This window comes from Arachis hypogaea, chromosome 20 (assembly GCF_003086295.3).
Source record: "Arachis hypogaea cultivar Tifrunner chromosome 20, arahy.Tifrunner.gnm2.J5K5, whole genome shotgun sequence".
NCBI lineage: Eukaryota > Viridiplantae > Streptophyta > Magnoliopsida > Fabales > Fabaceae > Arachis > Arachis hypogaea.
Window position 1 is genome coordinate 112,733,434 of NC_092055.1, and position 72,089 is coordinate 112,805,522.

At 37.6% G+C, this 72,089-nt stretch overlaps 1 protein-coding gene and 1 pseudogene across 1 annotated transcript; one reads left to right on the forward strand and one right to left on the reverse strand.

Moving 5' to 3' along the window:
- Positions 1 to 20,427: 20,427 nt before the first annotated feature.
- On the reverse strand, positions 20,428 to 24,061 carry LOC112786159 (citrate-binding protein-like). Its single transcript, XM_025829566.1, has 2 exons — positions 23,783 to 24,061; positions 20,428 to 20,820 (listed from the first exon to the last, which is right to left on the reverse strand). The coding sequence occupies exons 1-2, from the start codon at positions 24,059 to 24,061 to the stop codon at positions 20,428 to 20,430; spliced, it is 672 nt and encodes a 223-aa protein (XP_025685351.1).
- Positions 24,062 to 24,769: 708 nt separating this feature from the next.
- LOC112786160 (uncharacterized) lies at positions 24,770 to 25,438 on the forward strand (annotated as a pseudogene).
- The last annotated feature ends 46,651 nt before the right edge of the window (positions 25,439 to 72,089 follow it).

Consider the following 72,089-nt stretch of genomic DNA (forward strand, 5'->3'; position numbering starts at 1 on the left):
CCTATATAAACCCCTCATTCCTTCTTCATTTTCACACATTACAACCACCACTTCTCCCCCTTGGCCAAATCACCTTCTCCCTCCATCTCCTCCATTTTCTTCTTCTTCTACTACTTTCTTTCTTCTTTTGCTCAGGGACAAGCAAACCTTTTAAGTTTGGTGTGGTAAAAGCATTGCTTTTTGTTTTTCCATAACCATTAATGGCACCTAAGGCCAGAGAAACCTCTAGAAAGAGGAAAGGGAAGGAAAAAGCTTCCACCTCTGAGTCATGGAAGATGGAGAGATTCATCTCAAAAGCTCATCACTAAGAAAAGGATGGAGAAAACAAGAGATCATGGGCCTCAACAAGAGCAGGAGGAAATTCCTCACCATGAAATCTCTGAGATGCCTCAAGGGATGCACTTCCCTCCACAGAACTATTGGGAGCAAATCAACACTTCCCTAAGAGAATTAAGCTCCAACATGGGACAACTAAGGATGGAGCACCAAGAGCACTCCATCATCCTCCATGAGATTAGAGAAGATCAAAGAGCTATGGGAGAAGAACAACAAAGACAAGGAAGGGACATAGAGGAGCTCAAGAGCACCATTGGTTCTTCATGAAGAGGAAGACGCCACCCTCACTAAGGTAGACCCGTTCCTTAATCTCCTTGTTCTTATTTTCCTGTTTTTTGTTTACTATGCTTTATGTTTTATTTATGTTTTTGTCTTTACTATATGATCATTAGTGTTTAAGTGTCTATGTCTTAAAGCTATGAATGTCCTATGAATCCATCACCTCTCTTAAATGAAAACTGTTCTAAAAACAAAAGAACAAGAAGTACATGGTTTCGAATTCATCCTTGAAGCTAGTTTAATTATTTTGATGTGGTGACAATACTTTTTGTTTTCTGAATGAATGCTTGAACAGTGCATATGTCTTTTGATATTGTGGTTTATGAATGTTAAATATGTTGGCTCTTGAAAGAATGATGAAAAGGAGAAATGTTATTTGATAATCTGAAAAATCATAAAATTGATTCTTGAAGCAAGAAAAATCAGTGAATACAAAATCTTGCGAAAAAAAAAAGAGAAAAGAAAAATGGCAAAAAAAAAAGGAAGAAAAAGAAAAAGCAAGCAGAAAAAGCTAAAAGCTCTTTAAACCAAAAGGCAAGAGCAAAAAGCCAATAGCCCTTAAAACCAAAAGGCAAGGGTAATTAAAAGGATCCAAGGCTTTGAGCATCAGTGGATAGGAGGGCCTAAAGGAATAAAATCCTGGTCTAAGTGGCTAAACCAAGCTGTCCCTAACCATGTGCTTGTGGCGTGAAGGTGTCAAGTGAAAACCTGAGACTGAGCGGTTAAAGTCGAGGTCCAAAGAAAAAACAGAGTGTGCTTAAGAACCCTGGACATCTCTAATTGGAGACTCTAGCAAAGCTGAGTCACAATCTGAAAAGGTTCACCCAGTTATGTGTCTGTGGCATTTATGTATCTGGTGGTAATACTGGAAAACAAAGTGCTTAGGGCCACAGCCAAGACTCATAAAGTAGCTGTGTTCAAGAATCAACATACTGAACTAGGAGAATTAATAACACTATCTAAATTCTAAGTTCCTATAGGTGCCAATCATTCTGAACTTCAATGGATAAAGTGAGATGCCAAAACTATTCAAGAGGCAAAAAGCTACTAGTCCCGCTCATCTGATTGGAGCTAAGTTTCATTGATATTTTGGAATTTATAGTATATTCTCTTCTTTTTATCCTATTTGATTTTCAGTTGCTTGGGGACAAGTAACAATTTAAGTTTGGTGTTGTGATGAGCGGATAATTTATACGCTTTTTGGCATTGTTTTTACATAGTTTTTAGTATGATTTAGTTAGTTTTTAATATATTTTTATTAGTTTTTAAATAAAAATTACATTTCTGGACTTTACTATGAGTTTGTGTGTTTTTTTGTGATTTCAGATAATTTCTGGCTGAAATTGAGGGACTTGAGCAAAAATCAGATTCAGAGGTTGAAGAAAGACTGCATATGCTGTTGGATTCTGACCTCCCTGCACTCAAAGTAGATTTTCTGGAGCTACAAGAGTCTGAATGGTGCGCTCTTAATTGCGTTAGAAAGTAGACATCCAGGGATTTCCAGCAATATATAATAGTCCATACTTTGCTTGAGTTTAGATAACGCAAACTGGCGTTCAACGCCAGCTCTCTGCCCTATTCTGGAGTTAAACGCCAGAAACAGGTTGCAAAGCAGAGTTAAACACCAGAAACAAGTTACAAACTGGCGTTTAACTCCAAGGAAGACCTCTAGACGTGAAAGCTTCAATGCTCAGCCCAAGTACACACCAAGTGGGCCCCAGAAGTGGATCTCTGCATCATTTACTCATTTCTGTAAACCCTAGTAACTAGTTTAGTATAAATAGGACTTTTTACTATTGTATTTACATCTTCGGATCATCTTTAGATCATGTTTTGATGATTGAACCCTCTTTGGGAGGCTGGCCATTCGGCCATGCCTGGACCATTATCACTTATGTATTTTCAACGGTAGAGTTTCTACACACCATAGATTAAGGTGTGGAGCTCTGCTGTTCATTATGAATTAATGCAAAGTACTATTGTTTTTCTATTCAACTCAAACCTATTTCTTCTCTAAGATATTCATTCGCACACAAGAACTTGATGGATGTGATGATTATGTGACACTCATCATCATTCTCAACCCATGAATGCGTGCCTGACAAACACTTCCATTCTACATGTAAACAAGCTTGAATGTGTATCTCTTAGCCTCATGATCTACGATCAGAGTCTTCGTGGTATAGGCTAGAATTATTGGCTGCCATTCTTGAGATCCGGAAAGTCTAAACCTTGTCTGTGGTATTCCGAGTAGAATCCGGGAAGGGATGGCTGTGACGAGCTTCAAACTCGCGAGTGCTGGGCGTAGTGACAGACGCAAAAGGATTACTGAATCCTATTCCAGCAGGATCGAGAACCGACAGATGATTAGCCGTGCGGTGACAGCGCATCTTGGACCATTTTCACTGAGAGGACGGGAAGTAGCCATTGACAACGGTGATGCCCTACATACAGCTTGCCATGGAAAGGAGTATGAAGGATTAGATGAAAGCAGTAGGAAAGCAGAGGTTTAGAAGGAATAAAGGCATCTCCATACGCTTATCTGAAATTCTCACCAATGAATTACATAAGTATCTCTATCTTTATTTTACGTTTTATTTATCTTTTCATTATTAAAACTCCATAACCATTTGAATCCGCTTGACTGAGATTTACAAGGTGACCATAACTTGCTTCAAGCCGACAATCTCCGTGGGATCGACCCTTACTCACGTAAGGTTTATTACATGGACGACCCAGTGCACTTGCTGGTTAGTTGTGCGAAGTTGTGACAAAGAACTAAAATTATGAACGTGCGTATTAAGTTTTTGACACCGTTACCAAGGAATGAACGATCACGATTTCGCATACCACCAGTTTGGATCACCTAACTGCTATGCTTGTGGAGAACTTGGACATATTGCCAAGGATTGTCCGAAGAGATCTACTCGAAATTCAGTCAGAACCCAACAACAAGGACGAGTGTTTTCTATCACTATTGATGATGTTGTGCAATGGAACACCCTCATTCAAGGTCAGTGTTATGTCAAGAATCGATTTCTAACTGTGTTGTATGATTCGGGTGCATCGCATTCTTTATTTCTCTAACTTTTGCTCACGAGTTAGGATTATATTTCTTTAAATTGAATTTTCACTTGATTGTTCATACACCTGCATCCCAAAATGCTTTGACCAGTTTAATGTACCTGTAAGTACCACATTCTATTAGGAATAGGACTTTTATACATGATCTAATCTGTTTGCCTCTATGTGGTTTAGAAGTTATTTTAGGATTAGATTGGTTATCTAAGTATCATGTTTTCCTTGACTATTTTAAAAGAACTGCTGTTATTCCGTCTGATAGTTTAGATATTAAACCATTTCTGCCCCACACCTTATATCTGAATTCTGTAAGAGTTAGCTTAGGCGGGAGTGATTGTGAGGGGTACGTTCTGTTAGCGGCTAGCTCGAGTGATAGTGAATTAAGCTTAGAACAAATCCGAATGGTGAAGGAATTTCCTGATGTTTTCTTGGATAACATACCTGAGTTTCCTCCTCAGCGAGAGATAGAATTCAGCATTGATCTAGTACCTGGAACCGGACCAATTTCCATAGCACCATACCAGATGTCACCATTGCTTGCAGAGCTGAAGAAGCTGTGAGACAGGATCGTAGTGGCCTATGGAGGTACAAGAACAGAATTTGTGTGCCTAACTCTGGAGAATTGTGACAAAAGATTCTTACTGAAGCTCACCAAAGTAGATTTTCTATGCATCCTGGAGTGACAAAGATGTATCAAGATTTGAAGCAAATATTCTGGTGGCCAGGCTTAAAGAAAGAGGTAGCTAATTATGTCTTAAAATGTTTAACCTGCCAGAAGGTGAAGGTGGAACATCAGAAGCCATCAAGAACCCTACAACCCTTAGAAATACCACAATGAAAATGGGAGCAGATCACTATGGATTTTATCACGAGATTGCCAAGAACCTCAACAGGACGTAATGCCATTTGGGTGATTGTGGACAGGTTGCCAAAATCGGCATGCTTCTTTCTGATTCGAGTTGACTATACTTTAGAAAGGCTGGAATGAATATATATATTCAAGAAATTGTACGACTACATGGGATACCTTTGTAAATTGTTTCAGATCGAGTTTCGAGGTTTACTACTGGATTTTGGAGAGCTTTTCAGAAAGCGTTGGAAACAGAGTTGCACACGAGTATAGCATACCATCCTCAGATAGACGGACAATCAGAGCAGACAATCCAGACGTTAGAAGACATGTTACGATCAAGTATGATAGACAACCAAAGCAGCTGGGATAAGTATTTGTTGTTGGTCGAATTCGTCTACAACAACAGCTTCCAATAAAGTATCGGGATGGCACCATATTGAGCTCTCTATGGAAGAAGATGTCAGACACCATTGTGTTGGAATGACGATGGAGAAGCTAGTGTCTTAGGTCCAGACTTAGTGTAAAAAACTACTGAGAAGATAAAGGAGATTCGTCGGAAGATCCAGACAGCACAAAGCCGTCAAAAGAGCTATGCCGATAATAGACGTAGACCCTTAGAGTTTAGTGATGGAAACCATGTCTTTCTAAAAGTAACTTCGATTACTGGAATAGGTAGAGCCCTTAAAACTAAAAGGCTTAACCCGCAATACATAGAACCTTTCCAAACACTTAAAAGAGTCGGTCTAGTAGCTTATCAAATAGCCCTTCCTCCTTATTTATCAAACCTTCATGATATTTTTCATGTCTCGCAACTTAAGAAATATGTTCCCGATGAGAGTCACGTTTTACAACCAGAAACAGTACAGTTATGAAATGATTTGACATATCAAGCATCACCAGTTCAGATCGTAGAAAGAAGTGATAAGCAGCTAAGAGGCAAGACTGTTCGCTTAGTCAAAGTAGCATGGGAACCAAGAGGAGAAGAAGAGCACACTTGGGAACTGGAAGATAAGATGAAATCTGATTACCCGCATCTATTCCCAGGTAACTAAAATTTTGAGGGCAAAATTTTCTTTTAGGAGGGTAGAATGTAACAACCCTGATTTTCGAGTACATGAGATCTTTTCTGAAAGTACGAATTTCTCCGAAAGATCAGTAAAGGGAACACCTCTGTTATATCATCAAGCATCTCAATCCTCATTATCATTATGTCATCCTTAAGCTAGAACCTTTTCTGAGGCAAGCTCGATAATGCAGTCACGAAGAACCTAGTTTTTGAACCGTATCGGTTAAGAGTTTTGATTCTAGTTTTCGTAAATAGTCTCAGTTTGACAAACGGGACTCGATTTATGAGAGAAGAGAGATAATAGGATGATATTATCATTATATTAGTATTAGAATCTTCTTGAATGATATTATAAGGTTACCTGGTCTATTTTAGTTAAAAACAGAAAATCGATTTAACCAGGTTTACGGTTTACTGGTGCAGCTTAGCACCAGCACTCTCTGATGACTTTAGCAATGCTAAGGCCTCATCATATATGTTCTATTCTCATAATAAATATGTTACTAGTGTCATTTATACTAGTAGCTCAGAAAATAATTTTTAGAGATGTTTTTACGAGTGTTCCAATACATCTAGTTTTAGTAGTTATACACCTGAGATATTTTAATATTATTTTAACCCACCTCCAAGCCAACCAATCACAACTCACCTTACACCCCCAAGACCTCCAAGGCTGTCTCATTTCATCATTTTGGCCGAAAATAACAAGAGAGAAAAGAGAGAAACTTTCATGAACACTTAATCTTCAAAGCTTGATTTCTTCTGAACTAAAACTCTAATCAAAACTCCGATTTCACCAAAATGATCCTCTCTTCTTCCTCTACATAACCATGTGACTTATCAAGTCTGGAAATAAGGTGAGATGGCTGTCTCCCTCCCTCTTCAATTTGGTTTTCAAAGAAACATGCTTAAACAAGTGTTTTCTTGATGTTCTTCCTTAGATCTCTTGCTTAGCTTGACTTGTGGGCCAAAGATCTTTGATTTCCTGCACATTTAAGGTGAGGATAACCTTCCTAAGATGCTGCTGAAGTTTGTTTAGTTGATGGTTTAGAGTTTTAAAGTTGTTCTTGATGTGTTTTAGGAGGAAAAAGTGCTTTAAGAACACTTCAAAGAGTAACCGGATTTGGAGGAGCAAATCAAGGTAGGATTTGACGAATTTAATCTTGATTAATTGTGTTTGAGTTGTGTGATTATGATATGGTTTGGCTGTGCTTGAAATTGATTGTTTGTATGAGTAATTCTTGTTGAAATTTTGGTGAAAATTTGATTAAATTTGATGAAATTCAAGCTATGAATGTGTGTTCTTGTGGCTGCTGGAAAACAAAACCCTAGAGCTTAAATTGGGGTTCAATTTGTGTTAAAATCATGTAGAAAAGATGGGATTTTAGTGGCTGGGAATTTATTTTGAATTTTGGTAAAAATCGGTTGTTGAAAAGACTGAAAAACGGGTAAAAACAGAGAAAGAATCTGAAGAATATACGAAGAACACTTTGAGTGTGGTGAAGAACATTGAAGAACACCTTTTAGATCTTAGAAAGGGTATGGAAGTAAATATTTTGGTGTTTGAGGGGTTATTTTGTAATTTCTGAAAGTTAGGGTGGTTAAAGTAGAAATATTAAAAGTTACGAGTGGTAAAAAGTGAATTTATAAAGTAAAAGGTTAAAAGAAGGTAATTTTCGAAAATATATTAATAAAATAATAAATAATAATATTTAATTAAAAATAATATTTTAATAAAAATAATAAAATAATGTGAAAAAGGCAGTTTTCTGTAAAAGCTTTAGAAAGACAATTTTAAGTGCAAAATCTCATAATTACCTTCATAAAACACTTAGGGAATGGTAATAACATGTTAGTGAGGCAAAGATAAAGAAAAGATAAAAAGTTAAAGAAAAGATAAAAACCAAAGAAAAAGTCTGTAAAATTTTAATGACAGAAAAACAGACAGAGACTAGTGAACGAACTAGGGCAACTTAGTTAGTACTTAAGTTGCGACTAGGATTAGGTATAATATGAAAAGTTAAACTATTTCAATATAGACTTAATGAACCTATACTTGGGACAGGATAACTATTCATACCGAAATTTACATAAGCTTTAAATACATACGTTAAGTAGAGAAATCAGAGTAGAGTAAAGAGATAAAAGAGATGAGTAATACAACAAAGAGATATTTGTTTTATGTACATTTGTTGCTTGAGGCAACCCAAGAGATGTTTGTTTATTCATTTGTTACATTAAGGCAACTCCAGAGTTATTTGTTTGTTCATCTGCTGCATTGAGGCAGTCAGATAAATAGTGTACGACCACAGAACGTTTTCCAGTGCTACATAGCTATTGAGAGCTATACCTGCAACTGATAACCTGGGATCACTTGCAGAGGATATTAATTCATACACGGCTAGAATGTCGCACCTGTAACGCAAGGATTGCTTACAAAGTATATGATTTCATACACGGCTGGAATGCCGTCACCTGTAAGGCAGAGTCTGCTTACAGAGGATATGACGCATACGTCAGTTAGTGAGAACTGTACCTATGCTGACTGAAAAACCATACCTGTTTCAGCTGCTTCGGGTTACGTCGGGAGCGGGTAGAAACCGACAGATGAGCTCATTACCTTCATTAAGGTTAGACATGCATCATACTTGGTTGTGCATTTCTTCCATTATATTTGTTATATGAATGTATATTTTCTTTGTGTGTATTCTATTCTTTGTGTTTGTGTTATTTTCTTGTATTCTTCTGTTTGTGTTCTGCTATCTGTTTTCTCTATCTTCTCTACTTATCTGTATTTTCTATTTACTGCTTCTTTGTATTCTGCTAATAGTCTGCTAAACGACATAGAATTAATGAACGTAACTAATAACCCCGACCCTAATAAGAACTCCCCGGTTCTTACCCCTTCTCTCTCCTTTCCCCCTTCAGACGGAAGTGAGAGTACCTTACCGTAGTTGGTTGATGATGGTTCTGCAAAGAGGATTCCATTCTAGATAGTCTTCTGAGTCTAGGGTGAATATCGTTCTCTGTTTATATGTATATACTGTGAGACCAGCCGATGTCTACACCTCGTTTGTACGTGAACTTTAACCTAAATCCTGTGTACGAGACTCCTGTTGTGTGGCTACTTCATGAGGTACCAGAGAGACATCCTATGGCAATGTCTGATCATACAGAGGAGTAGCAGATGATGTTCTACCTTTTGATGACGTTCCACCTGACTTGAGTTTTGAAGGCTTAGAACGTATTTTCCCTCGCTTTAGAAGTTTAGAGGGACTAGGTGAGTATAGAGTCTAGGCTAGCCTAGGTGCCAGCTTAGGGACCTCTTGAACAGGTCAGGACATGGGATGTTGTATGTATGTATATGTATATAGTTATTATCTAGCTATATCTAGGGGTGTTCTAACTAAAAGTCTATACTCTAATAAAGGCTGGATCACTAAATGTTGTTAGCTGCTTGTGATGTATTTATGTGTGGTTGCTTATAACTGTTTTATCTGTTATCAGTTGTGAGTTGATTATGAATGATTTCGTCTATTAATCCAAACGTTTTAAAAATATATATATACCTCGCAAATTAACTACGCTTTTAGCAACGAATCAGGCTCATATGATAAATAATAGATAATAATTAGGAAGACAAATTGGTAGCGCTCAATTTCTAGTATGATCTAGAAATATTGAAAATTGGGTCGTTACACAAAGCACACTCTCATTCGGAGTGAAAATGGTACCGAACTCGGCCTTATATAGAGGGGAGCATTCAACACGCCCCCACATGCTACCTGCCTCAGCCAACCATGTTTTGCCACGTGTCAGCACGCCCCCCACATGCTTGAAGCTTCCCCTATCACGCTTCAACACGTGTCAGCACGCCCCCGCGTGTTGACTCACCACGCCCCCACGTGCAGCGTGGTTCATCCAACCAGTCTCCGCCACGTGGCCTCCACCCCCCTCCTTGGTGGGGCCTGTAACACGCCCCTTGCGTGCTGAACCTGTCATCTGATACGTCCATCCAAGTGTAAATACACTAAGTTTTCCATTTCCAGCCAAAACACCCTTTTTTACTCCATAACCAAATTATTTAGCCTAAATTAGTGTCTTTTTTTTTTTGGTCTTGAAATTAGTGACTTATAAAGTTATAATATAAGGGGGTAGAAACTCACTTACAGTGTTTTTTGCATATTAGTTAAAAATCGTTAAATAATTTAATATATTTGATTAAATTTATTTAATAATTTTTAATTATTAATTTTACATAAAGATAACTGTATATAAATTTTTATTATATAAAGATGGATGCTAAGCTAGAATAGCCACATTTATTTATAATATTTTGATAATACTTAAAAATATCATTAAAATTAAGTTTTTACATTTTATTATTTAATAATATTTTTAATTTAAAAATAATAAAAAAAAGTAAAGGATATGAACAAAATTAAAAAATTGTGTTAAATAAATAATTAAATAATGTGACTTTTATTTTAGTTATATTTTTTAATTGTTGTTAAAATTTCATAATCACTGTATTCAGCAGAATAATAACCACTATAGAATTTACTATAATATAATGCTCAATTCTTTTGGCAACAATAATATAATCGATTGTACAGATTTTATAATAATTAATGTAATATGTCTATTAATTTACTTTTTAAATTATTAAATATGTAAAACTATAACAAATATATCATTAATAAAGATAAATAACAAATATTTTAACATTTTAATCAAGAAATCTTAGATTCAAGTCTTATAAATAGTAAAAAAAATATTTTTTATTAATATACATAATAAAATATATTTTTTAAAAAAGGTCGTACAATCTTCTTAATTTCCATTATAAGATATATGATATCGACATATGGTGATATATGATATAATATGCTTACATGTCACATAATTTGTAAATTATTGTTGTTTATCTCTCATCTAAGATTAAACGAAAAAGTAGGTTTCTTTCATTTTGGTTCTTATAATTTAAATTCAAAACATTTTTTTTCAAAGGTAACATGATATTTATTTATTAAAATAAAATAAATAAGAGATGAGGGTTCACCTTAGACAATCATACAACAATGTAATAAAGGGAATTCCAAGCAATTAGCATTTCTTTGACTAAAGCATGACTAAACACACAACTAAACATATATTACGTCTCATTTGTCTTATGCACTTCCTCAATGAACTCATGCGATGAAGTTATAATCGAATCTGGTAAAGTACTTTTATTTTCAAAGACAAAAAAGTTGCTCGTGATCCAAATTTTTCATAGAATAACTGCTGCCAGTGCTGAGTTCTTCCTCCAATGGTATCTTCGTCTTGCTCCTTCCATGAACTGGCTCCATCACTCCCAAAATTCTTCTAAGCTGTTTTGCATCAAGTAAGCTCCTAAATCTGACTTCTGCCAAACTCCTTGTGACCTTGGGCAATCAATTAAGCAGTGATTTACAGTTTCCCCCAAATTGTTGCATCTAGGGCAGATATCTGGAACTGTTGGTATCCTTTCGTAAAGTCGAGTACGAACTGGGATGCCATCATGAAGGGCCTTCCACAGGAATACATTAATCTTCGGCGGACATTGAAGTTCCCTCAACGAATTTCAGAGTCTCTTTTTCCTGCACAAATCAGGTAATTGGCTGGTTGGAGAATGCACCATTTGAAAAGCTGTATTATAGCCGGAAGCCACCGTGAACATGCCGTCCCTCTCATTTCTCCAGGTAATTCGATCTTCTCTAACTTTCATAATAGTAGTTTGTAAGATTTCTGATACAATTTCTGGATTGAAATTATTTCTGATTATATCCTCCTTCCACTGTCAATTATGAATGAGTTGATTAACCTAAATCAAATTTGGATCTGTAGCTGTTTGCTGTTGCGGATATTGACTTCACATTTTTAAGCCACCAATCCTCCATAATTCTAATCTGACTGCCTCGTCCCACTTGCCAACGAGTACCTTGTTTGATAATTTTCCTTCTTTCTAGTAAGCTTCTCCAGGCATAAGAAGGATTTCGCCCTGTATCAGCCCGTAGGAAAGAAGAAAATTTAAAATATTTGCTTTTGTAAATTCTGCTGATTAAAGAATTAGGTTTTGTGATGATTCTCCAGCCTTGTTTAGCCAACATGGCTAGATTAAATGCTTTCAGGTCTTTAAAGCCTAATCCTCCATACTTCTTTTCTCTGCAAATTATATCCCACCTGATCCATTGTAATCTTCTTTCCGACCCCTTTTTCCCCACCAGAAATTTATCATCTTTCTCTGAATCTCGTCTAGCAGTGTGTCCGGGAGATTGAAACAGCTCAAAGTGTAGATCGGAACAGCCGTAGCTACTACTTTAATTAAAACCTTTCTCCCACAGACCGACAATAATGATCGCTTCCAAGCCTGTAGTTTCTTATCAACTTTCTCCTTTATAAAGTTAAAGGTCTGAGTTTTTGATCTATTAATCACTGCTGGTAATTCCAAATACTTATTTTGTCTGCCTACGTGTGGAATCTGAAGTAGTTGAGATAAGAATTCTCTGTTCGGACTAGGGGTGTTCTTGCTATAGAAAATAGATGACTTAGAGAAATTAATTGTCTACCCACTAATATCACCATAGCACTCCAGTATCTCCATCAGCTTGTTGCATTCTACCTCGTTTGCCTTGCAAAAGAGAATAGAATCATCTGCAAAGAATAAGTGGCTGACTATAGGGCATCTACCGTTGAGTCTTAAACCTAAGATTTCTCTCCTCTGTTCTCCTCTGTGGAGCAGATGGGAAAGTTCTTCTGCACAAAATAGAAAAAGGTAGGGGGAGAGGGGATCACCTTGTCGCAATCCCCTACATGGTTTGAAAAAACCATATGGTTGTTCATCCACAGTAACAGAGTAGGACACTGTGGTAACACACTCTTTAATCCAGTCCACCCATTTCTTGCAAAAACCAAGCTTCTTCATAATCTCCCAAACAAAAGACCATTCAACTCTGTCGTAAGCCTTACTCATATCGAGTTTTACTGCCACCTCATAGTCTCCATAATTTTTGTTTTTCAAACAATGCATAAATTCATGTGCAATTAGGATGTTATCACTAATCAGGCGCCCTTTAATAAAGGCACTCTGATTATTACTAATAATTTAATCCAACATACCCTGCATTCTATGAACAAGAATCTTGGAAATAATCTTGTAGAAGACGCTGCTAAGGCTAATCGGACGAACCTGGGTCATGGATTCTGTATTTGGCACCTTTGGGATTAGACATATATGAGTATGATTCATTGCTCGCAGCATCCTTCCCCCTGCAAAGAAACTCTTTATGGTAGCATTTAGATCCTCTTTAATTATCTCCCAAAAGTGTTGGTAAAATTTAGCAGTGAACCCAGCATCACTTGGGGCGGAGAATGCATTGATAGAAAATGTTGCTTTTTTTATTTCTTCTTCTGTTACTCGTCTAGTAAGTATTTGATTTGTTTCTTCATCCACCTTAGCCTCCAAGTCCTCTAGTTTGCCCATGGCTGGTCTGAGGTTTGAAGATGTGAACAATTTTTGAAAGTATTCAGTAGCAATTTGAGCTATACCCGCCATGTCTGATCTGAAATTTTCATTACCGTCTTGCAGCCTATAAATTTTATTTTTCCGATTTCGAGTTTGAGCATTGGCATGAAAAAATTTGGTATTTTGATCACCCCATTTCAACCATTGAATTCTGGATTTTTCTCTCTAATATCTCTCCTCTTGTAAATAGGCTTCGAATAACTCCTCCTCTAATTGAAGAATCTTTATTCTATCTGCTCCTGTGCCTTTGAGTTTTTCTTGTTCTATTTTGATTCTTAATTCTGAAATTTCCTTGAGAGTTGTTTGAACTGGATTTTTGCCATTTCACTAGTCCATGTCTACATTTCTTCAATTTGGAAAAGAACTTGAACATTGGAGAGCCTTCAAATTGTGAGTGCCAAGCTTCTTCCACAATATGCCGAACCTCCTCACTATCACACCACCTTTCTTGGAACCAAAACCTTCTCTTAGTTTTATGTACCTCTCTATCTGCCATTAATAAAAGCGGACGGTGGTCAGAATCCGAGTCTTCTAGGTGAAGAATTGCTGCTCTCGAATAATCTGTTCGAAACTGGAGAGAAGAAAGGCATCTGTCTATCCTTTCCTGGATAAGATTCTCTCCGTATTGTCGATTACTCCAGGTGAACTTCCTTCCTTCATATCCCAAATCCACTAACTCCCCATCATTAATAAACTTATTAAACACCTCAATTGATGCAGCTGATTTCCTGCGTCCCCCTTCCTTTTCATGAGAAGCGGATATGGCATTAAAATCTCCTATCACAAAAAAGTAGGGGCTTAATGAATGCTCTCTTCACAATGTAAATGAACTGCCATTACTTCCCATCGTTTTTTATTGGCAATGTCTACCCAATCAAAGTGGATGAAAAAGTCATCACTAGATCGTACTGAAATTCTACTATCCTCCTTCCAAGCCAGTGCCAAACCTCCAGAACCTCCTCTCGGATCGACACAATAAACCTGCTGATATCCAACTTTGTTGCAGTGGCTATTTACATTCAAGGTAATATTTTATGTTTCGCATAAAAACATTACCTCGGGTGAATGGGATCTACAGATCCCTTGTATGTTGTGAACTGTCAGGGGATTCCCCATACCCGGACAGTTCCACATCATCATCTTCATGGATCGTTAGGTGCCAAATGTGGGGTGGCACCCTCTCCCTCTTCATCAATGCTAGCTTCATCCTCTGCTGAGCATATCTTCTTTTTTCTGGCAGTCATGGTTTCTCCCTGGGGCCCTCTTTTGCTTCCGGTCACCTTCAAGAATTTTCTCCGGGCTAGTTGTTTCAAGTTCTGTCCCTTCTCCCCATTCGTGGTGCTTCCGAACACAAATTCTTCCCCTTCTCTCCCCATTCCCAAGTCTCCACTTCCTTCTCGGTAGTTTTCCAAAATTCGTTTTTCCTTCGTTGCCTACATCCCTTGGAATAGTTGGAGTTCTGGTAAGTGTTCATTCTGCACTGTTCGATCTTTACTCATGACCTCTTCTCCTTCGTTTTCCTTCTGATGTTGCTGTGACTGCATTGACAAACTACCCAAACTCTTGATCAGATTCACTGGAATAGGCTTTGTAATCTTGTTTTGTCTACTTTTCTCATTTATCGGCACCTTAGAGTCAAAATTGTCTTCTGTGTGATTCTCTCTTCTACCTGATTGATCTAATTTCAGCTATTCACCCCATCTTTCTTTTTTAACCTCTCCTTTTAAAGAATCATCAAGTTGAAAACTGCACATCCTTACCCCGTGTCCCACATAGCCACAATAGTTGCAAAAGTTTCCTATCCGTTCATACTTCAAACCAACTTCCAGTACCTTTTTATTTGGGCCGACTATACGCATGGATATTTTAATCGGTCTAGTGATATCTAAACTGACTTGTACCTTAACTATGTTGTGTTCTTTGCTTCGAACTTGGAAGATATCCACATCCAGAACCTCCCCAAAAGAGCATCCGAGCTTCCATCCTAAGTCCTTCGTTTTGTGGTGCTCCGGTAGCCCCCAAAATTGAACCCACATCGGGACATGGGTGAAATCTAGATCTCCAATATGTTTGTCCTCCTTCCACCGTTTTAAGTTTAAAATATAATTCTTGAAGAGCCATGGTGCACCCCGTTCGATCCTTATGACATCTTTTTTGTCTTGAAAGAAGAATTGGAACATATTCCCGCTATGATCAATTACCTTGAATCCTTCTAGTTGTCGCCAAATTGCTTGCATTGCTGGTTCTATTGTTCCTACTGAAAACTGCTTGTCTGCCCAAAGTCTCCCCACCAAGCTTTTGGAACATCTTTCTACCCCTACTTGAATATCTTTCTCCTCTACGACTATAATTGGGACTTCATCATCCTGTTTTGTGCGTTGACCTGAATCTGAGAAAGCAGCATTCGCTGCCATGATTGTGATCTATGTGACACACTTAATAATTGAGCACGTCAAATTGTGAAATTAGGATTACTTCCCAAAAACTCTAGCAGAGCATAGAAAAAACCCTATAGGTCACTTTTTTAAATTCAAAAATCATCCAAAACATTTTACTTAAATAAGAATTCAATATATTTATCATCTCAATCAATTTAACATTGTTATTTTGCATAATCAACATAATTAATTCCTATATATATATATCTCGATGATTTAAAATTTCTTTTAAAATAAATTATTTTAACTAATGATACACAAAATTTATCAATCATACGCAATATATATATAATTAATATATAGTTTTCTAAGGTACAGTCGGAATCCGTACCTTTTTTTTCCTTTCTTACAATTATATCGGCCACCAGTCTAACAATGCATGCAAATTAAAAATTTATAAATAAAATATTACATATATTGAAGAATTACTGATGAGTATTTGCACAGGGAATGGAAATAACAAAGTAATCCATAAATTATACAAAAATATGCGAAAATAACAAACTAAGATCTCTATAAAGCTTAACTAAATCAAAATTAAAGAAAAAAAGTCAAAGTAAAATTTATTATTTTTTGTTAATATTTTAGTCATTAATTTAATTTTTTAGTACAAGCAGCTTAACAATTCAGTAATATATTTTTAATTTAAATTTTTAAACATTATTTATTAACTACTAAATAAAAAAATAATAAATTCTATTTATCCTCTAATAAAAATGCACAAAACTAAATCATATATAAATGCTCTATCGAAGGCAGCAAAAATACTGTTGCTTGCGACGACAAATTAGATCCCAGAAGCTCTGGTGAGGACAAGAACAACGACGTTGTGTAGGACATTGAGAAGATGAACAACAATGAAAGGTTATGGCTTTTTGCATTACAAAAAATAATTATTTGTACTCATGAATTTTATGAACATTAACAAAAGTACCCATTAAATAAGAAAATTAATGTTGTACCATGAAAGATAAGTTTGGTATGACAAAAGTACCAAAATTTTAATATTTTGTTGATTTTTCAGTAAAATTTCGAAATTATCCCACCCTTTATCTTCAACTTCAACTCCATCTCCATATCTATCTCTTCTTTCTCTTATCCCAAATTTTCACAATCTTCAACTTCTATTACTCCAAGAAAAACACTGAGTACCGTCGGATTTAGCGTTGATCAATAATGGCAAATTTACTGTCAGATTTTTCAACAGAAAAGAGGAGAAATTCGTCGCCATAAAAAGTTACCATCAGAAGAAATTTTTCGTCGCTAAAGCTGATGGTAATTATTGGCGCGAAAATATAACTCACCGGTGCCAATGTTACTGTCGGATTTTCTATCAGTATATTCCGTCGGTATCACGGTTTAATGAAACGCATCGTTTGGGTAATTTACCATCAGAAAAATCTGATAGTAAATCCGATGGTAAAATTGGATTAAAATTCAAACGCAAAACCCTTCCCTCTCACTTGTGCGAATGCGCTCTCTCTCTCTTCTCGTCTTCTCTCTCCCTTGTCGTCGAACTGTCATCGTCGCCACCGCCGGGAGCTCATCCTTGCTACACGTCCTCATCGATTTCGTTACTGCTGTTGTTCCCGTCGCATCTTCTGCCATGGTTGTTGTTCATATCGTCGTCATTGTTGCCTCTGTCATCACCACCACGTTAAAGAGACCCTGCAGCCACTATCATCAGATTTATATTGTTGGTATGGTTATTTTATTTTTGCATATTAATTTGTGACTTTAGCATTTTGTTAGGATTTTTATTAAAGAAGTGGTTAAATTTGTTTAACGAAGTGCGTGATTAGGATTTGTTCTTTTAATGGATGTAAAAATTAAATAATGTTAGAGTAGCTTAAGTAAGGTGAGATTAAGAGTGCTTGAGTTGTTAGAAGATTTTAGTTGAGTTTATTGAATGAGTTTCTTTCAATTGCATTAAATTTATGTCGCTTATTTTTGTCATGCCTTTTGTTAGTTTAGTGAAATTAGAATTAGATTTTAATGAATTGGAATAATGAGTTTTACTTATTCTTTCAAATTAGTTTTTAAATTAGTTTCAACTTGTGAATTTAATACGTTGTCCTTTTTATTAGGACAGTGCTATTTTCTCTTAGATAAGTTGGAATCTGGTTTTTTGTTATTTGTGCAGTAATATTTCAGGTAGGTTTTCTATCTCTAAATACAATAAATTGTTCAAATTTTATGTTGGACTTACTTTTCCTAGGATAGAGTTTCAGGATGGAAGTGGAAGAAGGTCACGTAGCGGCTCCTTCTCGAAACCCTTGTTTGCTGGAAAATTGTAGAGCTATAAGGGATTGCGCACTAGAACGATTAGGATTTGATATTTTATTGAATGTGTGTATGTTATAATTATGCATGCAGCTGTTTTCTCTGTGAAAACTGTTATATTTATTTGATGGATGTCTCTGAATTAAGGAAAAGTTCTGCCAAATTATCGTTTAAATTGTTTGAAACATATTTCGTTTATCAGAAAATGATAATTATATTTAGTGGGAGATTCTAATTATAGAGTATACTATACCAAATTTTCTAAAAAAATTAATAATTTGTGTTGTTCGTTAAATTTTAGGGGGTGTGTGTTTCATTATGATTCCAAATTATCGTCTATGAATGTATGATAGGGATAACGGTGGATGGAGAATTTAAAACTTCAATTCTTTGAGGGGGTTAACGCGTTTGTTGCATATGTCTCCATCCTTTTTTGACATTATAAAATATTTAGCAATCCAACTACCATACGAAATAATACTATGTGGGCCGGTCAAACTTAGGTAAATATATCCATTTGAGAGGATGATTGGTTCATTCAAGCGCACCGTGAAGAACAGAGCTCAGATTGAGGACAACATCTGCAAAGTTTTCCTAGATAAGGAAATATCTGCATTTTGCTCATTCCATTTTCAGCCTCGTGTTGAGTCACGTAGAACAAGGGTTGCAAAAAATGATGAAAGTGGAGAATCCTCGTCAAGTGGAATAACATACCCAATCTTTGCTCCGGAAGGAGCTGCAATGAGTGCGGACAATGACTACTGGTTAGAGCAGAAGAAAATCGATGCCGCACATCTGCATGTGTTGCTTAACTATGACCAGATTTCACCCTACCTCATGTGAGTTTTTTAAGTTTTTGTAAATATTGCAATCATTAAGATACTAACTTCTTAATCTAATCAAGACTTCTTTATCCTATTCTATCATATAAATTATTCTAAGAGGCAAAATTCTGATACCTTATTGAACAATTTTTTACATTGGTTCAGAGAATACGTCAACGTGCATCTAACTGACACAACAGATTAGAACTAGTTGCACTTAGTTGGGGTCAAATGAATAAGAGAATTAGCTACTCGATATACAATGTTAATGGATATCGGTTTCATTCTTTACAGTGGTCGATTAAAAAAACAAGATAATACTGGAGTTTGGGTTTGTGGAATTCAAGCGATGGTCATTTTGATTGGTCATTTAGGTGGTACAATGATTTTGCGTTGGTTCATTGAAGAATACAACAAAGCATCATCACTCATGAAGAAACCAGAAGAAGAACTAGCGGTGCAGGAAAGTTGCAAAATTAAAATAAAAACAAACGTAGAATAGTGAAGAAGCTCATGAAAGTAACAATCAGCATATGAAAGAAGAAGAAAAAAATCACAATTAGGATAGAAATTGTTCATGCGTTTCAACCTAGAACGCCATCCAAATCTCGACAAACTGGAAGAAACTAGTCATAAAGAGAAACAAGAAAATGACAAAAGCTCGAAACTTTATTCTATTGCAGAAACCCTAACAACTCCACAACAGAACCACGAAATAGAACCAAAAATAACAACAATGTCTGAACCATTAACAGATGTAGCTACAACAGAAGAGGAGTAACAACCACAGAACATGGCCGCAGAAACACCACCATTACCGGAATGCTTGCTTCTGATGATTTGCGAGCCAAAACTTTTAATGGAGGTATCAAAAGAGACGTGGGTTTACAACACCAATTTTATATACTAGTGACTGCATAGAACTTCTGAAAAAAATTTCGGAGTCAGAAGAAGGTCCACACAATGGTGGAAGGCATAAATAATATCGATAAGAAAGCAAACAAAATTTGAAAAGTTCAATGAAATGAAAGATTATAAAAATTTGGGATAAGAGAAAGAAGAGATAGAAATAAAGATAGAGTTAAGGTTGAAGATAAAGGGTATGAGTAATTTGAAATTTTTATTGAAAAGTAAAAAAAAAATAAAATTTTTGTATTTTTATCGTATATAATTCATCTTTCATAAGTATAATATTATTTTTTTATTTAATGGGTACTTTTATTTCGTAAAATTTATGAATACATTTATTTTTTCTTTGCATTACATTACTTTCAAACCTCTTATATGATGATGGCTTTCACTATCTCATATGCAACATATCACCTCTCAAGTTAAAAAAAAAATTAAAAAAGAAAATTGATAGTGACGCTTTCAACAAAAATCGCCAAAATATATGAGCATTATAGCATAAACTAACTATCGAAATTATTCAAATTAACAAAAGCTATGATATTTCTATAAAATTGTCATAATATCAATGTCATTTTAATTAACTATTTTTGTAGTGAAGAGTTAAAATAAACTTTAATTAAAAAATTACTTGAAACAGATTTATCAAATTTAACTCTCTATATTTTTTTTCTAAAATTTAATTTAGACCAATATATAAACAAAATCTATATTATTCTTTTATAGCAAGAGTTTAGAAAAGCATGAGATGAAATATATAAGCACACAAATATATATAAATCTTGAACAATTTATGAAATAAGACCCAAAAATTAGTAATAATCTTTCTTGAGAACTCTAATTCCTTTCCAGCGGGATTCCATGTAGTAGGAAGCATTAGGTTGTGCATAAAGCCCAAATTTGAAGTAGTGGAAGGAACCACCATGACCAGGTGCTTGGTAAACTTGAACACCATCAACATAAACCTTCACGATGGAGGCCTCCACATCATGGATCACATTCAAACGGAACCATCTCTCCCACATGTTTGGAACCAGGAATGGACCCCCATAATATGCAAGCCAACCGTCAATCATTCTCAACATAAGAGTCGTGGCTCTCTTCGGGTGTGCCCCAAAAACTTGCATGATGCACACTCCCGATGTGTCATACGGCACAAACCCATGCCCTTCAAATTGCCAGATCCCATGGGAATAGTCGTACCCCTCGAAAAATAAATTAAAAAATTAATATACATGTCGGATAAAAAAAATTGGTAAAAACTTATGTGTAATTGTTCTTACAATGTAAAGTTAATAATTAAGAAGGGTAAAGTATGTTTTTTGTCCTAAAATTTGATAAAAGTTTTAAAAATACTTTTAAGTTTTATTTTGTTTCAATTTTATCCCAAAAGTTTTCGATTTGCATTAAATATAACCTTGACGGCTAATTTTTTAAAAAATTTAAGACCAATTTAACAACAATTATATAAGAATCCTCAACACAAGCAAATCAAGTATAATTTTCATGCATTATTGTTACATTGCTCTTAAATTTTTTAAAAATTTAGCCGTTGAGGGTATAGTTGATGAAAATCGAAAACTTTTAGAACAAAATTGAAACAAAATAACACTTAGGGATATTTTTAAAATTTTTGCCAAACTTAAGGAACAAAAAGTATACTTTTACCCTAATTAAAAATTATTAAATAATAATTTAGTTAAACATGTTAAATCATCTAATCGTTTTCAACCATCAATATCGATAACTACAAATAAATTTTCACTAATTTTATACAAATGTTATGTGCACATTAAAAATCTATTATTTATTATATCTTACTAATTTTATAATCAAAATATGTCACATGTCACTTTCTCATTGTAATTGAAATCAAATATTTCCTTTCAAAATTAAAGAGTTTTACATTCCTTCCTACTAATTTTACAACCAAAATATGACACATGTCACTCCCTCATTATTGCAATTAAAATCAAATATTTTCCTCCAAAATTAAAAAATTATTCCTTCTTCCCTACTAATTTTACAACCAAAATGTGCCACATGTCATTTACTCATTGCAATTGAAATAAAATCTTTCCCTCCAAAATTAAAGAGTTCTCCCCTCCTCCCTATCCCTTTATCTATCCCTTTTATTCTTTCAACCACTCTATATCTTTTATATATCATTACTATTATCAATGACTGATTACAAATTTGATAATCAAAATGTGCAACATGACATTCTTTAATTGTATTAAAATTAAAATTAAAATATTAAAATTGTAATTGAAATATAGCTATATTATATATTACTATCTAATTTAATAATAAAATGTGTGACATGACACTCTTATTAAATTTGATAGAAAATATTTTCTTCCAAAATTAATAAACTCCTTTCCTAAATTCTCTCATTTACCTCTCTCCCTTTTTTCTATTTCTCTCTACCATTCTCACTCTATATATAATTTATTATATATTTATATATTATTATCTAATTTAATAACTAAATGTGTCACATGACATTCTCTTATTAAAATTGAGAAAAAATATTTTGCTCCAAAATTAATAAACTTCCTTCCTAAATTCTCTCTTCTATCTCTCTCTTTTTTCTATTTCTCTCTACCTTTCTCACTTTATATATAATTTATAATTTATATTTTATATTAGTAAGTTGACAAATCAAATGTCACCCAATTTTTTTATTATAATTAAAATAAAATTTTTCTTTCAAAATTAGCAAACTCTCTATCTCAGTCTTCATCTTTATCTTTCTCTCATTCTTTATTTTTTTATCTTTTTGTTATACAAAAAATAAAATTAATAAAATAATATAATTCAAATAAAAAATATATTATTATTATTATATACATATTTTTAAAATTTTTTTATTTAATTTTGAATTTTTACTGTTTATCTTTTTAATCTATATTTTCATTTTTCTTCTTTTAAATATTTATTATATATAATTTGGAGAGAATACTAATGTTATGATTAAAAATTAAAATCAATATTCAATTATTTAAAAAATTAATTTTGAGTTAATTTTATAGCTATTAATATAATTTTTTTATACTAATATCTAATTATATTTTTATATACAAAGAGAGAAAAAATATTATTTTTAAATAGCAAGCATGAAAATTAATTATTTCTATTTGTGCAACAGACTTAACACCTAATTAAAATTATACAAATTAAATCCTTTCAAATTTTAGATAATGAATATTAAAATTAATTATTAGTAATAAATTAAACTCTTTCACATGAAAATAATAACTATAAATCTTATTATTTGATTTTTTATATAAGAAGATCCTGGTCTTTTTAGCCGACGGAGACTTTTGTCCCCTACGATCTTTTTGTAAAAGTTGTTTGATTTTATAAATCTTTTGTGACATAATCTATAATATCAGAATAAACCGACATAGTTTAAAAAACATTATATTCCCTAATATAATTAAAAATACTAGTTAATTACTAAATCGACTATTGTATATTTGTATATAAACATGAACACTAAATACTCTAATATGTGAAGTTGATAGTTAGGAGTCGTTAAATAACAATTTAGTCAAATCCATCTAACGATTTTCAACTAATAATTTCACATGAAAACTATATATGAATAATTTTTTTTTGTTTAACTGATTTTCAATGTATATATTATATTTCAAGATGTATTTAATACAGATTAGCTGATTTAGTGACTGATTTTTGGTATACAAATTGTATTATCTTACCGACAAAACTAACGATCACTACAAAATTTGGCATGGATATAATATAGATATGGGTAAAGTATATTTTTTGTCCTTGAAATTTGTTAAAAATTTTAAAAATACCCCTAAGTTTTATTTTATTTTAATTTTGTCCTAAAACTTTTTTATTTGTATCAAATATACTCGTAGTGGCTAATTTTTCAAAAACTTTAGGATCAATTTAGTAATAATTTCACAAGAATAACGTTTAACACAAACAAATCAGATATAATTATCATACATTATTATTGGATTAGTCTTAAACTTTCTAAAAATATAAGGGTATATTCGATTCAAATAGAAAAATTTAAACACAAAATTAAAACAAAATAAAATTTAGAAATATTTTTAAAAATATTGACAAATTTTAAGGACAAAAAAATATGTTTTACCCTATTCATATTTAAAAAAACATTATTCTTACTCGAATGCGGATTTCTGATCTTGGCCTTGTTGTGCTATTTAGGGAAAGAGGTTCGTCCGTGGAGTATAACCAAAACTTGTGCACTCCGTGCTTAAAGCTGTAGCGTGCATTTATGGGTAGATTATAAGGCTTATGGTTATGAAGATTGGAGCTGTTAAGTGGAAGTTCAGTGAAACCCAGAGTTAAGTAGTTCACCGCAGAGGTTCCTGTCCTATGCATGATCAATGAGAAACAAATAACTATGATTAGACCACGAATTTCACTTACAGTAGTCCCCATATGTATCTTTTAATTTGGTGAGTGTTTAGTGATTCTATTCAGTTGAAACTGCTAACTATTGATAGGAGGACTAGGTTATCTTGCAAAACTATATGACTTGTGAAGCCTATTTATAAACCCCAAAAATGTTTAATTAAATTCAAATCCAATGTCACACTGTCGTTACTTATTTATTTGTATCTGCTTGCCTGTTTATTCATTTTGCTTTCATGATAGCTTAGTAATTTATTCACCCAAGTTACAACAAGTAATGATAAATAAACCTTCCTCGGCCCAGTAATAAGAGCTCTAAAAATATTCAGATCTAGCTTTGATCATTTTTCTATTCTTAAAAGTGATAATGTCATATTAAGGTAGTAATTAAGAAAATACATATCATTAAAATGAAAAGAGAAAAAGACAAATAGGTCTCTGACTTTTTATCCCGTGGACATTTTCGTCTCTGACCATTGAAAAATATTTTTAAGCCTCTGACGTCCTTAAAATTTGGACGGATCAATATTTCCGTCCAAAAGCTTCCGTCAGACCCAACGAAAAAGTCTGATGTGGCTCTCCTTCTGCTTACCTGGCATTACAGCTGCTCACGTGGCACGTTAGTTGAATGGAGCTTTTGAAAAATGGACAAAGAAGTCCCTGTCGCTCAATGCGACGTCTTTTAGATCGCTACCCTAATCCTCAAATTCATTTGGATTGTCCGTTTAGGCTACTATGGTAGGGATTAATCTAAAGCATATATATGATCAGTGAAAAAATCAGCGACTCTATGTGCTTGTAGCTGGACTGGAACCAGGCACATCCATGACAGTGGGGCTTTCTGATGGTTCTGTATCCATTGTTTCTTTCCTTGAATCCATGTTGGAAATACAAGAAGAATGGAAGGCACATGACTTTGAACTCTGGACAACCGCATTTGATATCCACCAACCAAATTTGGTATATACTGGCTCTGATGACTGTAAATTCAGTTATTGGGATTTAACGGATGGTCCTTCTAATATGGTATTTCAAAATTCCAAAGCTCACAAAATGGGGGTTTGTTGTATTCAAAAGAGTTCTCATGATCCATATAGCTTAGTAACTGGTAGCTACGACGAAACCTTGAGGGTATGGGACTTGAGAACAATCTCAAAACCCGTTAATGTGACTTCAATTGGCTTAGGGGAAGGAGTTTGGAGTGTGAAGCACCATCCCTACATTCCAAACTTGGTCTTGGATGCATGTATGCACAATGGTTTTGCAATTGTTTCCATTAAGGGCAACGAAGTGCAAGTGTTGGAAACTTATAAGAAGCATGATTCCCTTGCATATGGAGCAGATTGGCAGAAAGGTGAAGCAAATCACAGAGTTGAGAGAACCAAACCAATTGTGGCTATTTGACCGACAAGGACTTTTTTGTCCATTTTTCAAAAGCTCCATTCCACTAACGTGCCACGTGGGCAGCCGTAATGCCACGTAAGCAGAAGAAGAGCCACTTCAAACTTTTCTGTTGGGTCTGACGGAGGTTTTTGAACGGAAGGACTGATCTATTGGTGCACAAATTGTAAATCACACTTTTCACAACTCGTACCACTAACCAGCAAGTGCACTGGGTCGTCCAAGTAATACCTTACGTGAGTAAGGGTCGATCCCACGGAGATTGTTGGCTTGAAGCAAGCTATGGTTATTTTGTAATTCTTAGTCAGAAAATTAGTAATAAAAATGATTAGGTTTATGAAGAGTAAATAGCATAAATTAAATAATACTTGTTATGCAGTAATGGAGAACAGATTGAGGATTTGGAGATGCTCTGTCTTCCGAATCTCTGCTTTCCTACTGTCTTCTTCTTCACGCATGCAAGGCTCCTTCCATGGCAAGCTGTATGTTGGTGGATCACCGTTGTCAATGGCTACCATCCATCCTCTCAGTGAAAATGGTCCAAATGCGCTGTCACCGCACGACTTATCATCTGTCGGTTCTCACTTATGTTGGAATAGGATCCATTGATCCTTTTGCGTCTGTCACTACGCCCAGCACTCGTGAGTTTGAAGCTTGTCACAGTCATCCTATCCCAGATCCTACTCGGAATACCACAGATAAGGTTTAGACTTTCTGGATCTCAGGAATGGCCGCCAATAGTCCTAGCCTATACCACGAAGACTCTGATTATGAACCAAGAGGCTAAGATATATACACTCAATCTAAGGTAGAACGGAAGTGGTTGTCAGGCACGCGTTCATAGGTTGAGAATGGTGATGAATGTCACGGATCATCACATTCATCAGGATGAAGTGCGAATGAATATCTTAGAATAGAGACAGGCGTGATTGAATGAAAAACTGTAGTAATTGCATTAATTCATCGAAACACAGTAGAGCTCCTCACCCCCAACAATGGGGTTTAGAGACTCATGCCGTCAGAAATATAATATGAAACATGTAAAATGTCATGAGATCCATAGTAAGTCTCTAAAAGTTGTTTTTATACTAAACTAGTAGCTAGGGTTACAGAAAATAAGTAACTAAGTGCAGATAGTGCAAAAATCTACTTCCGGGGCCCACTTGGTGTGTGCTTGGGCTGAGCATTGAGCTTTACACATGTAGAGGCTTCTCTTGGAGTTAAACGCCAGGTTGCAGCCTATTTGTGGCGTTTAACTCTAGTTTGTAACCTGTTTCTGGCGTTTAACTTCAGAATAGGGTAGGAAGTTGGCGTTTGAATGCCAGTTTGCATCATCAAAACTCGGGCAAAGTATGGATTATTATATATTGCTGGAAAGCCCTGGATGTCTACTTTCCAACGTAAAGTCCAGAAATATGATTTTTATTTAAAAACTAATAAAAATATATTAAAAACTAACTAAATCATACTAAAAACTATGTAAAAACAATGCCAAAAAGCGTATAAATTATCCACTCATCACAACACCAAACTTAAATTGTTGCTTGTCCCCAAGCAACTGAAAATCAAATAGGATAAAAAGAAGAGAATATACTATAAATTCCAAAATATCAATGAAACTTAACTCCAATTAGATGAGCGGGACTAGTAGATTTTTGCTTCTGAACAGTTTTGGCATCACACTTAATCCTTTGAAGTTCAGAATGATTGGCATCTATAGGAACTCAGAATTTAAATAGTGTTATTGATTCTCCTAGTTCAGTATGTTGATTCTTGAACACAGCTATGGTGCACAAAATTGTGATCTCAGGCAACGGCGCCAAAAACTCTGTATGCACGTCTTAATAAATCGTTTTTTCATTCACAACTTCGATACAACTAACCAGCAAGTGCACTGGGTCGTCCAAGTAATAAAACCTTACGTGAGTAAGGGTCGATCCCACGGAGATTGTTGGTATGAAGCAAGCTATGGTCACCTTGTAAATCTCAGTCAGGCGGATATAAAATAGTTATGGAGTTTTCGAAAATTTATAATAAATAAATAGAAAATAAAGATAGAAACACTTATGTATATCATTGGTGAGAATTTTAGATAAGCGTATGGAGATGCTTTCGTTCCTCTGATCTTCTGCTTTCCTGCTGTCTTCATCCAATCAATCTTACTCCTTTCCATGGCTGGCTTTATGTAAGGACATCACCATTGTCAATGGCTACTTTTCATCTTCTCTGTGAAAATGGTCCGATGCGCTGTCATTGCATGGCTAATCATCTGGAGGCATCACCGTGGTCAATGGCTGCATCCTATCCTCTTGTGAAAATGGTCCAAATGCTCTGTCACAGCACGGCTAATCATCTAAGGTTCTCGATCATACTGGAATAGGATTCACCCTCCTTTTACGTCTGTCACTACGCCCAGCACTCGCGAGTTTGAAGTTCGTCACGGTCATTCAATCCCAGAATCCTACTCGGAATACCACAGACAAGGTTTAGACTTTCCGGATTCTCATGAATGCCGCCATCAATCTAGCTTATACCACGAAGATTCTGATTAAGAGATCAAAGAGATCATCATTCAATCTAAAGTGGAACGGAAGTGGTTGTCAGGCACGCGTTCGTGGGGGAATGATGATGATTGTCACGTTCATCACATTCATGTTGAAGTGCGAATGAATATCTTAGAATCAGAACAAGTTGAATTGAATAGAAAAGTAGTAGTACTTTGTATTAATTCATGAGGAACAGCAGAGCTCCACACCTTAATCTATGGAGTGTAGAAACTCTACCGTTGAAAATATATAAGTGAAAGGTCCAGGCATGGCCGAATGGCCAGCCCCCAAAACGAGATCACAGGATCAAAAATACAATCCAGGATCTTCCAAAGATCATCTAATACAATAGTAAAAAGTCCTATTTATACTAAACTAGTTACTAGGGTTTACAGAAGTAAGTAATTGATGAATAAATCCACTTTTAGGGCCCACTTGGTGTGTGCTTGGGCTAAGCTTTAGCTTTCCACGTGGAGAGGTAATTCTTGGAGTTGAACGCCAGTTTGTAACGTATTTCTGGTGTTCAACTTTGGCTTGTAACGTGTTTCTGGCGTTTAACTCCAGACAGCAGTGTAGAACTGGCATTCAACGCCCTTTTACGTCATCTAAACTCGGCCAAAGTATGGACTATTATATATTTCTGGAAAGCCCTGAATGTCTACGTTCCAACGCAATTAAAAGCGCGCCATTTTGAGTGCTGTAGCTCCAGAAAATCCACTTTGAGTGCAGGGATGTCAGAATCCAATAGCATCAGCAGTCCTTCTTCTACCTCTGAATCTGATTTTTGCTCAAGTCCCTCAATTTCAGCCAGAAAATACCTGAAATCACTGAAAAACACACAAACTCATAGTAAAGTCCAGAATTGTGAATTTAACATAAAAACTAATAAACACATCCCTAAAAGTAACTAGATCCTACTAAAAACATACTAAAAACAATGCCAAAAAGCGTATAAATTATCTGCTCATCACAACACCAAACTTAAATTGTTGCTTGTCCCCAAGCAACTGAAAATCAAATAGGATAAAAAGAAGAGAATATACTATAAATTCCAAACTATCAATGAAACATAGCTCCAATCAGATGAGCGGGACTTGTAGCTTTTTGCCTCTTGAATAGTTTTGGCATCTCACTTTATCCATTGAGGTTCAGAATGATTGGCATCTATAGGAACTCAGAGTTCAGATAGTGTTATTGATTCTCCTAGTTCAGTATGTTGATTCTTGAACACAGCTACTTTATGAGTCTTGGCCGTGGCCCTAAGCACTTTGTTTTTCAGTATTACCACCGGATACATAAATGCCACAGACACATAATTGGGTGAACCTTTTCAGATTGTGACTCAGCTTTGCTAAAGTCCCCAATTAGAGGTGTCCAGGGTTCTTAAGCACTCTTCTTTTGCTTTGGTCCTTGACTTTAACTGCTCAGTCTCAAGTTTTCACTTGACACCTTCACGCCACAAGCACATGGTTAGGGACAGCTTGGTTTAGCCGCTTAGGCCAGGATTTTATTCCTTTAGGCCCTCCTATCCACTGATGCTCAAAGCCTTGGGATCCTTTTTATTACCCTTGCCTTTTGGTTTTAAGGGTTACTGGCTTTTTGCTCTTGCCTCTTGGTTTTAAGAGCTTTTGGCTTTTTCTGCTTGCTTTTGCTCTCTCTCTTTTTTTTTCGCTATATTATTTTTTTTTTCTGCAAGCTTTGTTCTTTGCTGCTTTTTCTTGCTTCAAGAATCATTTTTATGATTTTTCAGATTATCAAATAACATGTCTCCTTGTCATCATTCTTTCAAGAGCCAACATATTTAACATTCTTAAACAACAACTTCAAAAGACATATGCACTGTTCAGGCATTCATTCAGAAAACAAGAAGCATTGTCACCACATCAATATAATTAAACTAAGTTTAAGGATAAATTCGAAACTCATGTAATTCTTGTTCTTTTGAATTAAAACATTTTTATTTAAGAGAGGTGATGGATTCATAGGACATTCATAACTTTAAGACATAGTTACTAAATACTAATGATCATGTAATAAGACACAAACATAGATAAGCATTTAACATAAAGAAAACGAAAAACAGAAAATTTAAGAGCAAGGAATGAGTCCACCTTAGTGAATGTGGCGTTTCCTTCTTGAGGAACCAATGATGTCCTTGAGCTCTTCTATGTCTCTTCCTTGTCTTTGTTGCTCCTCCCTCATTGCTTTTTGATCTTCTCTAATTTCATGAAGGATGATGGAGTGCTCTTGATGTTCCACCCTTAATTGTCCCATGTTGGAACTTAATTCTCCTATGGAGGTGTTGATTTGCTCCCAATAGTTTTGTGGAGGAAAATTCATTTGAGGCATCTCCGGGATCTCATGGTGATGAGCTTCATGCGTCTCTTGAGCTCCATGAATGGGCTCTCTTGTTTACTCCATCCTTTTCTTAGTGATGGACTTCTCTTCCTCAATGGGAACGTCTCCTTCTATGTCAATCCCAGCCGAATTGCATAGATGGCAAATGAGGTGAGGAAAAGCTAACCTTGCCATAGTGGAGGACTTGTCAGCCACCTTGTAGAGTTCTTGAGGTATAATCTCATGAACCTCCACCTCTTCTCCAATCATGATGCTATGGATCATGATGGCCCGGTCTATAGTAACTTCAGACCGGTTGCTAGTGGGAATGATTGAGCGTTGAATGAACTCTAACCATCCTCTAGCTACAGGCTTAAGGTCCAGTCTTCTCAGTTGAACCAGTTTGCCTTTTGAGTCAATCTTCCATTGAGCTCCTTCCACACATATGTCCATGAGGACTTGGTCCAACCTTTGATCAAAGTTGACTCTCCTTGTGTAGGGGCGTGCGTTCTCTTCCATCATTGGCAAGTTGAACGCCAACCTTACATTTTCCGGACTAAAACCTAAGTAATTCCCTCGAACCATGATGAGATAATTCTTTGGATTTGGGTTCTTACTTTGATCATGGTTCCTTGTGATCCATGCATTAGCATAGAACTCTTGAACCATTAGAATTCCGACTTGTTGGATGGGGTTTGTTAGAACTTCCCAACCTCTTCTATGGATCTCATGTCGGATCTCCGGATACTCATTTCTCTTGAGTTTGAAAGGGACCTCGGGGATCACCTTCTTTTTGGCCACAACATCATAGAAGTGGTCTTGATGAGCTTTGGAGATGAATTTTTCCATCTCCCATGACTCGGAGGTGGAAGCTTTGGTCTTCCCTTTCCCTTTTCTAGAGGATTCTCCGGTCTTGGGGTGCCATCAATGGTAATGGAAAAACAAAAAGCTTATGCTTTTACCACACCAAACTTAGAATTTTGCTCGCCCTCGAGCAAGAGAAGAAAGAATAGATGAAGAAGAAGAAGAAAATATGGAGGAGAGGAGGGAGAGGTGTATTCGGCCAAGAAGAGAAGAGATGGTTGTGTGGTGTGAAAATGAGGAAGAATGGAGGGCTATATATAGGGAAGGGAGGGGGGGTAAGGTTCGGCCATAAAGGTGGGTTTTGGGTGGGAAATTGATTTTGAATTTTGAAGGTAGGTGGAGTTTATGAGGTAGGTTTATGGGGAAGAGTGGATGATGTGAGTGGTGAAGTGGTGATAGGGAAGAGAGATTGAGGTGATTGGTGAAGAGTTTTAGGGAAGAGTGTTTATTGGGAAGAGAAGATGAACATTGAGAAGAGGGAAGAGAGTGAGTGGAGGTAGGTGGGGATCCTGTGGGGTCCACAGATGCTGAGTTGATCCTGTGGGGTCCACAGATCCTGAGGTGTCAAGGATTTGCATCCCTGCACCCATTAGGCATGTAAAATTCCTTTGCATGCAATTCTGGTGTTTAAACGCCGAATTGATGCTTGTTCTGGGCGTTCAACGCCCAGATGCAGCATATTTCTGGCGTTGAACGCCAGCCAGATGCTTGTTTCTGGTGTTCAGCGCCAGCTCTTCTTCACTGTGCATTTCTGGCGTCTGAACGCCAAGATGCTGCTTGTTTCTGGCGTTCAACGCCAGAAACATGTTCTGGCGTTGAACGCCAGACAAATGCTCCTTACTGGCGTTTAAACGCCAGTGAGATCCTCCTCCAAGGTGTGATTTTTCTTCTGCTGTTTTTGATTCCGTTTTCAATTTTTATATTTATTTTGTGACTCCACATGATCATGAACCTAATAAAACATGAAATAACAATAAAAATAAATTAAAATTAGATAAATAAAAAATTGGGTTGCCTCCCAACAAGTGCTTCTTTAATGTCAATAGCTTGACAGTGGGCTCTCATGGAGCCTCACAGATGTTAAGAGCATTGTTGAGACTCTCCAACACCAAACTTAGAGTTTGGTTGTGGCCTCCCAACACCAACCTTAGAGTTTGACTGTGGGGGCTCTGGTTGACTCTGTTTTGAGAGAAGCTTACTGTGCCTCTTTTCCATGTTTGCAGAAGGATGTCCTTGAGTTTTAAACTCAAGGGAGTCCTCATTCAATTGAAGGACTAATTCGCCTCTGTCAACATCAATCACAGCTCTTGCTGTGGCTAGGAAGGGTCTTCCAAGGATGATGGATTCATCCTCATCCTTCCCAGTATCTAGGACTATGAAGTCAGCTGGGATGTAAAGGCCTTCAACCTTTATTAACACGTCCTCTACTTGTCCATAAGCCTGTTTTCTTGAATTGTCTGCCATCTCTAATGAGATTTTAGCAGCTTGCACCCCAAAGATTCCCAGTTTCTCTATTACAGAGAGGGGCATGAGGTTTATCCCTGAACCAAGGTCACACAAAGTCTTTTCAAAGATCATGGTGCCTATGGTACAAGGTATTAGGAACTTTCCAGGATCCTATTTCTTCTGAGGTAATGTCAGTTGATCCAGATCACTTAGTTCATTGGTGAACAAGGGAGGTTCATCTTCCCAAGTCTCAATACCAAATAATTTGGCATTCAGCTTCATGATTGCACCAAGGTACTTGGTAACTTGCTCCTTAGTAACATCCTCATTCTCTTCAGAAGAGGAATACTCATCAGAGCTCATGAATGGCATAAGGAGTTTTAATGGAATCTCTATGGTCTCTAGTTGAGTCTCAGATTCCTTTGGTTCCTCAGAGGGAAACTCCTTATTGATCACTGGACGCCCCAGGAGGTCTTCTTCCTTGGGATTCACGTCCTCCCCTTCTTTCTTGGATTCGGCCATGATGGTCATTTCAATGGCCTTGCACTCTCCTTTTGGATTTTCTTCTGTATTGCTTGGGAGAGTACTAGGAGGGATTTCAGTGACTCTTTTACTCAGCTGGCCCACTTGTGCTTCCAAATTTCTAATGGAGGACCTTGTTTCATTCATGAAACTTACAGTGGCCTTAGATAGATCAGAGACTAAGTTTGCTAAATTAGAGGTATTTTGTTCAGAGTTCTCTGTCTGTTGCTGAGTGGATGATAGAAAAGGTTTACTATTGTTAAACCTATTTCTTCCACCATTATTAAAGCCTTGTTGAGGCTTTTGATCCTTCCATGAGAGATTTGGGTGATTTCTCCATGAGGGATTATAGGTGTTTCCATATGGTTCACCCATGTAATTTACCTCTACTATTGCAAGGTTTTCAGGATCATATGCCTCTTCTTCAGAAGGCGCCTCTTGAGTACTGTTGGATGCAGCTTGCATTCCATTCAGACTCTGAGAAATCATATTGACTTGCTGAGTCAATATTTTGTTCTGAGCCAATATGGCATTCAGAGTATCAATTTCAAGAACTCCCTTCTTCTGAGGCGTCCCATTGCTCACAGGATTCCTCTCAGAAGTGTACATGAACTGGTTATTAGCAACCATGTCAATGAGTTCTTGAGCTTCTGCAGGCGTTTTCTTTAGGTGAATGGATCCACCTGCAGATGTGTCCAATGACATCTTAGCTAATTTAGACAGACCATCATAGAATATATCCAGGATGGTCCATTCTGAAAGCATGTCAGAAGGACACTTTTTGGTCAGTTGCTTGTGTCTCTCCCAAGCTTCATAGAAGGATTCACCTTCTTTCTCTCTGAAGGTTTGAACATCCACTCTAAGCTTGCTCAGCTTTTGAGGAGGAAAGAACTTGGCTAAGAAAGCCGTGACCAGCTTATCCCAAGAGTTCAGGCTATCTCTGGGTTGAGAGTCCAACCACACTCTAGCTCTGTCTCTTACAGCAAAAGGGAGAAGCATGAGCCTGTAGACTTCAGGATCTACTCCATTAGTCTTAACAGTATCAGAGATCTGCAAAAATTCAGTTAAGAACTGAAAAAGGATCTTCAGATGGAAGTCCATGGAATTTGCAGTTCTGCTGCATCAGAGAAACTAATTGAGGTTTCAGCTCAAAATTGTTTGCTCCAATGGTGGGGATGGAGATGCTTCTTCCATGTAAATTGGAATTAGGTGCAGTAAAGTCACCAAGCATCCTCCTTGCATTATTATTATTTTCGGCTGCCATCTCCTCTTCCTGTTCGAAAATTTCTGAAAGGTGCTTGCTGGATTGTTGTAATTTAGCTTCTCTTAGTTTTCTCTTCAGAGTCCTTTCAGGTTCTGGATCTGCTTCAACAAGAATATTCTTGTCTTTGCTCCTGCTCATATAAAAAAGAGGGAACAGAAAAATAATAATAATAGGGATCCTTTTTACCACAGTATAGAGGTCCTTGTGTGAGTAGAGGAAAAGAAGAAGAAAAGAATGTAATGTAAGGAAAGAAACACAAGGGTGAGAAGAGCAGAGATGTGAGATGAAGAGAAGTGTTAGTAGATGAATAAATAAATAGAAGGAGATGAGAGAGAAAGAGAATTTTCGAAAATTAAAAGAAGAAATAAATTAAAATTGAATTTTGAAACAATTAGTTAATTAAAAAGAATTTTTGAAAAAGAGGAAGATATTTTCGAAAATTAGAGAGAGAGGGTTCGTTAGGTAGTTTTGAAAAAGATAAGAAACAAACAAAAAGTTAGTTAGTTAGTTGAAACAAATTTGAAAATCAATTTTGAAAAGATAAAAAGATAAGAAGTTAGAAAAGATATTTTAAAATCAAATTTTGAAAAAGATATGATTTTGAAAAAGATAAGATAAAAAGATATTTTTGAAAAGATATGATTGAAATTAGTTTTGAAAAAGATTTGATTTTTAAAATCACAATTAATGACTTGATTCACAAGAAATCACAAAATATGATTCTAGAACTTAAAGTTTGGATCTTTCTTAACAAGTAAGTAACAAACTTGAAATTTTTGAATCAAAACATTAATTGATGATGTTATTTTCGAAAATTATGTGATAAAGATAAGAAAAAGATTTTTGAAAAATATTTTTAAAATTTTCGAAAATAACTAAGAAAAATGAAAAAGATTTGATTTTTGAAAAAGATTTTGAAAAGATAAGATTTTTAAATTGAAAATTTGATTTGACTCATAAAAAAAACTAGATTTTAAAATTTTTTGAAAAAGTCAACTCAAATTTTCGAAATTTATGAGTGAAAAAGGGAAAGATATTTTTTTTTTGAATTTTTAATGATGAGAGAGAAAAACAATGAAAATGCTCAATGCATGGAAATTTTAGATCAAAACATGTGATGAATGCAAGAACACTATGAATGTCAAGATGAACACCAAGAACACTTTGAAGATCAAGATGAACACCAAGAACTTATTTTTGAAAAATTTTTGATGCAAAGAAAATATGCAAGACACCAAACTTAGAAATCTTTAATGCTTAGACACTAAGAATTCAAGAATGCATATGAAAAACACCATACAACACAAAACAATATAATATGAAGATCAATCAAGAAGGTTTTATCAAGAACAACTTGAAGATCATGATGAATGCAATGCATGAATACAATTTTCGAAAAATGCAAGATGAGTATGCAATTGACACCAAACTCAAAAATTGACTCAAGACTCAAACAAGAAACACAAAATATTTTTGATTTTTTTTTGATTTTATGATTTTTTTGTATTTTTATTTTATATTTTTCGAAAATTAGTGTGAAAAAGAAAAATAAGGATTCCAAAATTTTTAATATGAATTCCAGGAATCTTGTACTCTTATTCTAAAGCTACAATCTGAGGGTTAGGCATGGCTTACTAGCCAGCCAAGCTTTAGAGGATATTTATACTTTCCATTTATAGAGCAACTAAGTATGTGAAGATCAACAAGCTCTTGGGATGATATGTTGAAACCCCAGTCCAAAAGATTAGACATGGCTTACAGCCAGCCAGGATTCAACAAATCATCATGAAACACTAGAATTCATTCTTAAAAATTCTGAAGAACATAATAAAAATTTTTGAAAGATTTTTGAAAATTTTTTGAAAATAAAACAAAAAGAAAATTACCTAATCTGAGCAACCAGATGAACCGTCAGTTGTCCAAACTCGAACAATCCCCGGCAACGGCGCCAAAAACTTGGTGCATGAAATTGTGATCTCAGGCAACGGCGCCAAAAACTCTGTACGCACGTCTTAATAAATCGTTTTTCATTCACAACTTCGATACAACTAACCAGCAAGTGCACTGGGTCGTCCAAGTAATAAAACCTTACGTGAGTAAGGGTCGATCCCACGGAGATTGTCGGTATGAAGCAATCTATGGTCACCTTGTAAATCTCAGTCAAGCGGATATAAAATAGTTATGGAGTTTTCGAAAATTTATAATAAATAAATAGAAAATAAAGATAGAAACACTTATGTATATCATTGGTGAGAATTTCAGATAAGCGTATGGAGATGCTTTCGTTTCTCTGATCTTCTGATTTCCTGCTGTCTTCATCCAATCAATCTTACTCCTTTCCATGGCTGGCTTTATGTAAGGACATCACCATTGTCAATGGCTACTTTTTATCTTCTCTGTGAAAATGGTTCGATGCGCTGTCACTGCATGGCTAATCATCTGGAGGCATCACCGTGGTCAATGGTTGCATCCTATCCTCTTGTGAAAATGGTCCAAATGCTCTGTCACAGCACGGCTAATCATCTGAGGTTCTCGATCATACTGGAATAGGATTCACCCTCCTTTTGCATCTGTCACTACGCCCAGCACTCGCGAGTTTGAAGTTCGTCACGGTCATTCAATCCCAGAATCCTACTCGGAATACCACAGACAAGGTTTAGACTTTTCGGATTCTCATGAATGCCGCCATCAATCTAGCTTATACCACGAAGATTCTGATTAAAAGATCCAAGAGATAATCATTCAATCTAAAGTGGAACGGAAGTGGTTGTCAGGCACGCGTTCGTGGGGGAATGATGATGATTGTCACGTTCATCACATTCATGTTGAAGTGCGAATGAATATCTTAGAAGCGGAACAAGTTGAATTAAATAGAAAAGCAGTAGTACTTTGTATTAATTCATGAGGAACAACAGAGCTCCACAACTTAATCTATAGAGTGTAGAAACTCTACCGTTGAAAATACATAAGTGAAAGGTCCAGGCATGGCCGAATGGCCAGCCCCCAAAACGAGATCACAGGATCAAAAATACAATCCAGGATCTTCCAAAGATCATCTAATACAATAGTAAAAAGTCCTATTTATACTAAACTAGTTACTAGGGTTTACAGAAGTAAGTAATTGATGCATAAATCTACTTCCGGGGCCCACTTGGTGTGTGCTTGGGCTGAGCTTTAGCTTTCCACGTGGAGAGGTCATTCTTGGAGTTGAACGCCAGTTTGTAACGTATTTTTGGCGTTCAACTCTGGCTTGTAACGTGTTTCTGGCGTTTAACTCCAGAGAGCAGCGTGGAACTGGCGTTCAACGCCCTTTTACGTCGTCTAAACTCGGCCAAAGTATGGACTATTATATATTTCTGGAAAGCCTTGGATGTTTACTTTTCAACGCAATTGGAAGTGCGCCATTTTGAGTTCTGTAGCTCCAGAAAATTCACTTTGAGTGCAGAGAGGTCAGAATCCAACAGCATCAGCAGTCCTTCTTCTACCTCTGAATCTGATTTTTGCTCAAGTCTCTCAATTTCAGCCAGAAAATACCTGAAATCACAGAAAAATACACAAACTCATAGTAAAGTCCAAAATTGTGAATTTAACATAAAAACTAATAAAAACATCCCTAAAAGTAACTAGATCCTACTAAAAACATACTAAAAACAATGCAAAAAAGCGTATAAATTATCCGCTCATCAAGCTACTTTATGAGTCTTGGCCGTGGCCCTAAGCACTTTGTTTTCCAGTATTACCACCGGATACATAAATGCCATAGACACATAACTGGGTGAACCTTTTCAGATTGTGACTCAGCTTTGCTAGAGTCCCCAATTAGAGGTGTCCAGAGATCTTAAGCACACTCTTTTTTTTGCTTTGGATCACGGCTTTAACCGCTCAGTCTCAAGCTTTTCACTTGACACCTTCACGCCACAAGCACATGGTTAAGGACAGCTTGGTTTAGCCGCTTAGGCCAGGATTTTATTCCTTTGGGCCCTCCTATCCACTGATGCTCAAAGCCTTGGATCCTTTTTACCCTTGCCTTTTGGTTTAAAGAGTTACTGGCTTTTTGCTCTTGCCTTTTGGTTTAAAGAGCTTTTGGCTTTTTCTGCTTGCTTTTTCTTTTTCTTTCTTTTTTTTCTTTCTTTCTTTTTTTTCATGTTTTTTTCTGCAAGCTTTTGTATTCACTACTTTTTCTTGCTTCAAGAATCAATTTTATGATTTTTCAGATTATCAATAACAGTTCTCCTTTTTCATTATTCTTTCAAGAGCCAACAATTTTAACATTCATAAACAACAAATTCAAAAGACATATGCACTGTTCAAGCATTCATTCAGAAAACAAAAAGTATTGTCACCACATCAAAATAATTAAACTAATCTCAAGGACGAATTCAAAATTCATGTACTTCTTGTTCTTTTGTAATTAAAATATTTTTTCATTTAAGAAAGGTGATGGATTCATAGGACATTCATAGCTTTAAGACATAGACACTTATACACTAATGATCATGTAATAAAGACACAAACATAAATAAACATAAAGCATAGTAAACAAAAAACAGAAAAATAGAGAACAAGGAAATTAAAGAACGGGTCCACCTTAGTGATGGCGGCTAGTTCTTCCTCTTGAAGATCTCATGGAGTGCTTTAGCTCCTCAATGTCTCTTCCTTGCCTTTGTTGCTCCTCCCTCATAGCTCTTTGATCTTCTCTAATCTCATGGAGAATGATGGAGTGCTCTTGGTGCTCCACCCTCAGTTGTCCCATGTTGGAACTTAGTTCTCCTAGGGAGGTGTTAATTTGCTCCCAATAGTTTTGTGGAGGAAAGTGCATCCCTTGAGGCATCTCAGGGATTTCATGATGAGGAATTTCCTCATACTCCTGTTGAGGTCCATGAGTGGGCTCTCTTGTTTGCTCCATCCTTTTCTTAGTGATGGGCTTGATGGACCTTTGAGATGAATCTACTCAGAGGTGGAAGCTTTTGCCTTCCCTTTCCTCTTTCTAGAGGTTTCTCTGGCCTTAGGTGCCATAAATGGTTATAGAAAAACAAAAAGCAACGCTTTTACCACACCAAACTTAGAAGGTTTGCTCATCCTCGAGCAAAAGAAGAAAGAATGGAGTAGAGGAGGAAGAAAATGGAGGAAATGGAGAGGTGAGAGTGGTTCGGCCAAGGGGGGTTGAGTGTGTATGATGGGGTGGGTTTGGGAGGGATATTGTTTGAATTTGAATAGTAAGGTATGTGGGGTTTTATGGTGGATAGATGTGAGTGGTGAAGAGATTATGGAGAAGAGTGTTATGGAAAGGTGTGAAGAGGAGAGAAGAAGAGGTGGGATAGGTGGGGATCCTGTGAGGTCCACAGATCCTGAGGGGTCAAGAACTTATCATCCCTGCTCCATTTAGGCGTGTAAATTCCCTTAGAGTGCAATCCTGGCATTTAACGCCAGACTGCTGCTTGTTTCTGGCGTTTAACGCTAGCTTTTCTCCCTTTATTGGCGTTTAACACCAAGTTGGTGCTTCTTTCTGGTGTTAAACGCCAGTCTGATGCTTCTTACTGGCGTTTAAACGCCAGTAAGCCCTTCCTCCAGGGTGAGCTATTTTTAATGCTGTTTTTCATTTTGTTTTTGATTTTTCAGTTGTTTTGTGACTTCACATGATCATCAACCTAAAGAAAACATAAAATAACAATGGAAAATAAATAGATATAATTAAATAACATTGGGTTACCTCCCAATAAGCGCTTCTTTAATGTCAATAGCTTGACAGTGAGCTCTCATGGAGTCTCACAGATAATCAGAGCAAGGTTGGGGCCTCTCAACACCAAACTTAGAGTTTGGTTGTGGCCTCCCAACACCAAACTTAGAGTTTGAATGTGGGGGTTTTGTTTGACTCTATATTGAGAGAAGCTTTTCATGCTTCCTCTCCATGGTTACAGAAGGAGAACCTTGGATCTTGAATACAAGGTAGTCTTCATTCAACTGAAGGACCAACCCTCCTCTGTCAACATCAATCATAGCTTTTGCTGTTGCTAGAAAGGGTCTGCCAAGGATAATGGATTCATCCTCATCCTTCCCAGTGTCTAGGATTATGAAATCAGCAGGGAAGGCCTTCAACCTTTACTATCATGTCCTCTACTAGTCCATAAGCCTGTTTCATTGATTTGTCTGCAATCTCTAGTGAGATTCTTGCAGCTTTATAGTTTGCAATGTCTGCAAACCATGGTGTTTCCTGAATGGAAAACAATTGCTCATCCAGAAAGGTTTCAGAGATTTCAATAGAGGGGGAGGACGCCCCTTCTACTGGTTCTATCCGGGACAGATGATCAGCCACTTGGTTCTCTGTCCCTTTTCTGTCTCTTATTTCTATATCAAACTCTTACAGAAGCAACATCCATCTTATGAGCTGGGTTTTGAATCCTGCTTTGTAAGTAGATATTTAAGAGCAGCATGGTCTGTGTACACAATCACTTTTGATCCTACTAAGTATGATCTAAACTTGTCAATGGCATAAACCACTGCAAGCAGCTCTTTTTCTGTGGTTGTGTAATTTTTCTGTGCATCATTTAAAACATGGCTAGCATAATAAATGACATGCAGAAGCTTGTTATGACTCTGTCCTAGTACTGCACCAATGGCATGGTCATTGGCATCACACATTACTTCGAATGGTAATGTCCAGTCTGGTGCAGAAATAACTGGTGCTATGACTAGCTTAGCTTTCAGAGTTTCAAACGTCTGTAGACACTCTGTGTCAAACACAAATGGCATGTCAGCAGCTAGCAGATTGCTCAGAGGTTTTACAATTTTTGAAAAATCCTTTATAAACCTCCTATAGAATCCTGCATGCCCCAGAAAGCTTCTGATTGCCTTAACATTGGCAGGTGGTGGTAATTTTTCAATTACTTACACTTTAGCTTGATCCACCTCTATTCCCTTGTTTGAAATTTTATGCCCAAGGACAATTCCTTCAGTCACCATAAAGTGACATTTTTTCCAGTTTAAAACTAGGTTGGTCTCTTGGCATCTTTTCAGAACAAGTGCTAAATGGTCAAGGCAGGAGCTGAACGAGTCTCCAAATACTGAAAAGTCATCCATGAAGACTTTCAGAAATTTCTCTACCATATCAGAGAAGATAGAGAGCATGCACTTTTGAAAGGTTGCAGGTGCATTGCACAGACCAAAAGGCATCCTTCTGTAGGCAAACACTCCAGAAGGACATGTGAATGCTATTTTCTCTTGGTCCTGAGGATCTATTGCAATTTGGTTGTAACCTGAATAGCCGTCCAAAAAGAAGTAATATTCATGACCTGCTAGTCTCTCTAGCATCTGGTCTATGAATGGTAAAGGAAAGTGATCCTTCCTGGTGGCTGTATTGAGCCTTCTGTAATCAATACACATACGCCACCCTGTAACTGTTCTTGTAGGAACCAGTTCATTCTTTTTATTATGAACCACTGTCATGCCTCCCTTTTTGGGTACAACTTAGACAGGGCTCACCCAGGGGCTATCAGAAATGGGATAAATAATCCCGACCTTCAGTAATTTAGTGACCTCTTTCTGCACTACCTCCTTCATGGCTGGATTTAGCCACCTCTGTGGTTGAACTACTGGCTTAGCATTATCCTCTAATAGGATTTTGTGCATGCATCTGGCTGGGCTAATGCCCTTAAGATCACTTATGGACCACCCAAGAGCTGTCTTGTGTGTCCTTAGCACCTGAATTAGTGCTTTCTCTTCCTGTGGATTTAAAGCAGAGCTTATTTTTTCTGGAAAAGAGTCACCTTCTCCCAGAAATACATATTTCAGGGATGGTGGTAGTGGTTTGAGCTCGGGTTTAGGAGGTTTCTCCTCTTCCTGAGGAATTTTCAGAGGTTCTTTTATTTCCTCTGGTTCTTCCAAATCAGGCTGAACATCTTTAAAGATGTCCTCTAGCTCTGATTCGAGACTCTCAGTCATATTAACCTCTTCCACCAGAGAGTCAATAATATCAATGCTCATGCAGTCGTTTGGGGTGTCTGGATGCTGCATAGCTTTGACCACATTCAACTTAAACTCATCCTCATTGACTCTCAAGGTCACTTCCCCTTTTTGGACATCAATGAGGGTTCGTCTAGTTGCTAGGAAAGGTCTTCCTAGAATGAGAGTTGCACTTTTGTGCTCCTCTATTTCCAGCACTACAAAGTCAGTGGGAAAGGCAAATGGCCTAACCTTGACAATCATGTCCTCAATTATGCCTGATGGATATTTAATAGAGCCATTAGCAAGTTGAAGACATATCCAGGTTGGTTTGACCTCTTCAGTCAAGCCAAGCTTTCTGATAGTGGATGCAGGGATCAGATTGATACTTGCCCCAAGGTCACATAGAGCTGTCTTGGTACAAGTACCCTCTAATGTGCATGGTATCATAAAGCTTCCGGGATCCTTAAGCTTTTCTGGTAAGCTTGTTAGGATGACTGCACTGCATTCTTTAGTGAGAAAAACTTTTTCTGTTTCTCTCCAATCCTTCTTATGACTTAAGATCTCTTTCATGAACTTAGCATAAGAAGGTATTTGCTCAAGTGCCTCTGCAAACGGAATCTTTATTTCAAGAGTCCTGAGATAGTCTGCAAAGCAGGCAAATTGTTTATCCTGTTTCGCTTGGCGGAGTTTCTGAGGATAAGGCATTTTGGCTTTATATTCTTCAACCTTAGTTGCTGCAGGTTTATTTCCTACAGAGGCAGGTTGAGAAGCCTTCTTGAGGGAGTTATTATCAGCACTTGCAGGTGTCTGATCCCTCATTGGCGTTTGAACGCCAGGATTGGACGTGGATTGGGCGTTTAACGCCAGATTCCAACCCTTTTCTGGCATTTGAACACCAGAACTGAACATGGATTGGACGTTTAACGCCAGTTTTTCACCCTTTTCTGGCGTTTGAATGCCAGACTTATTCCTCTCTAGCCTCTTATTGTCTTTAGAGGGATTTTGGGTAGCAGGTTACTCATCCTCTATCAGCTGTTCTTTTCTTGGCTTTCTGCTGCTTTGAGTTGAGGTATTTAATGTTTTTCCACTTCTTAATTGAACTGCTTGGCACTCCTCTATTATCTATTTTGATAATTGCTGTTTTGTCTGATTCAATTGTGATTCCATATCCTTGTTAGTAATCTTGGTTTCTTGTAGCATCTCCTTAATTTCTGCTAACTGCCTTGTTATAGAAGATAGTTGCTGATTGAGTTCAGCAACTTGTTCCTGAGGACTATAGTCAGTTGATACTGCCTTATCTTCTTCTTTCATGGAGGACTCCTTACTTTTGTACAGATGCTGATTTCTAGCAACTATATCAATAAGCTCTTGAGCCTCTTCAATAGTCTTTCTCATGTGTATAGATCCACCAGCTGAGTGGTCTAGAGATATCTGAGCTTTTTCTGTAAGCCCATAGTAGAAGATGTCTAATTGCACCACTCTAAAAATATTTCAAAGGGGCATTTCCTTAGCATCCCTATGTACCTCTCCCAGGCGTTAAAAAGGGATTCATCATCCTCTTGTTTAAAGCCTTGGATGTCCAGCCTTAGCTGTGTCATTCTTTTTGGAGGAAAATATTGATTCAGGAATTTGTCTGATAACTGTTTCTATGTTCTTATGCTTGCTGTGGGTTGGTTATTTAACCACCTCTTAGCTTGATCTTTTACAGCAAACAGAAACAGTAACAGCCTGTATACATCCTGATCTACCTCCTTGTCACGCACTGTGTCAGCAATTTGCAAGAACTGCGCCAGAAACTCAGTAGCTTCTTCCTGTGGAAGACCGGAATACAGGCAATTTTGCTGCACCATGACAATGAGCTGAGGATTTAGCTCAAAACTACTTGCTTTGATGGGAGGTATACAGATGCTACTCTCATATGCAGCAGTAATGGGGTTAGCATATGACCTCAGAGTCCTTCTGAACTGTTCATTTCCATTTAGGTCCATGATGGATAAAATGGAATTGATATGAATTGAAAATAAAATATATTTTTATTTTTTATTTTATTTTAAAAAAACCGAATAATTAAAATTAAATAAAAATAATAAAATAAAATAAAACAATTAGAAATTAAAATATAAATTTCAAAAACTTTGGATATGATTTTTGAAAAAGATTTTGAATTTTGAAATTTCAAAACTAAGATAAGATAGAATAGAAAGTTTTAAAATAAAAATCTGAATTTTTTTAAAGGAAAATTCAAAATTTAATTAAAATAAAGAGAAAAGATATTTTTGAATTTAATGAAGAAAGAGAAAAACAGTAAAAATGACACCAAACTTAAATTTTTAGATCAAAACAAAGGAAACAAACAGGAAAACTTTGAATATCACGATGAACACTAAGAACAACTTTTGAAAAATTTTTTTTAAGAAAACAGAAACACAAGGGACACCAAACTTAGAAATTGAAACTAAACTCAAACAAAAAAACTCAATTATTAGTTTATAAAAATTTTCGAAAAAAAATTTGAAAAAGAAAATAAGGATTTAAAAATTTTTTAAACAAAAACAATAATAGAAGACTCTAAACCAAAAAGAAAAATTTTTCCTAATCTAAGCAACAAAATAAACCGTTAGTTGTCCAAACTCGAACAATCCCTGGCAACGGCACCAAAAACTTGGTGCACGAATTGTAAATCACACTTTTCACAACTCGTACCACTAACCAGCAAGTGCACTGGGTCGTCCAAGTAATACCTTATGTGAGTAAGGGTCCATCCCACGGAGATTGTTGGCTTGAAGCAAGCTATGGTTATTTTATAATTCTTAGTCAGAAAATTAGTAATAAAAATGATTGGGTTTATGAAGAGTAAATAGCATAAATTAAATAATACTTGTTATGCAGTAATGGAGAACAGATTGAGGATTTAGAGATGCTCTGTCTTCCGAATCTCTGCTTTCCTACTGTCTTCTTCTTCATGCACGCAAGGCTCATTCCATGGTAAGTTGTATATTGGTGGATCACCATTGTCAATGGCTACCATCCGTCCTCTCAGTAAAAATGGTCCAAATGCGCTGTCACCGCACAGCTAATCATCTGTCGATTCTCACTCATGTTGGAATAGGATCCATTGATCCTTTTGCGTCTGTCACTACGCCCAGCACTCATGAGTTTGAAGCTCGTCACAGTCATCCCATCCCAGATCCTACTCAGAATACCATAGACAAGGTTTAGACTTTCTGGATCTCAGGAATGGCCGCCAATAGTCCTAGCCTATACCACGAAGACTCTAATCATAAACCAAGAGGCTAAGTGATATACACTCAATCTAAGGTAGAATGGAAGTGGTTTTCAGGCACGCATTCATAGGTTGAGAATGGTGATGAATGTCACAGATCATCACATTCATCAGGATGAAGTGCGAGTGAATATCTTAGAATAGAGACAAGCGTGATTGAATGGAAAACTGTAGTAATTGCATTAATTCATCGAAACACAGTAGAGCTCCTCACCCCCAACCATGGGGTTTAGAGACTCATGTCGTTAGAAATATAATATGAAACGTGTAAAATGTCATGAGATCCATAGTAAGTCTCTAAAAGTTGTTTTTATACTAAACTAGTAGCTAGGGTTACAGAAAATAAGTAACTAAGTGCAGATAGTGTAGAAATCCACTTTTGGGGCCCACTTGGTGTGTGCTTGGGCTGAGCATTGAGCTTTACACGTGTAGAGGCTTCTCTTGGAGTTAAACGCTAGGTTGCAGCCTGTTTGTGGCGTTTAACTGCAGAATAGGGCAGGAAGTTGGCGTTTGAACGCCAGTTTGCGTCGTCAAAACTCGGGCAAAGTATGGACTATTATATATTGCTGGAAAGCCCTGGATGTCTACTTTCCAACGTAATTGAAAGGGCACCAATTGGGTTTCTGTAGCTCTAGAAAATATATTTCGAGTGTAGGGAGGTTAGAATCCAATAGCATCTGCAGTCCTTTTTCAGCCTCTGAATTAGATTTTTGCTCAGGTCCCTCAATTTCAGCCAGAAAATACTTGAAATCATAGAAAAACACACAAACTCATAGTAAAGTCCAGAAATGTGAATTTTGCATAAAAACTAATAAAAACATAGTAAAAACTAACTAAATCATACTAAAAACTATGTAAAAACAATGCCAATAAGCGTATAAATTATCCGCTCATCATCTATCCAAATTTTAAGGACGTCAGGGACTTAAAGGTATTTTCCAATGGTCAGGGACGAAAATGTCTGCGGGATAAAAGGTCAGGGATCTATTTGTCCTTTTCTCAAATGAAAATATCACTAAAAGACCAAAAAAATATATTTTTTTCAAAAATTTTTTTGGCGAAAAATAAAGATTCTCCCAAAATTTATAGATAATATATGTATTGCTGACGATCGGTTTTTCTATCGGTAAAGAAATATAAAAATATGATCGCGTTGTAAGTATAGCTTCTAAACCAACAGAAAATCCTTTCGTACAAACGTTTTGGTTGTCACAAGTAACAAACCCCTTTAAAATTGATAACCGAAGTATTTAAACCTCGGGTCGTCTTCTCAAGGAACTACAGGGATGTGTTCTTATTATTGGTTATGAGTTTTGTAAATTGGGGGTTTTGAAAGTAAGGAACAAGTAATTTTAAATGACAAGTAAAATAAATAAATAACTGTAAAATAAACTCTTGGCAAGGTATGAAAATTCGGAAGTCCTATCCTGGTTATTCTTATGAGAATTAAAGTTAATCCCACTTAGTTAACCCTTACGAAAGCAAGGGAAAGTCAAGTGAACTAATTAGTTAGATCCCCAAGTCCTAGCCAACTCCTAAGGAAAGACTAGAGTTAGTGGGATTCCAGTCAATTAGTAGACATAACAATCAATCACGATAAGTTTGATAACTCAAGAGCCTCCAGTTAATCAATTAAAGCCAAGAATATAAAAAGCTAAATAGGAATCATAAATCTGAAATACTTCAATTGCATTAATAAGAGAAAATCAATCTAAACATAAAGAGTTCATAAGCCAATTTGGCAATATAAGTGATTAAATGAGAGCATTAAAGTATCTGAAAGTAAAAGAGAGATATAAAGTAAAAGAAATATTGAACCTGATGAAGAGTTGAAATCCTAAATCCTTTAAGAGGAATCCTAATCCTAAAATCTAAGAGAGAGGAGAGAACCTCTCCCTCTAAAAACTACATCTAAACTATGAAAAGTGAATAATTATCGACCTCCTCATGAATGGATGCATTTCCCCACTTTATAACCTCTAATCTGTGCTTTCTGTACTTGGATCTGGGCCAAAAAGGGTTTCAGAAATCGCTGGGGGCGTTTTCTGCAGTTTCTGGTGCGTGGTGTCTGTCACGCGTCCACGTGGGTCACGCGTTCGCTTCGGTCACGCGTACGCGTCATCTGTGTTCTGCTCAAGGCACGTGTCCACGTCAGTCACGCATTCGCGTCACTGTCTTTTCGCACTGGGCATGCGGCCGCGTCATCCATGCGTTCGCGTCGCTGCCAGTTTCTTCAAAAACTCCATTTTGTGCTTTCCTTCTATTTTTGTATGTTTCCTTTCCATCTTTTAAATCATTCCTGCCTTAGGAGATCTGAAAATACTCAACACATAAATCACAGCATCGAATGGTAATAAAAGGTAATTAAAATAATTATTTTTAAAGCATAGGAAACATGTTTTTCACATATATTACATAATAAGGAAAGGAAAGTAAAACCATGCAATTTCACATGAATAAGTGGGTGAAGGGTTGAATAAATTACTTAAATTGAGCACAAAATATATCATAAAATATGGGTTTATCAACCTCCCCACACTTAAACAATAGCATGTCCTCATGCTAAATCCAAGATAAAGAGTAAGGTAAGGTTAAAGTGGTAGAATCTCATGCAATGCAATCTATTCTAAATGCAACTACCTAAATGAATCATGCAATTCTAATTGTTATTCACTTGTATATAAAGCTTACATGTAGTTAAATTAATTCATATCCTCAAGAAATCATATATGCATAGCCAAACCTTAGATAATGTTAAAGCACTTTTACAGTTAAGATGGGTAAAAATATTTCACAAACTTGCAAGACAATTAACAATTAAGCAGAGATATATGGTGATGAGCTATTGAACCCTCACTAGATTTTGTATTTACTCTCTAGTCACTCAGTGTTTATTGGGTTAATCACTCTATTCTTTTTCTATCCTTACTTTCTATAACTTTGTTCTTCATCTAACCAATCAACAAATATGGAATACAGACATACAAAAATCGTGAGGTCTTTTTCAAGGTTGTAATGGGGCCAAGGTAAAGATAAGGGTATATGTATAAGGTTAAGTGAGCTAATAAGTGAATCCTTGATTAGTCTAAGATCTCACCTAACATACATACTATATATAATTTTAAAGTTTCTTAACCTATTTACCCAAAATTTTCCCTTTTGGATTACAAGCTCATACATTAATTTTGAGTTTGAAATTTTTGACTCATGTGCATTGACTCTTTTTATTTTGTATTTGGGGGAATTTTGTATTCCCTTATTTAAATACTGAAAATGTAAAAATATATATATTTTTTAATCTGCACATGGTAATTCCATTGTTTTGATTAAACATGAGCATGCTTCCCAAATTTTTGTTTTTGAAATAGCTTACTCTTTTTAAATTCCTACATTGTTTCTATCATCCCATATTCTCAAAAAATTCCCCACACTTAAATTGTACACAATATCTATCTTAAGCCAACCAAGGATTCAACCTAGGATTTTTATTTTATTTTTCTGCTTAAGGCTAGTAATGTGGTTTATAGAACAAGAGGGGATTAAAAAGCTCAAGGGAGCTAACAAGGGCGATGCAAAAGGGTAGGCTAATTTGGGATAAGTGAGGGAAAATTTAAATTATGGCCTCAATCATCTCTTGGTATGTATCTATATTCTATATTGGACATATAGATTAAAACAAAGTAAAGAACATCAGAATAAAAAAGAAGGGCAAAATACACAGGAATGAAATTTATGGTTCGAATGTAACCATACAATTAAGCTCAAAACTCACAGGCTGTGTGTTCTCCAGCTCAAAAATCATATATCAATTATACATGTCATGCAGGTAGAAATTAAGAGTTCCCATTATTCTCAATATAAATTTTAGGGTGGCCCTTAAAATCTTAGTGTTGTTCCTTGATGAAATGTTGTTAACTAACTAACATGTAATGCTATATATACAAGGTGTGTGGATTGTTTTAATTTACTAAGATTTCTAGTTTACTCATTTTATTTTCAATTAAATCAAACTATTATATGCTAAAAGGGTAAACTATACTAATGAATCCACATATTCTATAATTAATAAGTTTAGAATTGCAAACTAAACTAAATGGCTAAAATATGAACTAAAGTGCGAAATGCGAAAAATAGGGTAGAAATACAGCAAAAGAACAATATATAAGTACTGAAAAATAAAAAAATAAAAATAAAAATACAGGAAAATAACAAAATAAGATAAAAGAGTCTGTAGTAGTTCACCAAAAAGATACGCTAGGGATGGCGACCTCCCCACACTTAAAGTAAAGCATCGTCCTCGATGCTCACTAAAGCTAGGTGTGAAGGAGTGTCATCACCGGAAGGATGGGCTGCTGGAGTCTCGGTGGTGGCCTAAAGGTCTGCAGACTGGATGAGGGTAGGAGGATCTGTCTGCTGCAGTGGGGGCTCTGACTGTATAGGAATCTCTGGGTCTGCGGCCTGAATCTGGTGTGGCTCCTCCTGCTGTGGCACAGCCTGCTCTGGTCCTGCCTGCTCAGCCTCTCTCTGTGCATGTGTCTTCTCCTCATGCTCGTCCGCCTCTTCATCGGATGGCTCTGATGGTGTGTCAGGCTCAGAGGGGATGTCGCCGCCAGATCGGATCATCAACTTGAGGTGCTCATAGCGTCGCTTGTTGCAACGCTCAGATCACTCATATTGTCGTCGGTTGCGGCGCTCCATCTGGTCTGGCTGCTGAAATAAGCGGTGCACGAAGTGATAAACGGGCTCTGAGGCAGGTGGAGGTGCAGTGGTGGTAGCTGGGGTAACAGTAGATGAAGAAGGTGCAGCTGAAGGTGTGGCTGTCTCATCAGGAGCGGTGAGGAATGGAGGTCTGTATCCTAAAGCCTGAAACTTCCTGCTGTGAGGAATGATCTTCTTGCAGTCTGCAGCAGTCGGCTTCGCATCAGCCAGCTCCCAAAGCACGTCAGCTCGACGGCCGAGCTGGGTAATCAGATATGGGAAAGGGAGAGTGCCTCTGACATGGACCCTGGCCATGTAATACCAGATGAATCATGGAAGATATAGGTCCTTACCCTCCATCACACACCAGAGGAGGGTGATCATAGCAGCAGGCAGCTCCGTCTCATGAGTGCTCGGCATAACAAAGTTGCTCAGGATCTGGTGCCAGAGCCGAGCCTCATCATTCAGATACATCAGCTTGATACCCTTAGGCATCGCTGTGTTCTTTCCCATGACCCATGGGACAGTAGGATCAAGGGCTATCCTCTGCTTGACAGCATCCCAGTCAAATCTCATAAAACACATATCCTCTTCAGCCTTTTAGTAACCGTCAGGCTGATCTGACTTAGGCTGAAGCTACAGAATATCCTCAATGGCTTCCTCAGTGACCAGTATCTGTTTTCCTTTGAGGTGCACTACATCCAGGGAAGTCTTGAAATAGTTGCAGTAAAACTCTCTTACCTAGGAAGCATTGACCTCTGTCAAGTTTCTCTCCAAGAAGAACCAGCCTCTCTGTTTTATCTGTTCGGAGGTGTACTGCTGTAGTTCTTCTGGAATTTTCAGAGTCCCCTCCAGGTACAGGTTCCTGGAGGTGGCAAACACTGGATACTTCAGCTCACAGTATCTGTTTGCAAATTTAACTAGATCATTGGCAGGAAGGAGCTGGTCAGCCTTCTCCTGCGGGGTAAAGTGCTTTTCCCGCCAGGAGTCATCATGCATAATGTCCAGGATAGACATAGAGGATTCGCCTCGTTTCTTTTTGCCAGTGGTGGCTTTGCCTTTTCCTTTGCGCTGAGGGTCAGACATCCTGAAAAATAGAAATTCCAGGATATAATTGAAGAACAAAAGCAGGAAAACAAGTAGGCAAATAGAATAATAACAATAGAAGCACATAGTGACAAAAGAACAGTAGAATTATGAAATGAGTTAAGTAAATGTGCATTATGGTTGTATTTAAGTTAGAAATTCGAGATGAAAAATCACAATCCAAAATGTAATATAAGTAGAATTCATGTTAATTAGGAAAAACCATAATCATGCCTTGAGTTAGAAAGTTAAAGTAAATAGTTAAAAACCAAAAAGAGAAGTTTGAAAGTTAGAACGGTTAGGATTGAAAAAGAGGTGAGAAAGTGTAAATCAGTGAGTTAGGAGAAAGAAAGTTAAAGTGAGTGGCATTGATAAATGTTTCCTAGGTAACAAAAAATTCACAAATTTAAAGAATAATAAACTCATATTCAGGCAAAAATATCAATGTAATGATGAAAATTCAAATAGAGATAAGAGTAGCAAAAATTAAAAGGAAATCATCAATAATGTGATTTACTAGCCAGGGAATTAAGAAGGAATAAGAATGCTATCCCGTGCATTCATGAATTAGTTCGGTAAAAGCTAAGTAATGCAAAATTCAAAATTGCCAAAACCAATACATGAATGAGAAGGAAACAATTTACAGAAAATTGGTCAGCATTCCGGCTAAAATTGGATGTTCTCGGGTAATAAACAGCAAGCAGAACAGTTCATATAAATTAAAATAAAGTTGCAAATAGACACACGTAATATGAACATGAAGAGCAGTGTAACAACAGCATGAAACAGTGAAGAACAACATATGAATAGTATAAATATCACAGCCAGACCAAAATTGCAGAATAGGTAAAACAAGCAACAAGTACGGCGCAATTATCAGGCCTAAATCCACTAACCACATCCTAGCTACCTAACCACCTAGAATCCACTACAAACATGCATCTCTAACTAGCCTAATTTGAACATAATCAGAAAAATAAGCAAATAACTACAAGTGATAGAGAAATTGGTGTTCGGCGGAACCTGGTGTGTGGAAGAACAAATTTATGAAACAGAGAGATGATGGGGGTGTGGTGGTGGTGGTGCTGACGCGGCGGTGAAGGGCGGTTGGCGCGGCGGTGGGCGGCTGTTCAGTGGCAGGGGGGTTTCGGGTAGGGTTTAATGGTGGAGGGGGTGGTTAAGAAGGGAGTGAGGGAGGTGAAGCTGTGGTGGTGGTCGGTAGTGGGAGGCAGCGTTGGTGGCGTGGTGGTGGTGGCTGGCCGCGGTGGGGGCAGCAGTGGTGGAGGGAAGAAGAGAGAGAAGAAGGGGAGGGAAGGAAGAAGGAGAGAAAGGGGAGAGGGGGGTGTCGCATGGTGGTCTAGGTGGTTGGAGGTGGTGCGGCGGTCGGAGTGGTGGTTGGAGGTGGTAGTGTTTGGGTGGGGAGCAGAGAGGGAGCAGGGGGGGTTGGGGGAGAGAATGGTGACGCGGGGGAAATAGGGTTTCGCGTGGTTGGGGTTAGTGATTTTGAATCCACGCGAACGCGTGGGGTACGCGATCGCGTGGCTAGGGTGAAATGGGATTGACGCGGTCGTGTGATTGATGCGATCGCGCGGGTTGGGTACAAGATGGATGACGCGGATGCGTGAGGCACGCGACCGCGTCGCTGTAAATTGTGCCAAACGCACAATTCCAGCGTCATTTCAGCGGAACTCTCTGTCTCCATTAGGGTGCCATGCTATCCACGTGATGCGGACGCGTCGCTCACGCTTTCGCGTGGGATGGGTGTTTTGCAAGTGACGCGTTCGCGTCAGGGACGCGAACGCGTAAGCCGTTTTGTGCTAAACGCACACCAGCCGCACGATTCCAGCCCAGATTTTTGGGCGTTGGATTTTTACGCCGATTTCCAGATAACGCGTTCGCGTGAGTGACGCGGACGCGTGGGAGGTGTTTTTCGCGACTGACGCGAACGCGTTAACGACGCGGTCGCGTCGCGCACTTTTTTTTATGTAATTATGCACATATGCAATTATGCAGTATGCAATGCGAATGAATAATATTCAAGTTCAATGAAAATAATATAATATAAAAACAAACAACACGAAATAAAACTGAAAAAGAAACGACCATACCATGGTGGGTTGTCTCCCACCTAGCACTTTTAGTTAAAGTCCTTAAGTTGGACATTGGATGAGCTTCCTGTTATGGTTGCTTATGCCTAAATTCATCCAGAAATCTCCACCAATGTTTGGAATGCCAACAACCTCCGGGGTCCCAAACTAGGCATGTAAAGCTGTTGAGCAGCTTCAAACAGGTTCTAAGGCTCTCGGGGTGACGAATGTCAGAATAAATTCTAGAATCCCAAACTTTGCTTTTAAATCCGCCGTTGTCTTGATCTATATTCTTCGATCCGGGCGGTTGATGAGCGGATATTTTATACGCTTTTTGGGGTTAATTTCATATAGTTTTTAGTATATTCTAGTTAGTTTTTAGTTTATTTCCATTAGTTTTTAGGAAAAATTCATATTTCTGGACTTTACTATGAGTTGTGTGTTTTTCTGTAATTTCAGGTATTTTTCTGGCTGAAATTGAGGGAGCTGAGCAAAAATCTGATTCAGGCTGAAAAAGGACTGCTGATGCTGTTGGATTCTGACCTCCCTGCACTCAAAGTGGATTTTATGGAGCTACAGAACTCAAAATGGCGCGCTTCCAATTGCATTGGAAAGTAGACATCCAGGGTTTTCCAGAAATATATAATAGTTTATACTTTGCTCAAGGATAGATGACGTAAACTGGCATTCAACGCCAGTTCTCTGCCTAATTCTGGCGTCCAGCGCCAGAAAAGGATCAAAAGTTGGAGTTCAACGCCAGAAATGGATCCAAACCTGGCGTTGAACGCCCAAAACAGCCTTATGCACGTGAATTATTCAAGTCTCAGCCCCAGCACACACCAAGTGGGCCCCAGAAGTGGATCTCTGCACCACCCATCATAGTTTACTCATTTTTTGTAAACCTAGGCTACTAGTTTAGTATTTAAACAACTTTTAGAGACTTATTTTGTATCTCATGACATTTCAGATCTAAACTTTGTACTCTTTGACGGCATGAGTCTCTAAACTCCATTGTTGGGGGTGAGGAGCTCTGCTGCGTCTCAATGAATTAATGCAAGTATTTCTGTTTTCTATTCAAACATGCGTGTTCCTATCTAAGATATCCATTCGCGCCTAACTATGGAGAAGGTGATGATCAGTGACACTCATCACCTTTCTCAATCCACGAACGTGTGTCTGACAATCACCTCCGTTCTACATCAGATTGAATGAATATCTCTTAGATTCCTTAATCAGAATCTCCGTGGTATAAGCTAGATTGATGGCGTCATTCATGAGAATCCGGAAAGTCTAAACCTTGTCTGTGGTATTCCGAGTAGGATTCAGGGATTGAATGACTGTGACGAGCTTCAAACTCGCGAGTGCTGGGCATAGTGACAGACGTAAAAGGAGGCTGAATCCTATTCCAGCATGATCGGGAACCTCAGATGATTAGCCGTGCTGTGACAGAGCATTTGGACCATTTTCACAAGAGGAGGGGATGTAACCATTGACAACGGTGACGCCCCAACACACAGCTTGCCATAGAAGGACGTGCATGCGTGAATCAGAGGACAGAGGAAAGCAGAGATTCAGAAGACAAAGCATCTCCAAAACTCCAACATATTCTCCATTACTGCATAACAAGTAACCTTTAACCCATGCTTTCTTGTTTATTCGCAATTCAACTGATAAATACAATTGACTTCCTGACTAAGAATTGCAAGATAACCATAGATTGCTTCAAACCAACAATCTCCGTGGGATTCGACCCTTACTCACGTAAGGTATTACTTGGACGACCCAGTGCACTTGCTGGTTAGTGGTACGAGTTGTGAAAAGTGTGATTCACAATTCGTGCACCAAGTTTTTGGCGCCGTTGCCGGGGATTGTTCGTGTTTGAACAACTGACGGTTTATTTTGTTGCTTAGATTAGGAAAATTTTTCTTTTTGGTTTAGAGTCTCTTATTATTGTTCTTGGTTAAAAATATCCTTCTTCAGAACAAGTGTTACATTTACTGCCCAATTGGCTAGAGCGTTGGTCTAAGTCTGTGGCAGTTTGGTACACTCTTTTTAAAATCTTTTTCAAAAATAATATTTTCTCTATTAAATTTTGTGCCAAACTTTAAGTTTGGTATTTTCTTGTTGATTTCCCTTGATTTTCGAAAATTTTGGTTTGGTTTTCTAAAAATTTTAAGTTTGGTGTTCTTTCTTCATGTTCTTGTGTTTTTGTGAGTCTTCAAAGTGTTCTTGAGTTTTCCTTGTGTCTTGATCTTAAAATTTTTAAGTTTGGTGTTCCTTGGTGTTTTCCCTCCAAATTTTTCGAAAACAAGGAGCATTAGATCTAAAAATTTTAAATCTTGTGCTATTTTATTGTTTTTCTCTTTCCTCACTAAATTCAAAAATATCTTTTCTCTCTAATTTTAAAACAAATTTTTGAAAATTATTTTTAAAAATTCAGATTTTTTTCAAAATTTAAAATCTTTTCCAAATCATATCTTTTTCAAAACTTCCTTACCACTTTCTCTCCCCTCATTTTTTCGAAAATCTTCACCTATTTTTATTTATTTTATTAATTTATTTTATTTTCGAAATAAATAAATAAATAAATAAATAAATAAATAAATAAAAAAAATATTTTCTCTATTTTACATCATCTCCCTTTCTCCATCATGGACCTAAGTAGAAATGAACAGTCCAGGAGGACTCTGGGGTCATATTCTAACCCCTCTACTGCTTCATATGGGAGTAGCATCTGCATACCCTCCATTGGAGTCAGTAGCTTTGAGTTGAATCCTCAGCTCATTATCATGGTGCAGCAAAGTTGCCAGTATTCCGGTCTTCCACAGGAAGAACCTACAGAGTTTCTGGCACAGTTTCTACAGATTGCTGACATAGTACATGATAAAGAAATAGATCAGGATGTCTACAGACTATTACTATTTCCATTTGCTGTAAAAGATCAAGCTAAGAGGTGGTTGAATAACCAACCTAAGGCCAGCATAAGGACATGGAAACAGCTGACAGAAAAATTCCTGAATCAATACTTTCCCCCAAAACGGATGACACAGCTAAGGCTGGACATCCAAGGCTTTAAACAAGGAGATAGTGAATCTCTTTATGATGCCTGGGAGAAATACAGAGAGATGCTACGAAAATGCCCTTCTGAAATGTTTTCAGAGTGGGTTCAGTTAGACATCTTCTATTATGGGCTTGCTGAAGGAGCTCAGATGTCTCTAGATTACTCAGCTGGTGGATCTATCCACATGAGAAAGACAATTGAAGAGGCTCAAGAGCTCATTGATACAGTTGCCAGGAATCATCATCTGTACCTAAGCAGTGACCCTTCCATGAAAGAAGAGGTTAAAACAGCAACTACTGAACTCAGTCCTGTAAAACAAGCTGCTGAATTCAATCAGCAATTGGACTTTCTAACAAAGCAGTTAGCCGAATTCAAAGATAGACTACAAGAGACAAGGATGGCTAATATACATATGGAAGAACAGTTTAAGCAAACAAAGCAGCAGCTGTCAAGGCAAATAACAGAAGAATGCCAAGCAGTTCAGTTAAGAAGTGGAAAAACATTAAATACCCCACCTCAAGGCAGCAAAAAGCTAAGAAATGAGCAAACCACCCAAAATTCACCTGAGGACAGTAAGAGCCTAGGGAGAAGCAATTCTGGAACTAAAACGCCAGAAATTTGGTGGAAGGCTGGCGCTGAACGCCCAGACCATGCTCAGGACTGGCGTTCAATGCTAGAAACAAGGCAGGACTGGTGTTCAACGCCAGAAATAGGCAAGGATCTGGCGTTGAACGCCCAAAATGGGCAAGATCTGGCACTGAACGCCCAAAATGGGCACAGTTCTGGCGTTCAGACGCCAGGAACAGACAAGGAGTTGGCATCTAACGTCACTCCAGTTTCTAACTCTGGCACTCAATTGCCAGTGAGGGATCAGACACACACAAATGCTGATAACAACCCCTCTAAGAAGGCTTCTTCAACCACTTCTGTAGGCAATAAACCTGCAGCAACTAAGGTTGAGGAATATAAAGCCAAGATACCTTATCCTCAAAAACTCCGGAAAGAGAAGCAGGATAAGCAATTTGCTCGCTTTGCAGATTACCTCAGGACTCTTGAAATAAAGATTCCATTTGCAGAAGCACTTGAGCAAATACCTTCTTATGCCAAGTTCATGAAAGAGATCTTGAGTCATAAAAAGGATTGGAGAGAAACAGAAAGAGTTCTCCTCACTGAAGAATGCAGTGCAGTCATTCTGAAAAGCTTTCCTAAAAAGCTTAAAGACCCTGGGAGTTTTCTGATACCATGCATATTAGAAGGTTAATGCACCAAGACAGCTTTATGTGATCTTGGGGCAAGCATCAACCTAATACCTGCATCCACTATCAGAAAGCTTGGCTTAACTGAAGAAGTTAAACCAACCCGGATATGTCTCCAACTTGCTGATGGCTCAACTAAATACCCATCAGGCGTGATTGAAGACATGATTGTCAGAGTTGGGCCATTTGCCTTTCACACTGACTTTGTTGTGCTGGAAATGGAGGAGCACAAGAGTGCTACTCTCATTCTAGAAAGACCCTTCCTAGCAACTGGACGATCCCTCATTGACGTCCAACAGGGGGAAATAACCCTGAGAGTCAATGATGATGAGTTTAAGTTAAACGCTGTGAAAGCCATGCAGCATCCTGACACATCAAAAGACTGCATGAAAGTTGATCTTATTGACTCTTTGGTAGAAGAGATCAACATGGCTGAGAGTCTCGAATCAGAGTTGGAAAACATTTTTAAAGATGTTCAGCCTAATTTAGAGGATTCAGAGGACATGAAAGAGCCTCTGAAAATTCTTCTGGAAGAAGAAAAACCTCCTAAACCCGAGCTCAAGCCATTACCACCATCCTTGAAATATGCATTTCTGGGAGAAGGTGACACTTTTCCAGTGATCATAAGCTCTGCCTTAAATTCACAGGAAGAGGAAGCACTTATTCAAGTGCTAAGGACACACAAGACAGCTCTTGGGTGGTCCATAGGTGACCTTAAGGGCATAAGCCCAGCTAGATGCATGCACAAAATCTTATTGGAGGATAATGCTAAACCAGTGGTTCAACCACAGAGACGGCTAAATCCAGCCATGAAGGAAATGGTGCAGAAAGAGGTCACAAAATTACTAGAGGCTGGGATTATTTATCCTATTTCTGATAGCCCCTGGGTGAGTCCTGTCCAAGTCGTCCCAAAAAAGGGAGGCATGACAGTGATTCATAATGAAAAAAATGAACTGGTTCCTATAAGAACAGTTACAGGGTGGCGCATGTGTATTGACTACAGAAGGCTCAATACAGCCACCAGAAAGGATCATTTTCTTTTACCATTCATAGACCAGATGCTAGAAAGACTAGCAGGTCATGATTATTACTGCTTTTTGGATGGCTACTCAGGCTATAACCAGATTGCAGTAGATCCTCAGGATCAAGAGAAAACAGCATTCACATGTCCATCTGGAGTGTTTGCTTATAGAAGGATGCCATTTGGGCTGTGTAATGCGCCTGCAACCTTCCAGAGATGCATGCTCTCTATTTTCTCTGATATGGTGGAAAATTTTCTGGAAGTCTTCATGGATGACTTCTCAGTATATGGAGACTCATTCAGCTCCTGTCTTGATCACCTGAAACTTGTTTTGAAAAGATGCCAAGAGACCAACCTAGTTTTAAACTGGGAAAAATGTCACTTCATGGTGACTGAAGGGATTGTTCTTGGGCATAAAATCTCAAACAAGGGAATAGAGGTGGATCAAGCAAAAATAGAGGTAATTGAAAAATTACCACCACCTGCCAATGTTAAGGCAATCAGAAGCTTTCTGGGGCATGCAGGATTCTATAGGAGGTTTATAAAGGATTTTTCAAAAATCGCAAAACCTCTAAGCAATCTGCTAGCTGCTAACACGCCATTTGTGTTTGACACAGAGTGCCTGCAGGCGTTTGAAACGCTGAAAGCTAAGCTGGTCACAGCACCAGTTATTTCTGCACCAGACTGGACATTACCATTTGAGCTAATGTGTGATGCCAGTGATCACGCCATTGGTGCAGTGTTGGGACAGAGGCATGACAAGCTTCTGCACGTCATTTATTACGCTAGTCGCGTTCTAAATGATGCCCAGAAAAATTACACAACCACAGAAAAAGAATTACTTGCAGTGGTTTACGCCATTGACAAGTTCAGATCATACTTAGTAGGATCAAAAGTGATTGTGTATACTGATCATACTGCTCTTAAATATCTACTCACGAAGCAGGATTCAAAACCCAGGCTCATCAGATGGGTGTTGCTTCTGCAACAGTTTGATATAGAAATAAGAGACAAAAAAGGGACAGAGAACCAAGTGGCTGATCATCTGTCCCGGATAGAGCCAGTAGAAGGGACGCCCCTCCCGTCTCTTGAGATCTCTAAGACTTTTCCAGATGAGCATTTATTTGCCATTCAGGAAACACCATGGTTTGCCGATATTGCAAACTATAAAGCTGCAAGGTTCATACCCAAAGAGTACAACAGGATACAATAGAAGAAATTAATTACTGATGCAAAGTACTACTTGTGGGATGAACCCTATCTCTTTAAGAGATGTGCAGACGGAATAATCCGTAGGTGTGTGCCTAGAGAAGAAGCACAGAGGATCCTATGGCATTGCCATGGATCTCAATATGGAGGCCATTTCGGAGGTGAGCGAACAGCCACCAAGGTCCTCCAATGTGGCTTCTATTGGCCCACACTCTATAAAGATTCCCGAGAGTTTGTACGTAACTGTGACAGTTGCCAAAGAGCTGGTAATCTGCGTCATGGTTACGCCATGCCTCAACAAGGAATCTTGGAAATTGAGTTGTTTGATGTATGGGGAATTGACTTCATGGGACCTTTCCCACCATCATACTCAAACACTTATATTCTGGTGGCAGTTGACTATGTATCAAAATGGGTTGAGGCCATTGCCACACCCACCAATGATACTAAAACAGTGCTGAAGTTCCTCCAGAAACATATCTTTAGCAGGTTTGGTGTCCCTAGAGTACTAATTAGTGATGGGGGCACTCACTTCTGCAATAAACAGCTTTACTCTGCCATGGTTCGGTATGGAATTCGCCATAAGGTGGCTACTCCATATCATCCACAAACTAATGGGCAAGATGAAGTCTCTAACAGAGAATTAAAGAGAATCCTAGAACGGACAGTAAGTACCCGTAGAAAGGATTGGGCACGGAGCTTGGATGATGCTCTGTGGGCTTACAGAACAGCATTCAAGACCCCTATAGGGACCTCTCCATACCAACTTATGTATGGTAAGGCATGTCACCTGCCCGTGGAACTGGAACATAAAGCCTATTGGGCAACCAGATTCCTAAACTTTGATGCCAAATTAGCAGGAGAAAAAAGATTGCTCCAGCTAAATGAGCTAGAGGAATTCAGATTCACAGCTTTCGAAAATGCCAAGCTTTATAAAGAGAAATAAAAAAAGTGGCATGACAGAAAGCTGTCATCTAGAATCTTTGAGCCAGGACAGAAGGTTCTGCTGTTCAACTCTAGACTCAGGCTATTCCCCAGGAAATTGAAATCCCGGTGGGGACCATACGTGATTACAAGTGTATCACCATATGGTTATGTGGAGCTTCAAGATATTGATTCTGATAAGAGGTTCATTGTCAATGGACAGAGAATCAAGCACTATCTTGAAGGCAATGTTGAGCAAGAGTGCTCAAGGCTGAAGCTAGACTAAAAGCTCAGCAAGGTCCAGCTAAAGACAATAAAGAAGCGCTTGCTGGGAGGCAACCCATCCATGGGGCATCAATCCTCTAAGCATTTTGCCCTATTTCTATTTTTATTTGTTTATATAGAGTTTATTGATAACAAGGTAAAGAATCAATTGCATAAGTTCACAGGGTTACAGAAGGAATTTGCACACAAAACAGAGAAAAAGAGCTCACTGGCAAGAAAACGCCAGTAAGAGCCTATTTTGGGCGTTCAGCGCCCAAAAGGGGTAGCCAGTGGGCGCTGAACGCCAGTAAGGGCAGCAATCTGGCGTTCAACGCCAGAAAAGGGCAACAACTGGGCGTTGAACGCCCAGGAGATCAGCATTTGGGCGTTGAACGCCCAAAACAGGCAGCGTTTGGGCGTTCAAATGCCAGGATGATGGGGAGGTGGCAAACTCATTTTTCTTCATATTTTTTCATTCTAATCTTGATTTTCATACTTCAATTCATGATTTCTTGCATAAACATGTTAAGAACCCTGATTTCTAAAATACCTAATTTCTAAAAATCCTACTTTAAAAATATCAAATATATCTTAATCCATAAGCACAAACCCTCTTTGCAAATTCAATCCAACTCTTTTCAAATCTTTTTAAAAACAAATCTATCTTTTCAACTCATCAATATCTTTTTCAAAATCTCTACTTTATCTTTTTCAAAATCTAGATTTATCTTTTTCAAAAATCTTTCATATCTTTTCAATTTTAAACTATATCCTCTCTTATCATAGCTTCTATCTTATCTTTTCCAAATCAATCTCTTTTATCATATCTTTATCTCTTTTTTCGAAAACCCACCCTCCCTCCCTTTAAATTTGGGTTCAGCCTCCCTCCCCTTCCATCAACAATTGCACCTAGCTCTCCTTCTATCCCTCTCCTTTCTTTTCTTTTGCTTGAGGACAAGCAAACCTCTAAGTTTGGTGTGTTTATCCGAGATCACTAAGATCATGGCTCCTAAAGGAAAACAACCCACTCCAAGAGGCAAGAAAGAAAGCGTTCCAAAACTACTTTAGAATCAAGGGAAGTTCTTATCTAAAGAACATTCAGACCATTATAACAAAATAATGGGTCTGAGATCAGTGATCCCGAAAGTTAGATTCGATCTGAAAGAAGATGAATATCTGGAGATCCAGGAGCAAATTCGAATCAGGAACTGGGAAGTCCTAGCTAATCCTGAAACGAAAGTGGGAAAGAATATGGTCCAGGAGTTCTATGCTAATATGTGGCAGACTGACAAGCAAAAACTATCTGGAACTGCTTTCTATGAATATCGGACCATGGTCAGAGGAAAGATTGTTCATACCACCCCTGACAAGATCAGAGAGATCTTAAAGCTACCTCAGCTGAAAGATGATCCAGACTCCTTCAACAGGAGAATGATGAGAACAGACAAGGGCCTGGATAAGATTCTAGAGGACATATGTATCCCTGGAGCCAGGTGGACCACCAACACAAAGGGTGTCCCAAATCAACTCAAGAGAGAAGATCTCAAACTAGTCGCCAGAGGATGGCTGGACTTCATTGGGCATTCTCTGTTGCCTACTAGCAACCATTCTGAAGTCACAGTTAAAAGAGCAGTGATGATCCATTGCATCATGATGGGAAAAGAAGTGGAAGTTCATCAGCTAATCTCAGCTGAACTCTACAAAATTGCTAACAAAAATTCTAAAGAGGCCAGGTTGGCTTATCCAAGCGTGATTTCTCTGCTTTGCAAGGACGCTGGAGTAAGGATGGGAATAACTGAGTATATCTTAGTTGAGAAACCAATCACCAAAGCATCAATGGAAAAATAACAAGCACAGGATGATCCCACCAAGAAGAAAACACAAGAATTTCTCCCAGAAATCCCTCAATCTGAATACTGGGAGTATCTTGAGACGTCTGTTACCAAGATACGGGAAGCTATGGAACAAATAATAAAAGAACAGAAGGAACACAGTCAAATTCTTACCTATATGTTTAAAGAACAAGAGGAGCAAGGGCGTGACTTAAGGAAATTGAAGCGCCAGAAGTTATCTTTTGAAGGATCAAGCACCCCACGGATCAGAGGAACACCCATCCCCCAGAACAAAGGTTGTTAAATTCTAATTTCTGCTTTAACTCTGTGATAGTGTCATTAGAAAAGTTCACCTTAGGAGTCATATAGTAGTAATTAGTATCTATTTTGATTCTATCTCCAATTAAGCCATAGTTTATTTTTCTCATCATCAGCAAACATGAATAAAATAGTAGATTTTTTGAATAAGAGGCAATAAAATTTCGAGTTTTAATAAGAGAAATTTTAATTAGTTACATGTGGTGGCAATACTTTCTGTCTTCTGAATGAATGCTTGAACAGTGCATATGTCTTTTGAATTTGTTGTTTAAGACTGTTAAATATGTTGGCTCTTGAAAGAATGATGAACATGAGACATGTTATTGATAATCTGAAAAATCATAAAAATGATTCTTGAAGCAAGAAAAAGCAGCAAAAAAAAAAAGCCAATAGCCCTTAAAACCAAAAGGCAAGGGTAATGAAAAGGATCCCAAGGCTTTGAGCATCAGTGGATAGGAGGGCCTAAGGGAATAAAATCCTGGCCTAAGCAGCTAAACCAAGCTGTCCCTAACCATGTGCTTGTGGCGTGAAGGTGTCAAGTGAAAACTTGAGACTGAGCGGTTAAAGTCAAGGTCCAAAGCAGAAAGAAGAGTGTGCTTAAGAACTCTGGACACCTCTAATTGGGGACTTTAGCAAAGCTGAGTCACAATCTAAAAGGTTCACCCAATTATGTGTCTGTGGCATTTATGTATCCGGTGGTAATACTGGAAAACAAAGTGCTTAGGGCCACGGCCAAGACTCATGAAATAGCTGTGTTCAAGATTCATCATACTGAAATAGGAGAATCAATAACACTATCTGAATTCTAAGTTCCTATAGATGCCAATCACTCTGAGCTTCAATGGATAAAGTGAGATGCCAAAACTGTTCGGAAGCAAAAAGCTACTAGTCCCGCTCATCTAATTAGAATCTGAGCTTCACTCAAAAACTCTAAGATATTATTGCTTCTCAACCTATTAGTCTTCTATTTTATTTGTCTAGTTGCTTGAGGACAAGCAACAGTTTAAGTTTGGTGTTGTGATGAGTGGATATTTTATACGCTTTTTGGGGTTAATTTCATATAGTTTTTAGTATATTCTAGTTAGTTTTTAGTTTATTTCCATTAGTTTTTAGGAAAAATTCATATTTCTGGACTTTACTATGAGTTGTGTATTTTTCTGGCTGAAATTGAGGGAGCTGAGCAAAAATCTGATTCAGGCTGAAAAAGGACTGCTGATGCTGTTGGATTCTGACCTCCCTGCACTCAAAGTGGATTTTCTGGAACTACAGAACTCAAAATGGCGCGATTCCAATTGAGTTGGAAAGTAGACATCTAGGGCTTTCCAGAAATATATAATAGTTCATACTTTGCTCAAGGATAGATGACGTAAACTGGCGTTCAACGCCAGTTCTCTGCCCAATTCTGGCGTCCAGCGCCAGAAAAGGATCAAAAGTTGGAGTTCAACGCCAGAAATGGATCCAAACCTGGCGTTGAACGCCCAAAACAGCCTTATGCACGTGAATTATTCAAGTCTCAGCCCCAGCACACACCAAGTGGGCCCTAGAAGTGGATATCTGCACCACCCATCATAGTTTACTCATTTTTTGTAAACCTAGGCTACTAGTTTAGTATTTAAACAACTTTTAGAGACTTATTTTGTATCTCATGACATTTCAGATCTAAACTTTGTACTCTTTGACGGCATGAGTCTCTAAACTCCATTGTTGGGGGTGAGGAGCTCTGCTGCGTCTCAATGAATTAATGCAAGTATTTCTGTTTTCTATTCAAACATGCGTGTTCCTATCTAAGATATCCATTCGCGCCTAACTATGGAGAAGGTGATGATTAGTGACACTCATCACCTTTCTCAATCCACAAACGTGTGTCTGACAATCACCTCCGTTCTACATCAGATTGAATGAATATCTCTTAGATTCCTTAATCAGAATCTCCGTGGTATAAGCTAGATTAATGGCGGCATTCATGAGAATCCGGAAAGTCTAAACCTTGTCTGTAGTATTTCGAGTAGGATTCAGGGATTGAATGACTGTGACGAGCTTCAAACTCGCGAGTGCTGGGCGTAGTGACAGACGCAAAAGGAGGGTAAATCCTATTCCAGCATGATCGGGAACCTCAGATGATTAGCCGTGCTGTGACAGAGCATTTGGACCATTTTCACAAGAGGAGGGGATGTAACCATTGACAACGGTGACGCCCCAACACACAGCTTGCCATAGAAGGACGTGCATGCGTGAATCAGAGGACAGAGGAAAGCAGAGATTCAGAAGACAAAGCATCTCCAAAACTCCAACATATTCTCCATTACTGCATAACAAGTAACCTTTAACCCATGCTTTCTTGTTTATTCGTAATTCAACTGATAAATACAATTGACTTCCTGACTAAGAATTGCAAGATAACCATAGATTGCTTCAAACCAACAATCTCCGTGGGATTCGACCCTTACTCACGTAAGGTATTACTTGGATGACCCAGTGCACCTGCTGGTTAGTGGTACGAGTTGTGAAAAGTGTGATTCACAATTCGTGCACCAGCGGTTTAGAAATTGTATTCTCACCAAGATGACCAAACGTCTTCCGAGACCCATTCAATTGAACTTGATACCAATCCTTGCACTTCGAATCGAAGTGCGGAACCTTATTGAACCTTGTACACCAGCTCTGAGTACGAGCCATTTCCCTCTTACTCTTAAAGCCACAGAGAGCTCTAAGCTGGCCATCTGTTTCAAGCAAACCATATTCAAGTGGAAAGGTAAAGATAAAGGTTAAGAATTGTACCCACTTGAAGCTTGTTTTAGGTGGTAATGGCCTTGGGACAAGTGTTTCCAGTGGTTCTGTAAGTTCTACTCCCTTGTATTCTTTTGTAAATTCCTCCACTTCTTTGCAAAATTTTTCAACTGCAACTGCGTCCTGATCAAAGTCTTCTATGTCTTCCTCGTCACTCAAGTCATACGTTGGAGGTTGAGAGAAATCTACCTCGACATCATCTTCATATTCACTTGTATAAGATTCTTTAGGCTCAAGGAGTTCAGTTGCGGATGTGAGTTCGTGATTAGGAGAGCTTGATTCATGATCATCACTGCCTATGGAATCAACTTCTTGGTCTGTTCCGTCCAATTTTTCACAAGGTATATGCTTTGGAGGTTGTGCACTGTCCTCTTTGGCATCAATTTCGAACTTCTCAATAGAATCCTTTACAGCTCTCGATTCCCATGGAGTTTCAGCATCTCCTAAATCTTCAACCACTTCTTCCTCTACAACTATCATGGCTTCCTCCACTTGTTCCAATACAAAGCCATGCTCCTCATTGTCCACCAAGGTTTCTAGTGTCTCCTTCATGCTTCGCTTTTCTTTTGATTCTCCACATGTAGCCATGGGAGTGCTTCGAGTGCTCAGATGTCGGGAAGCTATTATATTTACTACCTCAGTTAAGGCAGTAGTGAGTTCCAGTACACCCCTTTTCATCCTCGCTTGCCCTTGAAGAAGAACATGAAGTTTGTCATTCATTGGAGGTTGGGGTGGGTATGAGGGTTCATAATAAGAATGTGGTGGTTCTTGGGAGTAATTGGATTGGGATTGTGGTGGATAAGGGTCATATGGTGGTGAATGGTGAAAAGGAACTTGTGAGTGTGGTAGTTCAAAGCTATGTTGAGAGGATGGTCTATAAGCACAGGGTAGGGCTTGTTGGTAATTACAAGGGGGTCCACCATGTCTATCAGTTTGGTATGCATTGTAGAGTGGTCCTTGCCCATGATATCTTGGAGGGTGTTGTTGCCTAAAGGGTTGATCAAGGCCTCTTGGCTCCATCTATCTTTGATTGCTTAGACCTTGATACATATTCCTGTTGTAGGTTCCACTCCTTTCAACAGATTTAGAACCAAACTCAAAGCGAGAGGGGTGAGAATTCATAGTAGCTAATAGAAATAAAAGGGAAAAACAAAAACAAATAAACAAATAAAAGAAAAAATATTTACAATAACCAATAATAAGGCACACGTTTGCAGTTCTCCGGCAACGGCGCCATTTTGACGATCAGTTTTTCTATCGGTAAAGAAATATAAAAATATGATCGCGTTGTAAGTATAGCTTCTAAACCAACAGAAAATCCTTTCGTACAAACGTTTTGGTTGTCACAAATAACAAACCCCTTTAAAATTGATAACCGAAGTATTTAAACCTCGGGTCGTCTTCTCAAGGAACTGCAAGGAAATATTCTTATTATTGGTTATGAGTTTTGTAAATTGGGGGTTTTGAAAGTAAGGAACAAGTAATTTTAAATGACAAGTAAAATAAATAAATAACTGTAAAATAAACTCTTGGCAAGGTATGAAAATTCGGAAGTCCTATCCTGGTTATTCTTATGAGAATTAAAGTTAATCCCACTTAGTTAACCCTTACGAAAGCAAGGGAAAGTCAAGTGAACTAATTAGTTAGATCCCCAAGTCCTAGCCAACTCCTAAGGAAAGACTAGAGTTAGTGGGATTCCAGTCAATTAGCAGACATAACAATCAATCACGATAAGTTTGATAACTCAAGAGCCTCCAGTTAATCAATTAAAGCCAAGAATATAAAAAGCTAAATAGGAATCATAAATCTGAAATACTTCAATTGCATTAATAAGAGAAAATCAATCTAAACATAAAGATTTCATAAGCCAATTTGGCAACATAAGTAATTAAATGAGAGCATTAAAGTATCTGAAAGTAAAAGAGAGATATAAAGTAAAAGAAATATTGAACCTGATGAAGAGTTGAAATCCTAAATCCTTTAAGAGGAATCCTAATCCTAAAACCTAAGAGAGAGGAGAGAACCTCTCCCTCTAAAAACTACATCTAAACTATGAAAAGTGAATAATTATCAACCTCCTCATGAATGGATGCATTCCCCCATTTTATAACCTCTAATCTATGCTTTCTGTACTTGGATCTGGGCCAAAAGGGTTTCAGAAATCGCTGGGGGCATTTTCTACAGTTTCTGGTGCGTGGAGTCTGTCACGCGTCCGCGTGGGTCACGCGGTCGCGTCATCTGGAGTTTTCCTTATAACTTCTACTACTCCTATTTCTTAACTCTTGAATATTCTGTTATTCCTTTCCATCCATGTATTTCAAATAATAGCAAAAAAAACTAATTACCCACCTTTTACGCTCTTCCTTTCTTACAGGAACTCCTGTCCAACTCTTTAAATGTTATTTAATTGTCCCTTATTTTGATTTTTTGGATGGCTCCTTCTTACTTTCTCCTTTTGTTTTGCTTGATTTTTTTCTATGCAATTGCCTTATTTCGAGCTTGAAAAATGGCCATAATATCTTCCTCATTATACTGAACTAATCCTAATTCCACCGTTAAATCCCGTGCGAATCTGTTTTCTACCATGTCTTCTTCCCAACTATTTCCTAGCCTTTCCTGACCACACTAGCTCCCTTCATCCTTCTTTGAGTCTCCAAAAACCTCTAAATCCTTCTCAATCCCTCAAAAAATAAAATTTATATCTTCCACCAGTGTACCTTCCTCCACTGAGTCTGATTCCTCAAGATCTTCTCTGCTCTTCATTGTTGTTTCAACATTCTTTTCAACGCTCCCGACAAGACAATTTGCTTCTCCAAGGTCATTCTGCATCACTAAATCATCTACTTCGATTGTGTTTGTAATCTTCCCTATCGTTTTTTTGCTCCTAGCCCTGCATCTCCATTACCATATTCATCAGCATTGTGTGATTCCTTAATGACATTATGATCATTACGCACACCACCACAACCCATGCCGTTCTCCTCCGTATTCTCATCCTCACAACCCTCATCATCCATCACCTTACCTCTCGCTCCCTACCCTGCCTCGACATTTTCGTCTTCGTCATTAGCATTATGAACGTCACCATTACTTATATCTTCGTGTAGCATAGAGCCTTCGTCGCTGTTCTCCATCAAAACAACGACTTCACCGACACCGCAACTGTAACAATCTAGTTTTGGGGTACACGAGATCTTTTCTGAAGATACAGAATTTCTGGAAGATCAGTGAAGGGAACATCTCTGATATATCATCAAACACCTCAATCTATATCATCATTATGTCATCAATAAGCAAGAACCTCTTTTGAGATAAGTTTGACGACACAGTCGCGAATAACCTAGTTTTTGAACCATTTCGGTTAGGAGTTTTATTAGACTCTGATTTCCATAGTTAGTCTCTGTTTGACGAGTCGAACTCGATTTATGAAAGAAGAGAAATAGTAATATATTATTATTATATTAATATTAGAGATACTTGAATAATATTATAATATTATTTGATCTGTTTTAGTTAAAAATAGGAGATCGGTTTAACCGGGTTCACAGTCTACTGGTGCAGGTTAACACCAGCACTTTCTGATGACTTTAGTGATAAGTGAATATCTTATACCCTTTTTTTTATAGCATTTTCATAGTATTTTTAGTTATATTTTATTAAGTTTTAGTATGTTTTAGTGTAAAATTCATCTTTTGGATGATACTTTGAGTTTTTGTGTTTTGTCTATGATGTTAGGGGATTTTTGGGAAAAATTGGCAAAGTCTTGTTCAGAGACAAAGAAAGGATAGCAGATGCTATCAAATCCTGACCTCTGTGCATTCCAATGAGCATATCTTGAGCTCCAGATGTCCAATTGATGCGGTCTCAACGGCGTTGGAAAACTAACTTTTAGAGCTTTCCAGAAATATATGATAGCCTATACTTCTCTTCCAGAATCACTGCTCAATATCGGCAATGAACGTCCACATCTGGAGTTCAACGCCCAAAGAGGAGCAAGCCCAGCATCGAAAGCCCAAAGCTGGTGTTCAACGCCCAGCCGGGGAGCAAAAGGCAGCGAGCTCACCCCCTAATGGGCATTCAACGTCCAAAGCCCAAGTTGAACGCTGAGCACCATACAAAGCATTCACCAAAGTGGGCCCAATACTACAAGAAAAATACCCATTCAGCCACACTTTTTTTAAGCTACATTTGAAAACCGTAGCCTATTCTATGAATAGGCTACACTTTTCTCTGTGTTACCTTTTTATAAGAGAAAAGGATACACAATTGTGGCATCATTTAAATAGTGTAGCCTTAGGTATTATAGAAATCACTTATAAAGCATAGCCGTAGATTGATATCTATAGGTTCACTTTTCGTATCAAAGATGACGCTTTTAGAGAGTAGCCTATTTATTAAATTTTGGGTGCGTTTTGAAAGTGATGCCTAATGTATCTAGAACAAAAAACTTGACACTTGGGGTTTTTTTCTCTTAACTTTTTCCTGTAATCACGCACACTCAGCTCACACACTTAGTGAAATTTTGACCCATTCCCTCCAAAGCACCCTATCAGAGAAGAAAACCCTCCAAAGCACCCATTCCCTCCAAAGCTCGTCATCCCCCTTTCAGAGAAGAAAACCTTCCAAAGTACGAAGAAAACCCTTTCAGAGAAGATCAAAAACCCTCTCACTATTGTTGCACCCCAGTCACCACTCACTCCCACTCACCACTCACCGCCACACACCACTCATCACTGACCGGCGCTCCTCTTCGCCCTCCTGCACTGATCGTTGCTGCGCCGCCCATACCATCGTTGATCTCTGCACTTCTCGTCGTCTTCTCTGTGCTCACGTCGTCGATTAGGTATGTATTAATTTCCATTTGATTCTGAAATTTGAGGAGTTTAGGGTTCCGATTTTAGAAACCAGTTTAAGGTTTAGAAATCGAGTTTAGATATCTCCAAAGAGAAGGCTCGTTTGGCTGCTGTTCAAGTATCCACTCACAATCTGGTTTTCACTGATTCCATCATGTGTGTGATTTTAGGGTGGATTTTCTTTTTTCCCCTCAATTTTTTTAACCTTTCTAATGGTTTGATTTTCTAATTTATGTAAAGGTTAATGGACCTGTGTTGGTTGAAGACACTTGCCTTTGTTTTAATGCCTTAAAAGGTCTTCCAGGTTGGTATAATTTTCTTCTTTTACATGATTCTAAGTTGGGAGTATTCAACCTGGCACTGATTTTATTTGAATGTTTTAATTTTTTACAGGGCCTTACATGTAAGTTCTATTTCACATTTTATCATAATCTTAAGGTACTCTCCTTTTGGGTTCATATAAAGTGTTGTTAATTTTTATATTTGTTCTATGAGACCAATACCTTGATACTGTGAAAATAAATGAATAAGGAAAAAGGACAATTTGTCAAAATTGGTTGAAAATACGGTGGTAGATACGAATGAAAGCAAGGGGTCAATTTGTAACATTTAGGAATGGGTGAGCTCCTCTATGTAAGGATAGCTGTTGAATGAGCACTGTGCCACTGTGTCAGATTGTTCATATCAAAATTTAAACCCACTATTTCCCCCTGTATTGTCGTTTCTTTTAAATACTATATATAGTTAATTAGTCTGTTATGGAAGACATGCATAACTTCTGCCAAAGCTTCCAGAAATTTGATTCCTTGCCTACTACTACTACTACTGTACTAATTGTCAAGCATTTTTTGGTTTCAATATTCAATAGGCACACCACACACTATTCAAATTTTTGTATATGCATATCTATTATTGTTGAAAGGAAAATGTCTTTGGTGAAGAATGAAGATTCACACTAAATTTACAGAGAACATAGAATTTTTTTTGATGACCTTTTCTCTTATTAAAAAAAAACAATCCCCATTCAAAAGCATTCTTCACCATAGCATCATACT

Bases quoted from the DNA above. Each gene is read 5' to 3' on its own strand.
- LOC112786159 (XM_025829566.1), bottom strand. From the start codon at position 24,061: ATGGGGACTACTGTAAGTGAAATTCGTGGTCTAATCATAGTTATTTGT. The intron at 20,821-23,782 runs GTAAGAATAATG...TTATTTTTCGAG, and splicing joins GATCAGAAATCCGCATTCGA to GGGTACGACTATTCCCATGG.